Source organism: Triticum dicoccoides, chromosome 3B, assembly GCF_002162155.2.
Source record: "Triticum dicoccoides isolate Atlit2015 ecotype Zavitan chromosome 3B, WEW_v2.0, whole genome shotgun sequence".
Lineage (NCBI taxonomy): Eukaryota > Viridiplantae > Streptophyta > Magnoliopsida > Poales > Poaceae > Triticum > Triticum dicoccoides.
The window spans coordinates 627,636,368-627,708,456 of record NC_041385.1 but is presented as its reverse complement, the minus strand read 5'-3'; the positions used below and the strand labels follow the sequence as shown (position 1 = coordinate 627,708,456).

Here is a 72,089-nt window from a genome sequence, read left to right as displayed (position 1 = left end):
ATTATGATGAAAGCGTGCCTCCTATTTATGATGATTATATTGATGAAAGTGAGTTTGGAAGAGTGTCAACTTTAGGAAGTAGTGATCCCACTATTTTTGAGGATGTTGAATCTTATTGTGATGAACATGAAAGTGGATTTGGAAGAGTGTCAACTTTATTTAGTGATGATTCCACTATTTCGGAAGAGGTTCCAATTGATTATGAGAACAAAGTTGCTATCTATGATGATTATTGTGATGACTTGTATGCTATTAGGAATAATTATAACCATGAAACTTGTCATCATGATTTTAGTTTTCAATTGGATTATGCCTCACATGATAATTATTTTGTTGAGTTTGCTCCCACTACTATTCATGAGAAGAAATTTGCTTATGTGGAGAGTAGAAAATTTTCTATGCTTGTAGATCATGAAAAGAATGCTTTAGTTGCTGGTTATATTGTTGAATTCATTCATGATGCTACTGAAAATTATTATGAGGGAGGAACATATGCTTGTAGGAATTGCAATAATATTAAGTTTCCTCTCTATGTGTTGAAAATCTTGAAGCTATGCTTGTTTTGCCTTCCTATGCTAGTTGATTATTGTTCCCATAAGTTGTTTGCTCACAAAATCTCTATGCATAGGAAGTGGGTTAGACTTAAATGTGCTAGTCATATTCTTCATGATGCTCTCTTTATGTTTCAATTCTTATCTTTTATGTGAGCACCATTTCATCATGCCTAGCTAGGGGCTTTAAACGATAGCGCTTGTTGGGAGGCAACCCAAATTTATTTTTGTTCCTTACTTTTTGTTCCTGTTTAGTATTAAATAATTCATATAGCCTCTGGTTATATGTGGTTTCATGTTTTAATTAGTGTTAGTGCCAAGTAGAGCCTTTGGGAAGACTTGGGTGAAGTCTTTATGATCATGCTGTAAAAACAGAAACTTTAGTGCTCACGAGATTAGCTGCCATTTTTACTGGAGAGTGATTTTAGGTTGATTCTTTTTGCAGATGATTAATAGACAAATTCCTCAGGTACATCAATTTATTTCACAATTTTTGGGGTCCTAGAAGTATACATTTGATACAGATTACTACAGACTGTTCTGCTTTTGACAGATTCTGTTTTCATTGTGTTGTTTGCTTATTTTGACGAATCTATGGCTAGTATGTAAGGGTATGAACCATAGAGAACTAGTAATACAGTAGATATTACACCAATATGAATTTAGAATGAGTTCATTACAGTACCTTAAAGTGGCGGTTTGTTTTCTTTTTGCTAACGGAGCTTACGAGTTTTGTTTTGAGTTTTGTGTGGTTGAAGTTTTCAAGTTTTGGGTAAAGATTCGATGGACTATGGAATAAGGAGTGGAAAGAGCCTAAGCTTGGGGATTCCCAAGGCACCCCAAGGTAATATTCAAGGACAACCAAGAGCCTAAGCTTGGGGATGTCCCGGATGGCATCCCCTCTTTCATCTTCGTTCATCGGTAACTTTACTTGGAGCTATATTTTTATTCGCCACATGATATGTGTTTTGCTTGGAGTGTCATTTTCTTTTGTTAGTATTTGCTTGCTGTTATTTAGAATAATGTTTTGCATCTCTAGTTTCAATAAAAATGTCAAGGATAGCCTTTACCATGCTTATTTTGCAAGTATACAGGTTGCTGTTTGAAAACAGAAAGTTTACCGCTGTTGCAAAAATTCCCTAGAAAAGTCAGAAAGTGATATAATGTTGAATCTTTTTGCACGATGAGATATGATAAATCTTTTACAGTTTAGTATTTTTCTAATAATTTTTCGAGTTACGGAAGTATGATGAATCTTGCATTCTTTACAGACTATACTGTTTTGGCAGATTGCTGTTATGTGTGCATTGTTTGCATATGTTTGCTTGTTTAATGATTCTATTTGATGATAGGAGTATTAAATATGCAGAGACATTTAATATTCAATGTTGAATAATAATTTTAGTGATTTGTTACAGTAGAAAATTATAAGGTTTTGCATTGGTTTATACTAACCTATCTCACGAGTTCTTTTTGAGTTTGTTGTGGATGAAGCTTTTGATAAAAAGAAGAGAAACCATGATATGAGAGGAATTAAGGAGACACAAAAGCTCAATCTTGGGGATTACCAAGGCACCCCAATATAATATTTCAAGAAGTCTCAAGCATCTAAGCTTGGGGATGCCCAGGTAGGCATCCCACCTTTCTTCTTCAACAACTATCGGTTAGTATCGGTTGAGCCTACTTTTTGCTTCTTCACATGAGTTGTGATATCCTTGCAATGTCATTTTATTTTGCTTTGCTTGCTGTTTGAATAAAATACCAAGATCTGAAATTCTTAAATGTTAGAGAGTCTTCGCATAGTTGCATAATTATTTAGCTACACATTGATCTTCACTTATATCTTTCGGAGTAGTTTGTCGTTTGCTCTAGTGCTTCACTTATATCTTCTAGAGCACGGTGGTGGATTAATTTTGAAGAAATTGTTAGTATCTCATTCTTCACTTATATTATTTTGAGAGTCTCTTAAAACATCATGGTATTTGCTATGGTTATGAATTTGGTCCTAGAATGATGACCATCCAAGTTGGGTATAATAAAAACTATCATAGAAAGTGCATTAAACACTAGGATCAATTTGATGCTTGACAATTGTTTTGAAATATAAAGATAGTAATGTTAGAGTCATGCTAGTGGGTAATTATGAAATTGAGAAATACTTGTGTTGAAGATGGCAAGTCCCGTAGCATGCACGTATGGTAAAAGTTGTGTGACAAATTTGTTGCATGAGGTGCTCTTTTGATTGTCTTCCTTATGAGTGGCAGTTGGGGATGAGCGATGGTATTTTCCTACCAATCTATCCCTCTAGGGCCATGTGTAGTAGTACTTTGCTTCGAGAGCTAAGTAGACTTTTTCAATAAATATATGAGTTCTTTATGACTAATGTGAGTCCATGGATATACGCACACTCATCCTTCCACTTTGCTAGCCTCTATTATTACTGCGCAATTTTCGCCGGTAGCATGCACCCATTATTTACCTTCCTCAAAACAGCCACCATACCTGCCTATTATGGCATTTCCATAGCCATTCCAAGATATATTGCCATGCAACTTTCCACCGTTCCGCTTATTATGACACGCTCCATCATTGTCATATTGCTCTTTGCATGATCATGTAGTTGACATTGTATTTATGGAAAAGCCACATTCATAATTTTCATACATGTCGCTCTTGATTCATTGCATATCCCGGTACACCGCCGGAGGCATTCATATAGAGTCATATATTGTTCTAGCTTTGAGTTGTAATTCCTAAGTTGTAAATCAATAAAAGTGTGATGATCTTCATAATTAGAGCATTGTCCCAGTGAGGAAAGGATGATGAAGACTATGATTCCCCCACAAGTCGGGATGAGACTTCGGACTTTATAAAAATAAAAGAGGCCAAAGAAGCCCACCAAAAAGAAAAGAAAAAAGAAGAAAAATAAAAAATTAAATGAGAGAAAAAGAGAGAAGGGACAATTGCTACTATCTCTTTTCCACACTTGTGCTTCAAAATAGCACCATGATCTTCACGATAGAGAGTCTCCTATGTTGTCACTTTCATATACTAGTGGGAATTTTTCATTATAGAACTTGTCTTGTAGATTCCAATGATGGGCTTCCTAAAAATGCCCTAGGTCTTCGTGAGCAAGCAAGTTGGATGCACACCCAATTAGTTTCCTTTGTTGAGCTTTCACACATTTATAGCTCTAGTGCATCCGTTGCATGGCAATCCCTACTCACTCACATTGATATCTATTAATGGGCATCTCCATAGCCCGTTGATACGCCTAGTTGATGTGAGACTATCTTCTCCCTTTCTGTCCTCACAACCACCACCATATACCACCATAGTGCTATGTCCATGGCTTGCGCACATGTATTGCGTAAGAGTTGAAAAAGCTGAAGCGCGTTAAAAAATATGAACCAATTGCTCGGCTCGTCATCGGGGTTGTACATGATGGGAGTATTTTGTGTAATGAAAATGAAGCATGGCCTAACTATATGATTTTGTAGGGATAAGTTTTCTTTGGCTATGCTATTTTGATAGGACATGATTATTTGTTAGTATGCTTCAAAGTATTATTATTTTTATGTTTTATAAGCTTTTATCTTGAATCATTTGGATCTGAACTTTCATGCCACAATAAAGAAAATTACATTAAGAATTATACTAGGTAGCATTCCACATCAAAAAATTTGTTTTTATCATTTACCTACTCGAGGACGAACAGGAATTAAGCTTGGGGATGCTTGATACGTCTCCAATGTATCTATAATTTTTGATTGTTCCATGCTATTATATTACCTATTTTGGATGTTTATGGGCTTTACTTTACACTTTTATATCATTTTTGGGACTAACCTACTAACCGGAGGCCCAGCCCATATTGCTGTTTTATTGCCTGTTTCAGTATTTCGAAGAAAAGGAATATCAAAGGGAGTCCAAACGGAATGAAACCTTTGGCAGCGTGATTTTTTGGAAGAATATGATCCGGGAGACTTCGAGTTCACGTCAGAAGATCCTCGAGGAGGCCACGAGGGTGAGGGGGTGCCCCCCCCCACTTGGCGCGCCCCCTGTCTCATGGGCCCCTCGAGCACCTCTCGACTAACTTCTTTCGCCTATATAGTCCCATGTAACCTAAAAACATCCACGAAGAAGATAGATCGGGAGTTCCACCGCTGCAAGCCTCTGTAGCCACCAAAAACCTCTCGGGAGCCCATTCCGGCACCCTGCCGGAGGGGAACCCATCACCGGTGGCCATCTTCATCATCCCGGCGCTCTCCATGACGAGGAGGGAGTAGTTCACCCTTGGGGCTGAGGGTATGTACCAGTAGCTATGTGTTTGATCTCTCTCTCTCATGTTCTCTCTCGTGTTCCCTCTATGGCACGATCTTGATTTATCGCGAGCTTTGCTATTATAGCTGGATCTTATGATGTTTCTCCCCCTCTACTCTCTTGTAATGGATTGAGTTTTCCCTTTAAAGTTATCTTATCGGATTGAGTCTTTAATGATTTGAGAACACTTGATGTATGTCTTGCCGTGCTTATGTGTGGTGACAATGGGATATCATGTGCCACTTGATGTATGTTTTGGTGACAAACTTGCGCGTTCCGCCCATGAACCTATGCATAGGGGTTGGCACACGTTTTTGTCTTGACTCTCCGGTAGAAACTTTGGGGCACTCTTTGAAGTACTTTGTGTTGGTTGAATAGATGAATCTGAGATTGTGTGATGCTTATCGTATAATCATGCCCACGGATACTTGAGGTGACAATGGAGTATCTAGGTGACGTTAGGGTTTTGGTTGATTTGTGTCTTAATGTGTTATTCTAGTATGAACTCTATGATAGATTGAGCGGAAAGAATAGCTTCATGTTATTTTATTACAAACTCTTGAATAGATAGAACAGAAAGGATAACTTTGAGGTGGTTTCGTACCCTACCATAATCTCTTCATTTGTTCTCTGCTATTAGTGTCTTTGGAGTGACTCTTTGTTGCATGTTGAGGGATTGTTATATGATCTATCTATGTTATTATTGTTGAGAGAACTTGCACTAGTGAAAGTATGAACCTTAGGCCTTGTTTCCTATCATTGCAATACCGTTTGTGTGCACTTTTATCATTAGTTACCTTTCTGTTTTTATAATTTCAGATTACAAAAACCTTTATCTACTATCCATATTGCACTTGTATCACCATCTCTTCGCCGAACTAGTGCACCTATACAATTTACCATTGTATTGGGTGTGTTGGGGACACAAGAGACTCTTTGTTATTTGGTTGCAGGGTTGTTTGAGAGAGACCATCTCATCCTATGACTCCCATGGATTGATAAACCATAGGTCAATCACTTGAGGGAAATTTGCTACTGTCCTACAAACCTGTGCACTTGCAGGCCCAACAACGTCTACAAGAAGAAGGTTGTGTAGTAGACATCAATGTAGCATGAATAGAGTTTGAGACGAGAAAAGCATAGATAGCTAGAGAAGGTTCTTAGGCATTCTTGTCCATCCACTTGTCAAAAGAAAAAGAAACCAAACAAACAAAACAACAAGTGAATGTCCTCGAATGAGTAAAATATGCAAACGACATGCTCACACAATAAAATGCCAAATGAAACATGTGACAAAGCATGCACAACCAATTCTAGCATCTATCGAACAATTGGTGATGACTAGGTCATCTATATATGAGTATATTGACTTAGGAGTCAAATGAGAACATTTGATCATAGGTCATACTCATCGTTTAAGCACAAGTGGGGTTACCACTTTTACATAAAGCATTGTTGTGTTCACACCATTAGAGTTGCTTTAGCTCAATTCTTTACAGTAAAGCTCCCCCTAGATGTGAGATCCCCCCTAAGAGGGATGAACTAACCTTGGGTTTTGTCGATGATGACTTCATGTAGGTGTTGAAGATGTGGATGCTCAATGTTGTTGTAGATCATTTGGAGCAATCCATTGGAGTGATTTGCACTTTCAATACCTACACGGGTTAGTCCCACAAGGAACAAACAAGGATATCCATAGACATAGAGTGATGCATACACAAGATGATGTCCAAGAAAGTATTAGTTTACCTTGTCCCTTGTCTTACCAACAAGAGGGTTTGTGACTCCTTGAACTAGTGCAAGATGTGGAAGTAGATTACACTTGTCCTTGCCAAAATTATATGAGTGAAGAATATTGGCGGAATCACCCTCAAGAACTCTCTAGTCCTTCTACTTTGGGATCCACAACATTTTTATGGGAATCCTTGGGGTTGTAGTGGAACTTGATGAAGTAGAACTTGATGTAGTCTTGGGAACCCACTTGACCAAGGCCTCGGGAGCTTCTTAAAATGCATAAATCTCCTCTTGTAGCTTGTCCTTGCCTTCTTGCTTGTGGTCTTGTGGTGGAAGATCATCTTGAACTTGTGTCCCTTGGAAAGAAGTAGGATCATACTTCTCTTGTTGGGGAACAAACTTTGTCTTGGGGTATTGATCTTCTTCCCACTCAACTCCATTGCCATTGAACTTCCGTTCAAAACCAACACCTTGATTCTTCCGGTGCCTTCCTTGCTTGCATACAATTTCCTCAAATTGCTTACTTCCGGCAAGGCTCTTGTAGACACATTTCTCTATAATTCCATTCAACAAGCTATTCTCTTGCTCAAGTGTAACTTGGCTAAGAAATCATTAGTGGAATGAAGAGAACTACTAGAAGCAACAACATTGGATTTAGCACGATTATTGTTACTACTAGAAGAAGAATCTTTCTTATTCTTATTGCTAGATTTTACTTGTGGCATGTAAGTAGATAAGAGTAAACGCTTGGCAATGTAAGAAGAACTTTTCTTGCAAAGATCATCATTGATTGCCTTTAAAAACTCATGTTCTTTCTCAAGGTTGAGCTTTTCAAAGCGTAACTTCTCATGAGTCTTTAAAAGTTCTAGATGATCTTCCAAGGTAGTTTCATGAGCTAACTTAAGAGTGTTTAGTTCTTTAGTTAGACGCTCAATCTTCTCCTTATCATCATCATTCGTTTTATCTTGATTAGCATGATTAATTGACGTTTCATCATAGTATTCATCACTAGATTTGTCAACAAGTAAATCATCATCACCTAACAAGTCATATTCATCACTATTGAAATAAACATACTCGAGATGTGATACCTTTGGGCCTTTAGCCATGAAGCATCTTCCAATTCCTTCATTTGGTGAGTCAAATAAGTCATAGGAGTTGGTTGACACAATTGCTAGAACGGCAACACCTTCATCTTGAGTATATTCCGAGTCAGAGTGATAGCTTCTCTTGGAGTGATGGTCGGAGTCGGAGCCGGATACCCATTCACCAACATGAGCTTGATGTCTTTGCTTTGTGTAGCTCTTTGATGATTTGTCCTTCCTTCCCGAATCCTTGCTTCTCCGGGAGGTTCTTCGTTCATAACGATCATCTCTACTCCTTCCCTCTCTTGGTGGTGATTCTTCTCTTCTACTTCTTCTTTTAGGTAACTCTTCTCTCCTTTTGTAAGGAGCCGTACACTCATTGGAGTAGTGTACGGGTATTCCACAATTCTAGCAATTACGTTCACGACTCGAAGATCTTTTGTCATTGTAGGACCTTGACTTGGAGCTTCTTTCCTTGCTTCTACTCTTGTAGAACTTGATGAAGTTTTTCACCATTTAGCTCAATTCCTCATTGAAGGGTTGTTTCTCACACTATGATGTAGGAGCATCACATCAGGCTTTGTAAGCTCCACTTGACTTGTTGTGAAGCTCTTCCTTATCCTTGAGTGACATCCCATGAGCAACAATTATTCCAATGACTTCCGTTGGCTTGAGAACTTTGTAATTTGGAATCATTTGGATCAATGTGCACAAGGTATCATATTTTCCATCCAATGCTCTTAGGATCTTCTTGATGATAAATTTATTGGTCATCTCTTCACTTCCTAAGCCGGCAATCTCATTTGTGATGAGAGCAAGCCTAGAGTACATTTCAGCGACACCTTCACCATCCTTCATTTTGAACTTGTCAAGTTGACTTTGAAGCACATCCAATTTGGATTCCTTGACGGAGTCGGTACACTCTGATACGTCTCCAACGTATCTATAATTTTTTATTGTTCCATGCTATTATATTACCCCTTTTGGATGTTTATGGGCTTTATTTTACACATTTATATCATTTCTGGGACTAACCTACTAACCGGAGGCCCAGCTCATATTGCTATTTTTTTTGCCTATTTCAGTATTTCGAAGAAAAGGAATAACAAACGGAGTCCAAACGGAATGAAACCTTCGGGAGCGTGATTTTTGGAACGAACATGATCCAGAGGACTTGCAATGCAAGTTAAGAAGCAGTCGAGGCTTCCACAAGATAGGAGGGCGCCCACCCCCCCCCCCTATAGGGCACGCCCCCTTGTCTTGTGGGCCCCTCGGGCATCCACCGACGTACTTCTTCCTCCTAAATAAGCCTACATACCCCGAAAACATCCGGGGAGCCAACGAAACACAATTTCCACCGCCGTAACCTTCTGTATCCGCAAGATCTCATCTTGGAGCCTTCGTCGGCACTCTGCCGGAGGGGGAATCGATCATGGAGGGCTTCTACATCAACACCATAGCCCCTCCAATGAGTTGTGAGTAGTTTACCACAGACCTGCGGGTCCATAGTTATTAGCTAGATGGCTTCTTCTCTCTTTTTGGATCTCAATACAATGTTCTCCCCCTATCTTGTGGAGATCTATTCAATGTAAACTCTTTTTGCGGTGTGTTTGTCGAGATCCGATGAATTGTGGGTTTATGATCAAGTTTATCTATGAATAATATTTGAATCTTCTCTGAATTCTTTTATGTATGATTGAGTTATCTTTGCAAGTCTCTTCGAATTATCAGTTTGGTTTGGCCTACTAGATTGATCTTTCTTGCCATGGGAGAAGTGCTTAGCTTTGGGTTCAATCTGGCGGTGTCCTTACCCAGTGACAGAAAGGGTTGCAAGGCACGTATTGTATTGTTGCCATCGAGGATAACAAGATGGGGTTTATATCATATTGCTTGAGTTTATCCCTCTACATCATTCATCTTGCTTAATGCGTTACTCTGTTCTTATGAACTTAATACTCTAGATGCAGGAAGGAGTCGGTCGATGTGTGGAGTAATAGTAGTAGATGCAGGCAGGAGTCGGTCTACTTGTTGCGGACGTGATGCCTATATACATGATCATGCCTAGATAATCTCATAATTATTCGCTTTTCTATCAATTGCTCGACAGTAATTTGTTCACCCACCGTAATACTTATGATATCTTGTGAAAAGCCACTAGTGAAACCTATGGCCCCCGGGTCTATCTCGTATCATATTTGCTTCCAATCTACTTTTATTTGCATCTTTACTTTTTTGCATCTATATTATAAAATACCAAAAATATATTTATCTTATCATACTATCTCTCTTAGATCTCACTTTCGCAAGTGGCCGTCAAGGGATTGGCAACCCCTTTATTGCGTTGGTTGTTTGTTTGTGTAGGTGTGTGGGACTTTTGAGGAGCCTCCTACTGGATTGATACCTTGGTTCTCAAAAACTGAGGGAAATACTTACGCTACTATTGCTGCATCACCCTTTCCTCTTCAAGGAAAACCAACGCAAGCTCAAGACGTAGCAAGAAGGATTTCTGGCACCGTTGCCGGGGAGGTCTTCGCACAAGTCAAGACATACCAAGTACCCATCACAAACCCATCTCCCACGCATTTACATTATTTGCCATTTGCCTCTCATTTTCCTCTCCCCCACTTCACCCTTGCTGTTTTATTCACCCTCTCTTTCCCAATCTCCTCCTCTCTTTTCGCTTGCCTTTTTCTGTTTGCTTGTGTGTTTGATTACTTGTGGCCATGGCCCAAGATAATACTAAATTGTGTGATTTCTAGAATACCAATAATAATGATTTCCTTAGTACTCCAATTGCTCCTCTTAATGATGTTGAGTCTTGTGAAATCAATACTGCTTTGCTGAATCTTGTTATGAAAGATCAATTCGCCGGCCTTCCTAGTGAAGATGCCGCTACTCATCTAAACAAGTTTGTTGATTTGTGTGATATGCAAAAGAATAAAGATACGGATAATGATATTGTTAAATTGAAGTTATTTCCGTTTTCACTTAGAGATCGTGCTAAAGTTTGGTTTTCGTCTTTGCCTAAAAATAGTATTGATTCTTGGAACAAGTGCGAAGATGCTTTTATCTCTAAGTATTTTCCTCCCGCTAAGATCATCACTCTTAGGAACGATATCATGAATTTTAAAAAACTTGATCATGAGCATGTTGCCCAATCTTGGGAAAGAATGAAATTGATGCTTCGCAATTGCCCTACTCATGGTTTGAATTTATGGATGATCATACAAAAAAATTATGCTGGTTTGAACTTTGCTTCTAGAAATCTCTTAGATTCAGCCACGGGCGGCACGTTTATGGAAATCACGTTAGGAGATGCTACAAAAGTTCTTGATAATATTATTGCTAATTATTCTCAATGGCACACCGAAAGATCTTCTGGTAAAAAAGTGCATGATATAGAAGAAATCAATGTTTTAAGTGGAAAGATGGATGAACTTATGAAGTTGTTTGCTACTAAAAATACTCCTCTTGATCCCAATGATATGCCTTTGTCTTCTTTGATTGAGAATAATAATGAATCTATGGATGTGAATTTTGTTGGAAGGAGTAGTTTTGGAAACAATGCTTATAGAAGAAACTTTAATTCTAGACCGTTCCCTAGTAATTCCTCTAATAATTATGGAAACTCCTACAATAATGCTTATGGTAATTTTAATAAAATTCCCTCTGATTTTGAGAATAGTGTGAAAGAATTTATGATTCCTCAAAAGAATTTTAATGCTTTGCTTGAAGAAAAATTGCTCAAAGTTGATGATTTGGCTAGGAACGTTGATAGACTTTCGCTTGATGTTGATTCTCTTAAACTTAAATCTTCTTCTCCTAAGCATGATATCAATGAGTCTCTCAAAGCCATGAGAATTTCCATTGATGAGTGCAAGGAAAGAACCGCTAGATTGCGTGCTAAGAAAGATTGCTTTGTAAAGGCGTGTTCTTCTAGTTTCCATGAAAATAATGATGAGGATCTTAAAGTTATTGATGCGTCTCCTATTAGATCTATGTTTTGCAATATGAATCTTGATAATTATGCGACTGATGATGAGTCAACTTTACCTAGAAGGCGTCCCAAGAATTCAGAGTTTTTAGATCTTGATGCTAAATTTGGTAAAAGTGGGATTGGAGAGGTCACAACTTTAAATAGCATTGAACCCACTATCTCGGATTTCAAGGAATTTGATTATGATAATTGTTCTTTAGAAGGTTGTATTCCCTTGTTGCAATCCATTGTTAATTCTCCTCATGCTCATAGTCAAAATAAAGCTTTTACCAAACATATTGTTGATGCCTTGATGCAATCTTATGATGAAAAACTTAATTTGGAAGTTTCTATACCTAGAAAACTTAATGATGAGTGTGAACCTACTATAAAGATTAGAATTAAAGATCATGAGTGTTTTGCTTTGTGTGATTTGGGTGCTAGTGTTTCCACGATTCCGAAAACTTTATGTGATATTCTAGGTTTCCATGATCTTGATGATTGCTCTTTAAATTTGCACCTTGCCGATTCCACCATTAAAAAGCCAATGGGAAGGATAAATGATGTTCTCATTGTTGCAAATAGAAATTTGGTGCCCGGAGATTTTATCGTTCTTGATATAGATTGCAATCTTTCTTGCCCTATTATTCTTGGTAGACCTTTCCTTAGAACGATTGATGCGATTTCTGATATGAAGGAAGGGAATATTAGAATCCAATTTCCATTGAAGAAAGGCATGGAGCACTTTCCAAGAAATAAAGTCAAATTACCTTATGAATCTATCATGTGGGCTACTTATGAATTTAGTGCCAAATATGGCACTCATTAGATCTATCTTCGCTTTTATGCCTAGCTAGGGGCGTTAAACGATAGCGCTAGTTGGGAGGCAACCCAATTTTCTTTGTGTTTTTTGTTTTTGCTCCTGTTTAGTAATAAATCTTGATTCTAACTCCTGTTTAGATGTGTTTTTATCTTTTAATTAGTGTTTGTGTCAAGTAGAACCTATAGGATAACCTATGATGGTAGTTGATTTGATTCTCCTGAAAAATAGAAACTTTGCGCGCATGAATTTAGTTTTGTTAAATCACAGGAACGTGCTTTTGTGTTGATTCTTTTTTCTTATGATCAACAAACAAATTGTCCAGGACTTCCTATTTTGGTAGGATGTTTAGAGTTCCAGAAGTTTGCGTTAGTTACAGATTGCTACAGACTGTTCTGTTTTTGACAGATTCTGTTTTTCATGTATTGTTTGCTTATTTCGATGCATCTATGGCTAGTAAATTAGTTTATAAACCGTAGAGAAGTTGGAATACAGTAGGTTTAACACCAAAATAAATAAAGAATGAGTTCATTACAGTACCTTATGTGGTGGTTTTGTTTTCTTTCACTAACGGAGCTTATAAGATTTCCTGTTGAGTTTTGTGTTGTGAAGTTTTCAAGTTTTGGGTAAAGCTTTTATGGACTATGGAATAAGGAGTGGCAAGCGCCTAAGCTTGGGGATGCCCAAGGCACCCCAATATATTCAAGAATATCCAAAAGCCTAAGCTTTGGGATGCCCCGGGAAGGCATCCCCTCTTTCGTCTTTGTTCATTGGTAACTTTACTTGGAGCTATATTTTTATTCGCCACATGATATGTGTTTTGCTTGGTGCGTCGTGTATTATATTAGTCTTTGCTTTTTAGTTTACCACAATCATACTTTCTGTACACACCTTTTGGGAGAAGCCTACTTGATTAGAATTTGCTAGAATACTCTATGTGCTTCACTTATATCTTTTGAGCTTGATAGTTTTTTCTCTAGTGCTTCACTTATATATTTTAGAGCACGGTGGTGACTTATTTTTGTAGAAATTGCTAGTCTCTCATGCTTCACTTATATCTTTTTGAGAGTCTTTTAGAACAGCATGGTATTTGCTATGGTTATAAAATTGGTCCTAGAATGGTAGGCATCCAAGTTGGGTATAATAAAAACTATCATAGGAAGTGAATTGGATGCTATGATCAATTTGATACATGATAATTGTTTTGAGATATGGAGGTAGTGATATTAAAGTCATGTTAGTTGGGTGATTATGAATTTAAAGAATTATTGTGTTGAAGTTAGCAAGTTCCGTAGCATGCATGTATGGTTAAAGTTGTGTAACAAATTTGAAACATGAAGTGTACCTGGCTTGTGCATCCTTATGAGTGGCGGTCGGGAACGAGCGATGGTCTTTTCCTACCAATCTATCCCCCTAGGAGCATGCGTGCAGTACTTGATTTTTGATGACTTCTAAATTTTTGCAATAAGTATATGAGTTCTTTTGACTAATGTTGAGTCCATGCATTATATGCACTTTTACCTTTCCACCATTGCTAGCCTCTTCGGTACCGTGCATTGCCCTTTCTCACCTTGAGAGTTGGTGCAAACTTCGACGGTGCATCCAAACCCCGTGATATGATACGCTCTATCACAAATAAACCTCCTTATATCTTCCTCAAAACAGCCACCATACCTACCTATTATGGCATTTGCATAGCCATTCTGAGATATATTGCCATGCAACTTTCCACCGTTCCATTTATCATCATCATGACATACTTTACTTTTGTCATATTGCCATTGCATGATCATGTAGTTGACATCGTATTTGTGGCAAAGCCACCATGCATTATGTTTCATACATGTCACTCCTGATTCATTGCACCATCCCGGTACACCATCGGAGGCATTCATATAGAGTCATATCTTGTTCTAGTTTCCAGTTGTAATTCATATGTTGTAATCAATAGAAGTGTGATGATCATCATTATTGGAGCATTGCCCAAAGAAAAAAAGAAAAAAAGAAGAAGAAGTGCCAAAATAAAAAAGAAGAAAGGCCCAAAAGAAAACAAGAAAAAAAGAAGAAAAAAGGAAAAAAGAAATAAAGAAATAAATAAAAAGGGCAATGTTACTATCTCTTTTTCCACACTTGTGCTTCAAAGTAGCACCTTGTTCTTCATGTAGTGAGTCTCATATATTGTGCTTCAAAGTAGCACCATGTTTTTCATATAGTGAGTCTCATAAGTTTTCTTTTTCATACTAGTGGGAATTTTTCATTATAGAACTTGGCTTGTATATTCCTACGATGGGCTTCCTCAAATGCCATAGGTCTTCGTGAGCAAGCAAGTTGGATGCACACCCACTAGTTTTCTTTTGTTGAGCATTCATTTATAGCTCTAGTGCATCCGTTGCATGGCAATCCCTACTCCTCATGTTGACATCAATTGATGGGCATCTCCATAGCCCGTTGATTATCCTCGTCAATGTGAGACTTTCTCCTTTTTGTCTACTCCACACAATCCCCATCATCATATTCTATTCCACTCATAGTGCTATATCCATGGCTCACGCTCATCTATTGCGTGAAGGTTGAAAAAGTTTGAGATTATTTAAGTAAGAAACAATTGCTTGGCTTGTCATCGGGGGTATAGAAGTTGGGAACATCTTTGTGTGACGAAAATGAAGCATAGCCTAACTATATGATTTTGTTGGGATGAACTTTCTTTTGCCATGTTATTTTGAGAAGACATGATTACTTTGATTAGTATGCTTGAAGTGTTACTATTTCTTTTATCAATATGAACTTTTATTTTGAATCATTTGGATCTGAATATTCATGCCACAATAAAGAAAATTACATTGAGAATTATGCTAGGTAGCATTCCACATCAAAAATTTCTTTTTTATCATTTACCTACACGAGGACGAGCAGGAATTCAGCTTGGGGATGCTTGATACGTCTCCAACGTATCTATAATTTTTGATTGTTCCATGCTATTATATTACCCCTTTTGGATGTTTATGGGCTTTATTTTACACATTTATATCATTTTTGGGACTAACCTACTAACCGGAGGCCCAGCCCGTATTGCTGTTTTTTGACTATTTCAGTATTTCGAAGAAAAGGAATATCAAATGGAGTCCAAACGGAATGAAACCTTCGGGAGTGTGATTTTTGGAATGAACGTGATCCAGAGGACTTGGAGTGCAAGTCAAGAAGCAGCCGAGGCTTCCACGAGATAGGAGGGCGCCCACCCCCCCCCCACCCCCCTATAGGGCACGTCCCCTTGTCTCGTGGGCCCCTCGGGCGTCCACCGACGTACTTCTTCCTCCTAAATAAGCCTACGTACCCCGAAAACATCCAGGGAGCCAACGAAACACAATTTCCACTGCCGTAACCTTCTGTATCCACGAGATCTCATCTTGGAGCCTTCGGTGGCACTCTGCCGGAGGGGGAATCGATCATGGAGGGCTTCTACATCAACACCATAGCCCCTCCAATGAGTTGTGAGTAGTTTACCACAGACCTACGGGACCATAGTTATTAGCTAGATGGCTTTTTCTCTCTTTTTAGATCTCAATACAAATGTTCTCCCCCTCTCTTGTGGAGATCTATTTGATGTAAACTCTTTTTGCGGTGTGTTTGTCGAGATCCGATGAATTGTGGGTTTATGATCAAGTTTATCTATGAATAATATTTGAATCTTCTTTGAATTCTTTTACGTATAATTGAGTTATCTTTGCAAGTCTCTTCGAATTATCAGTTTGGTTTGGCCTACTAGATTGATCTTTCTTGCCATGGGAGAAGTGCTTAGCTTTGGGCTCAATCTTGTGGTGTACTTACCCAGTGACAGAAAGGGTTGCAAGGCATGTATTGTATTGTTGCCATCGAGGATAACAAGATGGGGTTTATATCATATTGCTTGAGTTTATCCCTCTACATCATGTCATCTTTCATAATGTGTTACTCTGTTCTTATGAACTTAATACTCTAGATGCAGGCAGGAGTCGGTCGATGTGTGGAGTAATAGTAGTAGATGCAGGCAGGAGTCGGTCTACTTGTTGCGGGCGTGATGCCTATATACATGATCATGCCTAGATAATCTCATAATTATTCGCTTTTCTATCAATTGCTCGACAGTAATTTGTTCACCCACCGTAATACTTATGCTATCTTGAGAAAAGCCACTAGTGAAACCTATGGCCCCGGGTCTATCTCTTATCATATTTGCTTCCAATCTACTTTTATTTGCATCTTTACTTTTTTGCATCTATATTATAAAATACCAAAAAAATATTTATCTTATCATACTATCTCTATCAGATCTCACTTTCGCAAGTGGCCGTGAAGGGATTGACAACCCCTTTATTGCGTTGGTTGCGAGTTCTTTGTTTGTTTGTGTAGGTGCGTGGGACTTTTGAGGAGCCTCCTACTGGATTGATACCTTGGTTCTCAAAAACTGAGGGAAATACTTACGCTACTATTGTTGCATCACCCTTTCCTCTTCAAGGAAAACCAACGCAAGCTCAAGACATAGCACCCTCGTGCATATCAATCAAAGTATCCCAAATTTCCTTTGCATTCTCAAGGCGTCTGATTTTGTTGAATTCTTTGGGGCACAATCAGTTGAAGAGGATATCACAAGCTTGAGCGTTGTATTGCAGCATATTCAACTCTTCCGTGGTAGCCTCAAGTTCGGTTCTCTCCCATCGAAGAATTCACCTTGCAAGCCAATACACACAATAGCCCAAACGGCGGGGTTATGTCCAAGATTATGCATTTTCATCTTATGCTTCCAACTAGCAAAATTAGTATCATCAAAGTAAGGACCTCTATGGTGGTAATTTCCCTCGCTAGACGCCATACTCTCCTAGGTTGTGAAATCAAGGCTATGATCACCAAAAGCTATGGAAATCAAGGCAGATGGAGACCAAAGCTCTGATGCCAATTGTGGGATCGAAAGTATGTCTAGAGGGGGTGATTAGACTACTTGACCAAATAAAACTTAACCTTTTCCCAATTTTAGTTCTTGGCGGATTTTAACAACTTAGCACAAGTCAAGCAATCTTAACACAATTCAAGAAAGAATGCAAAGAGTATATGAGCAGCGAAAAGTAAAGCATGCAACTTGCAAGAATGTTAAGGGATGGGTTTGGAGAGTGCAAACGCAATAGGAGACACAGATGTTTTTGGCGTGGTTCCGATAGGTGGTGCTATCGTACATCCACATTGATGGAGACTTCAACCCACGAAGGGTAATGGCTACGTGAGTCCACGGAGGGCTCCACCCACGAAGGGTCCACGAAGAAGCAACCTTGTCTATCCCACGATGGCCATCGCCCATGAAGGACTTGCCTCACTAGGGTAGATCTTCATGAAGTAGGCGATCTCCTTGCCCTTACAAACTCCTTGGTTCAACTCCACAATCTTGTCGAAGGCTCCCAAGTGACACCAAACCAATCTAGGAGACACCACTCTCCAAAAGGTAATAGATGGTGTGTTGATGATGAACTCCTTGCTCTTGTGCTTGAAATGATAGTCTCCCCAACACTCAACTCACTCTGATAGGATTGGATTTGGTGGAAAGCTGATTTGAGTGGAAAGCAACTTGGGGAAGGCTAGAGATCAAGATTCATATGGTTGGATTGGAATATCTTGGTCTCAACACATGAGTAGGTGGCTCTCTCTCAGAAAATGAGTAGTGGAAGTGTAGGCATGTTCTGATGGTTTCCCCTTCGAATGAGGAGAGGGTGGAGGGGTATATATAGCCTCCACACAAAATCTAACCGTTACACACAATATAGCAAAATCGGTGGGACCGAATCAGAAAACTCGGTCAGACCTATTCAGTGCATATTGTGACCGTTAGGAAATTTCGGTGGGACTGACATGTCAACTCGGTGGAACCGATATCATTAGGGTTAGGGGATAATGTAACTTGGTTGGACCGATTACACAAACTCGGTTGGACCAATTTTGGTAATGAACTAACCAGAGAGTTGGTCAGGCAAACTCAGTGGGACCGATTCGCTCGTCTCGATGGGACCGAAGAATTACGAAAAGGAAATGGAGAGTTTGCATTGCAGACTCGATGGGACCAATCGCTCATCTCGGTTAGACCGAAACTTTACGAAGGGAAACAGGGAGTTTGCAATCCCATCTCGGTGAGACCAAGATCCCTATCGGTGAGACCGAAGTGACTAGGGTTTCTGGCAGTGGCTATGTCAACTGAACTCGGTGGCACTGGATGGATCAAATCGGTGGGGCCGAGTTTGACTTTTGATTTTGGACATATGTGGATATGAGAAAGTGGTTGAGGGATTTGGATTATATCACTAAGCATTTCAAGCAAGCAAGCCATTAAGCAACACCTCATCCCCTTTTAATAGTATTGGCTTTCCTATAGACTCAATGTGATCTTGGATCACTGAAAATGGAAAATGTAGAGTCTTGGACTTTAGAGCTTGAGCCAATCTTTTCTCCTTAGCATTTTGAGGGGTCCACAATCAAAATCCATGCCATGCCAATCATTGAACTTTCCTGAAATATTTATCTTGAAATGGCATTAGTTCAATGAGCTATATGTTGTTAATCATTACCAAAACCACCCAGGGATAGGTGCACTTTCAGCCGAGGACAAGGACGAGGACGAGGACGAGGACGCGGTCGACTTCAGCAGGGGGACGCGGAGTCCACCAACGGCGGCATGTCTCCAGGACAAGTCATCGACATCTCATCTCACACCGGCGATGCATAGGCCAGCACGGCGGTGGATTTTTAATTATGCATACTTAGGCTTTGTATTTAATGCTGGTCTTTTGTTAGAGAAATGTTTAGGTCAACTTGCTCTGTGTAATTACTAAAATTGCTCGGTTCAGTAAGTGTGGTCTGTCTGCTGTATGCTCTTTTGTGTGCCCAAATTAGCAAGCGATGTTAAATTATGCAATGATGTACCCGGGAAATTTCCACCAAAATTTGAATTATCAAACTCATCTCATGCGCATAAAGCAGAAGAAACATTTGCGATGCAGACAATCGTTCAAAGTGAATGGTCCGACGGCACCGCATGTGTTCAAAGTGAATGTGCCCATGCCTTGAGACCAAAATTTGAATTATAGAACTCATCCCATGCGCATAAAGCAGAAGAATCGTTTGCGATGCACACAATCGTTCAAAGTGAATGGTCCGGCGGCACCGCACGCATTCCCTCCACATTTCCAAAATTTTGGCCTACCACCAAAATATCTACCCCCGCCCCCCTTCCCCCCTCCCCATCCCCTTTTATCCCCGATCACAAGTCACATTTCCCATCTTTCCTCCTTCCTTCCTTCCTTGCTAAGATATAGCCGCTTCCTCGCTCTCGCCGTCTCGCATCCTACCGCTGGGGTCGCCATGGTCTTCTTCAAAGACATCTCCAGCGGTTCCTCCTCCGGCGACTACTCCTTCACCACCCGGGTATGCCTCTCTTCTCTCTCGGGCTATGACTTGGAATGAAGAATTTTTACCCGGAGGTCAATTTGAGTCGTTTCTTCCTCTTCTAGATCCCTAAGACCATCAGCGGCAACGAATGGAGCGGGGTGGCTGAAGATCTATCTGCTCGTTGTCACCATCAATCTCCATGCGTGAAGCTACTTGCGTTTGATTCTGTGGACACTAGGAGGAAGTTTCTGGCATGTGCACTGAAGGTTAAACCCTCTTCCGTTGTTACAAATCATTTGTTAGATGTGATTCAGACACTGTCATGGTCCCAACCCATTCATATCGCACCTTCAACCAAACGCATCCTAAGACAGTGTCAGAGTTTGTGCCTACTATCTTAAATTGTTGCCATCTCATCAACGGTGCCATTAGAAAAATATTTGGCACCACTTCAGCAGTTTGTGCAGCCAACTTTGGTCCACACATCCGAGCAGCCAAGAAGTAAAATACTAATTCTTTATGGAACGAAGGAACTGGGCATCGGAGCAACTACGTGGTCCGGAGTCCGGGTCCCTGATTTTTTTCCCGCCGCATCGGCTCGCCAGTTCAGGGCACCGGTGCGAGATGTAGCAACAGTTGTCTTTACACCAGTTTTGGCATACATAATGGACGGCCTTAGTGATATTAGTTCTATGTTACTAAATTTGTGCATGTACACACCTGTTAGTATCAATTTGCTGTCATCAAAACATTGTCGCTATGCTGTTGCAGTTATATTTACCTTCGTCATAAAATGTTTAATTTGTTATTTATTGTACATGAGTAAGAACTTGTAGCATCATTGTAGTTAATTATAGCTTCTGATGTTCCAAAATTTGGTTGTTGTCTCAGTACCAATTATTTCATTTGCACATTGATCTTTTTGAGAAGATATGTCATAATTAACATGTTTCTTCAGTTTTTCAAAATAAGCATTGGTGATTTTCTATGTTGCTATAAACCCATTTCCCCTACAATTGTTACTGATCTAGTTTTAAATATTATAGGATGAAAGGAAGTGTTCTTACTTGGAGTGGGTTGACCAAGGGTGGCCACAGTCTTTGAAGATGTGCCTAACGAAGCTCTGGAGCATGTATGAGGAAGTGAACACACGTAGGCCTAGAGAAAGTCTTGTCAACGCTGAAGCATATTTCAAGATGCGGGATAAAAAGTTGAAGGTGGAGAATGAGCTCAAATTTTTTAAATCAGACTTTGTTAAGATGGTGTTGGCGAAGGAGGAGGCACTTTCCCAGTTGGCCCTTGCAAAACGGGTTCTTACTGAACTGAAAGCAGAGGTGGATAAGACGAGCCTAGATGATCTCGATTAGGGAAATGAATATATTGTTCTTATGAAGTTGAACTAGCTATATGTTGTACTGTGTTGTTTTCATGTAGCTACCGTACTATGATGTTATAATATATTTGTGTGACTGGTATGAAATTGGCAAACAACTGTTCGATATGAAATGTGAATTTGTGTAATACTGGAATTATTAATTGTAAACTAATAAACCTGCTAAATGTGTCATGGACCTTTGCAAACGGTTCTAGCAGTAAAAGCGCTTGCGATGGATAGCCTAATGCCACACAGTTTTCTTCATCAAATCGTGTGTGATATAGTTGATAAAAGCAAACAGTTAACCAAGGAAGACCATGTGTGATAGTTACACCTTTCACACACGAGCCTACACATAAAACTGTGTGGGATTTACGTCCGAACGGAAACGTTTTCCCTGGATTGACTGTGTCAGATGTACATAAGAATGGAAACGTATTCCTTGGATTGACTGTGTGTGATATACATACGAACGGAAATGTTTTTCTGGGATTCACCGTGTGGGATGTACATACCTATGGAATTGATTTCCTCAGATTACCGTGTGGGATGTACATACCTACGGAAATGATTTTCTCGGATTACCGTGTGGGATGTACATACCTACGGAAATGATTGGGTTTCGATGCCTCGCCCGATCGCACACGGCCCCAGCATGGGTCCCAGGAGGGCCTATCCCTGACGATTTTCGGGTCGTGTGGGAAGGACACCCTATCGCACACACTCACTTGGCGACGGTTCCAAATGCCATCGCGGAAAGGGGTAAAAAACCGTTTGTTTAGGGCCGACGCGCACCAGTGATGGCCCAAAGAATGTCATGCAGGTGCGTCTCCGGCCCGCCCAGGATGAAAAGCCCATTTTCTGTCATGATTTTTTGTCATAGAAGTAGGAGCCCACCACATCTATGATGATACCAGGTTTTGTCACAATTATCATCATAGCAGTGTCATAATCATGACAGAAAAAATTCGTTTGGCCCAAAATGTCATGGATGTGTCTTTTTTTGTAGTGACATGACATTCCTCGGTATCTTATCATACGCCTTCTCCAAGTCAATGAACACCATATGCAAGTCCTTCTTTTGCTCCATGTATCTCTACAAAAGTTGTCGTACCAAGAAAATGGCTTCCATGGTCGACCTCCCAGGCATGAAACCAAACTGATTTTTGGTCATGCTTGTCATTCTTCTTAAGCGATGATCAATCAATCTCTCCCATAGCTTCATTATATGGCTCATCAGCTTAATTATACGGTAATTAGTACAACTCTGGACATCCCCTTGTTCTCGAAGATTGGTACTAATATACTCCATCTCCATTCTTCTGGCATCTTGTTTCCCCGAAAAATGAGGTTGAAAAGCTTGGTTAGCCATACTATCAATGTGTCCCCAAGGCCTTTCCATACCTCAACGGGGATACAATCAGGGCCCGTCGCTTGCCTCCTTTCATCCTTTTTAAAGACTCCTTGACCTCAGACTCCTGGATTCTCTGCACAAAACGCATGTTGGTCTCATCAAAGGAGTCGTCCAGTTCAATGGTAGAACTCTCATTCTCCCCATTGAACAGCTTGTCAAAGTACTCCCGCCATCTATGCTTAATCTCATCATCCTTCACCAAGAGTTGGTCTGCTCTGTCCTTGATGCATTTGACTTGACCAATATCCCTCGTCTTCCTCTCTCGGATCTTGGCCATCTTATAGATGTCCCTTTCGCCTTCCTTCGTGCCTAACCGTTGGTATAGGTCCTCATATGCCCGACCCCTGGCTTCATTGACACCTCGCTTTGTGGCCTTCTTCACCATCTTGTACTTCTCTATGTTGTCTGCACTCCTAACCAGGTATAGGCATCTGAAGCAATATTTCTTCTCTTTAATCGCCTTCTGGGCATCATCATTCCACCATCAGGTATCCTTATCTTCGCTTCTCCTTCCCTTGGACACTCCAAACTCCTCCGAGGCCACCTTACGAATGCAAGTCGCCATCTTCATCCACACATTGTATGCATCCCCTCCTTCCTACCAAGGGCCCTCCTTAATGACCCTCTCCTTGAACGCTTGAGCTACCTCCTCCTTGAGCTTCCACCACTTCGTTCTAGCAACTTTGGCACGCTTATCCTGCTGGACACGAATACGAAAGCGGAAGTCAGCAACCACCAGCTTATGCTGACGTACAACACTCTCTCCAGGTATCACCTTACAGTCTAGGCACGTGCGCCTATTTTCTCTTCTCGAGAGGATGAAATCAATCTAGCTAGAGTGTTTGCCACTACTAAAAGTCACCAGATGTGATTCTCTCTTTCTAAAGAGGGTGTTAGCTACAATCATGTTGTAGGATAGAGCAAAGCTTAAGACATCTTCTCCTTCTTGATTCCTGATGCCATAGCCAAAGCCCCCGTGCGCCCCTTCAAAACCTGTGTTAGATGTACCTACGTGGCCATTGAGGTCTCCTCCTATGAAGAGCTTCTTGCCAATCGGTACACTCCTAACCATGTCTTACATGCCTTCCCAGAACTCCCCCTTGGTGTTCTCATTGTGGCCTACTTGCGGGGCATACGCGCTGATAACATTGAGAACTAAGTCCCCAACTACCAGCTTGACCAGGATAATCCGGTCTCCATGTATCTTGACGTCTACCACTCCATACTTGAGGCTCTTATTGATCAATATTCCTACGCCATTTTTGTTTGCATTCGTCCCCATGTACCATAGTTTGAAGCTCGTATCCCCCACCTCCTTCGCCTTTTGTCCCCTCCATTTGGTTTCTTGGACGTAGAGGATATCAACACATCTCCTCTCCACTGCATTAACTAGCTCCTGAAGCTTCCCTGTCAGACACCCTACGTTCCAGCTACCTAAGCGAATCCTCCAAGGCTCGGCTAGCTTCCTTACCTTCACACTCATTGAGTCAAATGCAAAGTCCCTTGCTCATTTTCCACTACATCCGGGCACCGATGTAGCGCGCCACTAAGATGCGATGACCCGATCCTCGCTCACTTTCCATCGTATCCGGATCAAGATACGACGCGCCACCGGGGGGTGACGGCCTGACCCTTGACAATTTTTCACCACACCTGGGTTCCGATGTGGTGCGTCGCTGAGAGGGTTACGCCCCAAAGAAAAAAAATTGGGTTTCATCTCCATAAGAATGGCTGAGTTTTTACGTTGGCTCGCCAAGCCTAACATAACCCTCCTCCTTTACCCGGGCTTGGGACCGGCTATGTTGAGACAACATAAGCGGAGTTCAAGTAGCTATTGTATTGTGATGTTAAAATATATTTATGTGCCTGATATGAAATTGGCAAACAGTTGTTCGATATGAAATGTGAATTTGCGTAATACTAGAATTATTAATTGTAAACTAATGAACCTGTTAAATGGGTCATGGAACTTTGCAAACGGTTCTAGCAGTAAAAGCGCTTGTGATGGATAGCCCAATGCCATACAGTTTTCTTCATCAAATTGTGTGTGATGTAGTTGAAAGAAAACAAACGGTTAACCGAGGCAGATCATGTGTGATAGTTACACCTATCACACACGGGGCTATACATAAAACAGTGTGGGATGTATATACGAACAGAAATGTTTTCCCTGAATTGACTGTGTGGGATGTACATATGAACGGAAACATTTTCCCTAGATTGACTGTATGGGATGTACATAAGAACGGAAACATATTCCTTGGATTGACTGTGTGGAATGTACATAACAAACGGAAACGTTTCTTTGGATATGACTTTGTGGGGTGTACTTACGACCGGAACCGATTGGGTGTGTATAACCGTATTTGATCGCTCGCTCGTCGCACACGACCTCATTTTGCCGAGCGTGTGTGATCGGAGGGCCTATCCCTGACGGTTTCTAGGTCGTGTGGGAAGGACCCCCCCCCTATCGCACACACTAACATGGTGGCGGTTCAAAACATCGTCGCGGAAAGGGGTTAAAACTTGTTTGTATAGCACCTCGTTGTACCAGTAGCTCTTCCAAATATTCCCCCGGGATGGATATAGTAGTGGCGGGCATAAGGTGAAGCCTGCCACTGCTTATTAGGTAAACAGTGGCGGGCCAGTCCCGTCGCTCGCCACAAGTACATTTAGGCAATCCATGCCAAAAAATTAAAATTTTGAATAAGAGTTTGGTGGCGGGCGAAAGATAAAGCCCGCCACTGCTTATTAAGTATACAGTGGAGGCCTAGTACCGCCGCTCGCCACAACTAAATTTAGGCAAGCCGCGCCAAAAAATGAAATTTCAACAAGAATACGGTGACGGGCGCTTGTCCTCCCCCGCCACTGTTGTACCTGGTGGGCGCTTGTCCCCGACTCGACCCAACCGTCGATGCACCCTTTTGTTTTCCACTGTCTCCTTTTCAGTCAATTCCGCGACTCCTCCCTCCCCGTCCTGCGCCTCGACAGCCGCCGCCATCCCTTCGATGAGCCACTGACTCGTTCTACGCGACCCCTGCCGGATCTGCTCGCCATCGTGTCATCTGCCTCCACCGCGTGCAGCCCCGTCTCCATCCTCCGCCTCGACCGTTGCCGACACATCCCACACCTCGACCGCTGCCGCCGTCCTCTACCTCGACTGCCGCCATCTTCCCACCGTACTTTCCTCCACCATCACGTCTGCGGCCGGAAATCCGCCAACAGTATACTCTCCGTGACTAAATTACACTCTAGGGTTTAGAATTTGTATCTTATTAATATGTAGGTTAAATTACATTTTAGGGTTTCAACTTCACCTATAGTAGTAGTTGTACATGATATTCACTAGGTTTAGCATGAACGTTGGAAATATGACAAGTGGCAATGATGTTTGAATTTTCGTACATATGACAAGTGCATGGGCTTTTCGTTATTCACAGGGATCTCAAAAAAAGTGACAAAAATTTTGCGAAACATTGTTTCATTTCCATTTTGCAAAATTTATGTCACTCCATATGACAACTTTTAAGAAAAAATCATGTCGAATTTCATCTCCTATAACAATATTGTTTAATTTGCTTACATATGACAAGAGCACGGGTTTAGCATGAACATTGCAAAATATGACAAGTGGCAATGGCGTTCGAATTTTCATACATATGACAAGTGCATAGGCTTCATGTTATTCATAGGGATTTGAAATAGAGTGACAAAGTTTTTGCGAAATGTTGATTCATTTTCGTTTTTCAAAATTTATGTCACTCCATATGTCAACTTTTTAAGCAAAGTTCATGCCCAAATTCATTTCCCACAACAATATTATTTAATTTCTCAACCAGCTCCTCTTCTCAAACTTACTTTCATAAGCTAGTACTCATGTTAACCATTTATATTTGATAAGTGCTTCACAATGATTATTAGGGATCATGAGTAGTAAGATCTGTCATATCTGCAAATGTCCATGTATGGACAGTGTGGATACTGCAGTAGATTTCAGGCTCTTCTTGAGAAAAGGATTTTAAAAATTAGTGGTAACAGTCTTATACTTCAATTAATATTCTTTTCTAACCATTCATACAATTATTGTACTGACTCTGTTGTTAATGATTAACTGCTACATATATAGTGTATCCCATGCAACATAAGGGTTGACTTCAACAAGTTATGCCCTAATGCTATGTACTTCGAGGATGATATGGGCTGCAAATTCTTAATGGATGTGCATAAACGAAAGGATATAACCATCATATATGGCAATGCATGGAAGCATTACATTTCATAGAATAAATTTCATTGGAGGAGAGTACATATACTTTTCCTTGAAAGGAGATGTCAGCAGGTTAAGGACAATGTATTTCTGCAGTGATCACGATGACGGTGACAACCAGGATCATGACGATAGCCGGGATGAGCAGGAGATGGAAACAACCAAGATGACGAGGATAGCGGTGAAGATGAGGACAACCAAGATCACGAGGATGAGGAAGATGAGGAAGATGATGACGATGGTCCATTAAGTTCCACAATTTTCTCTGAAAAAATAGGGAAGCTTACTCGAGATGAGAACATGAATATTACCGCGATGTTATCATCAAGTGTAGCCTTCATGGGGAAGCCATTTGTGCACCGCTTAACTAAAACCAACATCATGAAAAAAGTCATGGTGAGATTATTTGTATTTTTTTCATTTTTTTCTATAACCAAGTATGGTGAGATGTCTAACACTGTGTGCTCTCTGTTTTCTTTTAATGATGGGGAGTGGAGAAGTTACCTATCAATATGTTTTCCGGAGTGGACATTCCTACCGTCGGCACCGCTGAAGTACGCCATGGACCAACAGGGCGTGTCACCAGCATTTAGTACAAGACGAAAATAGACGAACGCATATCCTTTTGTAGGTCTGGCTGGCGGGATTTCGTGATAGGAAAGAGTGAACTACGGGTGGACACCCTTGTGATAATCAGCATAAGATAAAGGAACGGCAATGACTTAGATGATGATTGTCGTTGACCATGTTTAGAAATATGTTCTTAAGTCATGAATTTATCAATCAATGAACTATTAGTTGATTAGTATGTTATGATGGACGTGATCGATACATTGATGTTTGTTTCTTCACTCGAACAAATCTGAAGTGTTATTTAATTATTTCGTTGTTTGTTCCCAAACTGAATTAAATCTGCTTCAGTTATATTGAGAATTGTATGACTAGCCTTTTGTAGTATTGATTTTCAACTTGCAATGCTAACAATTGTGTAGTTTATCCTATCCCTCGAGTGGCGGCACTACGTGAGTACCGCCATTGCTACAATGATATCTGTGGCGGACAAAAACAGCGAGTTGTGGTGGGTAGGAACAAACGCTGCCACTGCAAGCACTATACCAATGGCGGGCGGGCACCTGCCACTGATGAGGTTATAGCAGTTGCAGGTCATTTTGCGTCCGTCACTACTAGGCATTCCTGCAATAATATTAGTGATAATACCAAAATCACATGCACGACCAATAAGATGCTACTCCCTACGTCTTAATATAAGTTTTTTAAGTTGTACTAAAGTTGAGACACTTATTTTGAGACGAAGAGAGTACAAAATAACCAATCATTTTTCAAATTTCTTCAAACAAATTTTGGACGCATGCCTCAACGTCCTCTGGGGTATGCTTGATGAACAGATCCTGCGGAGCATCTGGAGACGATCTCGGCTTCGCAATCAAGCCCTTATATGCCGGCAGCACCGAATCTGCTATTCCTGCCTTAACACTGCGCGCAGCGGAAAAAAAATCTATGAAACCAGGTCTCACGGATTAGCAGGTGAGACCAATCCTGATGAATGACACGTGGCATTGACAAATCACAAAGCATTTACCCCACCCCCACCTAAAATCAGGCCTCGTTTGGTTTCAGGTTTTCCCCCCGGGATCCATGCCTATTCCCCGGGCTGGGAACCCACAAGCCAACTTAGCCCTGGGTAATCCACTCGGTCATTTGGCGGCCCACGGGATATTGGTAGCCCGTCCCTTTCCACGCCTTTTCCCTGGGAGAGCCTTCCACGCCTCCAGTGGTCGGGGACGAAACCCTCGCTCTCTCGGTCTCACGAACGAGCGGCGGCGGCAAGATCCGAGAGCGACGCACCACCAAGCTCCGCCCTCCTCCGCCCAAGGCTTCGCCCTCCTCCGTCCAAGGCTCCGCCCGGCAACCAGAGGCGACGCACCACCACCTACACCTTCACGACCTTCTCCTCCGACGGGGGCAACGGCGACCGGGGTCATCATCCTCCCTCTTATCTGATCTCTCTGCCTTGAAGCTTCACTCACCTCCGGCGAAGACGACAGCCATAGATCATTCTCCTCTTTCTCATCAAGGTTATCCCCTCCTCCTCCTCTTCCACTCACTATTTTTCTTTGCCATGGTGATTTCTTTCCTGCTACACGCACTGACGAGCGCCTATACAGATCTCTCCTGTTTGAGGTTTGTACCCCAAGTGAGCAGCTGTACTGAAGAACATCGAATGCTTTGAAGTGCTATATCTATCCTGACCTCACAAGTGAGCACAGCCACCTTTACCTCCCTGTGATGCTAATCTATATGCACAATGTTCTAGTATATTGTGAAGAGGGCAAATTTGTTTGTAGGTGGGTTCGTTCAAGGAGGTAGGATTGATGCAAAATGGTAGTTGAATGACACATGAGATGAACTATAGCATAGAAAGCTCGGTGGTCACTATGGTTGTAGGTGGGATGGGTCTGCTGCTGTTTTGGTTTGGCGTGGGTAGCTGAACATGTTCGGGTGGAAGAAGATGTTGCTTGCTAGGTTAAGATTGTTGATGGCAATAAGAAACTAGTTCAGTATTTTTTTTGGTGATGAAAAACTAGTTGAGTTGAGCGTGTTTGTTTTTTTGGTACCCACTGTGTACTAGTTGAGTGAAGGTTGCTTGTGTAGACTATATATGCAAGTCCGATGGATACTGCTTTTGTTGCTCCTGTTGGTCCCTAGTCTGTAGTTGCTGCTGTTGCGGGCAAAAATGTTTGTCTGCTCCTTGATGGATATGATGTGATGCCATTCTTTGGTTGATGAATACTACACTTGTTTTATCGATTTGTCATTATGGCTAGCTGGCCGGAGTTCACATCTCTTTGACTGACTGACTACAGTCGATTTGTCGCTCTATCGATTTGAGGTGTTACTACCTTGTATTGTTTGAGGTGTTACTACTGAGTCCAGTCACATACTTGTTGTAGTTTTGTTTGTTCGTTCTTTTCAACCTGTGCTACCTACTGCCAAAATTTGATTGATTCCTCCTCACTGATCATTGTTTTCTAGTAGGTATTGATTTGTGGGTCTACTCTATTTACTTATCTATATGTATCTATTCATTATTTTATCGTGTTTCAAATGCAGGTGCTCTGACATTAGAAGTTGGCTTTATCCGAAGACTTTGTGTTCAACTGCTTGGTGCCTTTTGATTTGTTGATCATTGAGAAGTTTTCACTCGGAGCAAGAAAGGTATGTGACGCAGTCATCCCTTTGACATGGCCACTAAGGAAGCTTAAATTATGCAAAACTACTACTCTTGTGATGTTGTTTTTCTCTGCCTAGTATTGAAAGTGGTCTTATTTTAGTATATGAGAAAACTGATGCTCTTAATTATGTACGTAGATGTTACAATAGAAATGGTATTATCTTTGTATTCACTCCTGAGCTTCCTAGGCTCCTAGCTATTGGTTCTTTGCAGCCATAATAGAGATGGTATTATTATTGCTTTATTTATAATTATTATCATTGTATTAATTTTGTTTTCATTGGGTATAATAGTGATGGATTCTAGGAGAAATAAAATTATTAAGATTATCTCGCAAGAACAAGAAGAAGATGAACCATTTTTCCTTTTGGTTCCCGCTTTATATGCTTCCCTTTATGAGGAAAAGCATCCAGTTCACGCATCATCTTTATCCGGGGCTACAAAGGTTAAGGAAATATTAGAAGGAAACGAGAGTTGGTCTAGGGTTGAGTTTCGGATGGAACCTGAGATTTTCAATTCTATCGTGGATTACCTTAGAAGAGAGAATCTATTGAAGGGCACGTCGCGTGTTGCTATCGAGGAGCAGTTGGCAATGTTCATGTACATGATTTCGCACAATGCTAGTAATCAAGATCTACAAAAATACTTCCAACACAGCGCAGAAACAATTCATAGGAAGATAAACAGGATTTTTGACTTAATTCCAACTCTAGCCCAAAGATTTATAAAGATTCCAAGTTCACTCCAGCCCCACCCGAAGATTGTTTCAAACAACCGTTATTGGCCTTATTTCCAGGTGAACCACTACAGACACATCTCCATATCAATGGAATTTTTTGAACTTCTCCACATAGATTTCTAAACCTACCAACTTTGTTATTTCTTTTTCAATGTGCAGAACTGCATTGGTGTTATAGATGGAACACATATCCCCATCACTATTGCTGAAGATAAGCCCCCCCCCCATTTAGGAATAGGAAAGGAACCCTCTCACAGAATGTGATGGTTGCATGTGATTTTGATCTGAATTTCACATTTATTTCATGTGGGTGGGAAGGGTCCGCATCAGATGCATGAGTTCTTCGTTCTGCTATTAGCAAGGGGTTTCCTGTGCTAGATGGAAAATTTTATCTCGTAGATGGTGGATATGCAAACATGCCTTCTTTTCTTGCACCATATCGAGGAGTTCGGTATCACCTGAATGAATTTAGGAGGCGGCGCTCATCTAATACGGGCTATGCCAACCATAGGGAGCCGTTCAACCATACCCATGCAATCCTCCGGAACCACATCGAAAGGATCATTGGTGTTCTGAAAAAACGTTTCCCTATCTTGAAAGTGGGCAATCACTACCCAATAGAGTCACAAATCAAGATTCTGGCGGCATGTGCTGTATTCCATAACATCATTAGAGCTCAAAGTGGTGATGAGGCATGGTTGGATCACCAACCACCGTTAATTCCACCAGAAAAATATGTTGATGTTCCATAGGGAGATGATGTCAACCAACATCATCACAATGAGGCAAACGATGGAAACACTCTTAGAGATCAGATCACGATGCAAATGTGGGCTGATTATAACAACTAGTCGGACATGAGTTTATTTTGTAAAAAAATTCTCACCTTTTCTTAGGTAAAGTAGTGGTAGAGTGAAATTTAACTAGTACCCCATTGTTGGTTCAATAATGTAGCTATGGCAGCGCCTAGGGCATCTTGGGACCATGCATATGAGAAAGGTCTTGTTGATATAATGCTTGACCACAACAATCCCATTTATCGAGGTCAAAATGGGTGGACTGCTGAAGGGTGGACTAGAATTACAAATACACTCAATCAGAAATTTCCACTAGCTCATTTCACCAAGCAACAAATCCAAGAGAAGGATAAGGATTTAAAAGGAAATTATAAGGTAGTGAGAGACTCTCGGAAACAAAGTGGCACGGGATGGGATGATACACTTTGCATTATCATCGCTGAACCTATAATATGGGATAAACTTATCAAGGTTAGCTATTTTCTTGATATATTGTTTGTTCACTGACATTCATGCTCTTCAAGGCATTGTTTTATTGATCCTAACCATACAATGTTGTTGCATTCAATAGGATAATCTAAGGGTAAAGAAGTTCCGTTCAAAACCATTCATGCTCTTCAAGTCATTGGCTACACTACATGAAGGTGTGTTTCCTGTATCATGTATTTCCGTCGACCCTACATATTAAATCCTTTTCATTCTTGCTTTAATTATATAGTATTTGTGAGGTTGTTGAGATACTTGTATTTTTCATGTTTCTAAGAGAACATTGTCGATGTCAAACCCGGCGGATCTCGCGTAGGGGATCCCGAACTGTGCGTCTAGGCGGATGGTAACAGGAGACAAGGGACACGATGTTTTCACCCAGGTACGGGCCCTCTCGATGGAGGTAAAACCCTACTCCTGCTTGATTAATATTGATGATATGGGTAGTACAAGAGTAGATCTACCATGAGATCAGAGAGGCTAAACCCTAGAAGCTAGCCTATGGTATGATTGTTGTCCGTCCTACGGACTAAAACCCTCCGGTTTATATAGACACCGGAGAGGGCTAGGGTTACATAGAGTCGGTTACAATGGGAGGAGATCTACATATCTGTATCGCCAAGCTTGCCTTCCACGCCAAGGAAAGTCCCATCCGGATACGGGACGAAGTCTTCAATCTTGTATCCTCATAGTCCAGGAGTCCGGCCAAAGGTTATAGTCGGGCTATCCGGACACCCCCTAATCCGGGACTCCCTCAGTAGCCCCCGAACCAGGCTTCAATGACGATGAGTATGTCGTGCAGATTTGTCTTCAGCATTGCAAGGCGGGTTCTTCTCCAAATTCCATATACCTGTTGGATAGTGTCCGACTTCTGGTGAATGTTGCGCTCCTCGGCTTCTACGCCCAATAATGGCCATCTTCCATGTGTCAAATGAATGCGAAAAGCCAGGGTGTTTTTCCATTTACCCCCATAGATGCGCAAATGAGCCACCTATAAAAGAGACGGGGATTTAGATCCGAATCACACCATCTTCCCTCTGCGAGCATTCATCGGAGCGCATTCGACAGAGATCCATTCCATCATCGCCAGTCGACGCAGCTCCTACTCTTGCCTCCCCCCCCCCACCCCCAGCCCTCAGCCTGGAGATTGGGAGAGATGCTCCGTCCCTCACAGCGAGCTAGTGGCGCTCCAAACCAAGGGGTTTCTCCCCCAGCCTACATGGTCCCGGTTCGAGCCGGGCTTGCCACCTATAATGGTGGAGAGCAAGCGGAGAGCGTCCCTAATCCCTCCAAAGGAGAGCGGGTATGCCTTGTCCCTTATTTGATAAGAGGGCTCGAATTTCCAATTCATCCATTTCTCCGGGGGCTCCTAGAGTTCTACGGCCTCCAGTTGCACAACCTTACGTCTGCCTCCATATTGCATATTGCGGGCTTCGTAGCCCTTTGCGAACTGTTTTTGGGCATCGAGGCTCATTTCGCACTGTGGAAGAAGTTGTTCTGCCTTGTGCCCCGTTCTCAGGAGGGGTCGATATATCAAGTGGGCGGAGCCGAACTATGGCGCATCGCCGGGATGGGATATCTATTCGAAACCCCAAAGAAGGCGTCCGAAGACTGGCCTTCAGAATGGTTTTATATAGAAGATGTCCCCCTACCGGACCCTGTTCGGATCGTCCTCCCTGAGTTTGATAATGCTCCTTTGAAGAAGCGCCTAAGCTGGCGTCCATGGAGCCCTCAGAAGGAAAATGACAAGGACGTCCTTTACCTGATGAGCCGGATAAGGTTGTTAGCTCATTCCGGATTGACCGTGATCGAGGTCATGGCCACATGCATTATGTGGGGGGTGTAGCCGCTTCAGTATAGAGGCCACCCCATATGGGACTTCAACGGGGAGGACGACGCCACCCAGTGCGGCCGTAAGGGGCCGGAATCGGCTGCCGCTCTAATAAAGATCTTGTCCACTTTGTACAATGGAGAAGAGGAGGAATTCTTCCGCATCAACCCACGGGGCGGATTTTCTATGTACAATCCTCCAAGCTGGGTAAGCGGACACTTTCACTCGCCCATCCGTTTCATATTCCCATAGTTAAGTTTTCAGCCTAGCAATTCCAACGCAGGAGCTACGCCAGGCTGTAAAAGAGATAAACAACCCTCCTCCACAACCCGAGGACCCGGAACGGTCCTTCAACCCGGACTCCCAAGAGGACCCGGACTTATCTGTGGAGCTGATCGATGGGGTGTTTCATCAATTGAGCAAGGACAACGCCTTAGCAGCCATTACGCCCGATTATCCCGGACTACTTCCAGCCTCACGAGTAACCGAGACCGAAATCCCAGTACTTTTGAGATGATCCACCCGTGCTTATTTTTTATCACCGTATACCAATGGCGTTTTTGCAGGGGAAGTCCTTGAGGCGGAGGGCCGAGCCTGCGGTGGCCAACCAACAAGGGGCATCAAGGCCCAGCAGGCTGAAGAAGAGCGGTCCGGACTGAGACGCCGACACAACGGTATGGCGTGCCAATTTATTCCCAAGTTTTATTCCCTCAAGGTATACTAACGCCCGTGCTCTCTTCAGGAAAAAGAGCGCTCGTCGGACTATATCCGGAGAGGTTGTAGAACGCGCCTCCACTTGCCAGGCTCCAAGGCCGGGTCCGGAAGCGGAGGCGAACACAAGGTGCGCACCGGGCGCTCCTCCGACAGAGGATGCGGACGGGCTGTCTGCCACCAATTCCGAGGTGGAGAGTGCCATGAACCACAGGCATCGCCGGACAGTTCTCTGTGACGCTTGTTTCTCCCAAGAGGCATTGGATGCCTTCAATACGGGAGATGCGTACCTCCGTGCTGCTCAAAATGGTCTAGCCAGAGCCATAGAGCAATATGTAAAAGACATACGAGTGAGAAAATTTGATGGTTATATATGTCAGTAGCCCCCGAGACTTGAAACAGTTAGAATAACTGATTTAAGGATCATTTGTTATGCAGGATCTTACAGAAAAGAACACCCAACTGTCCCAGGAGCTGGAAGAGTGCAAAGCCCAACTAGAGGCCGCACTAGCCGCGGCGGGGGACACCAAGGAGACACCCGCTGGTAATATATGCTTCGAAAGATAAGTATGTTGTGAAGTGCGGCATGCGTGGAAATCTGACAATAACATTGCAGATGGCGCCGGAGTGGATCCGGACAAGAAACAACTCTTGCATCGGTTAAAGGTTGGTGAGAGTGTGCTTACGAGGGTGAGGCAAGAGAAGAATAATCTCCAAGATGCCAACACCCAGCTGGGCGAGGAACTAAAGGATGTTCGTGCTCAGCTGTCGGACTCCGTGAAGGAGAATCGGCGGCTTCGACGCGGCATTTTCAGTAAGTGCTTGAACGAACTTCAAAAAAGAGTTCGCCGAGGAAGTCGATTGACAAAGTTATGTTTGTAGGTATGCTGACAGGTCAGCCTGCAGAGGAAATGTCTGGTTCCACGGGTGACCTTCTTCTCGAGCTCTCACAACTGCACGAACGAGTTCGGCAGGTAATGCAAGGCGTCGCCCAGGCGTTGTGGCCATCCATCTCCGTGCCTGAAGGCCTTGGAGAGCTTGCAGAAAAGCTGGAGGGAGCGAGGCGGCGCTTCCGATTATGGAAGATATCGGCCTGCCATCAAGGCACCAGGGAGGCCTGGGCCATGGTGAAGACGCGGTACATGAAGGCTGACCCAAACCACATGGCCGAGGTCGGACCTGTGGAGCCCGATGGGAAGGAGATCCCTGTGAGTTTAGTATACGGCCAGGTAGAGTTGGCTGCCAAATATTCCCAACAAGACTGTAAACTAGACAGCCTGTTGGATGGTATTGAAGAGGAATATACCCAGTCAAATTGACTATGTAATTTAAGATGACATGTAAAATGCCTTCTAGCCGGATTGTAGATCGTTTGTCATGGCGGACCTTTTCGCTTCAACCTCGGGACCCGATAGTCCGGAGTGTGTCCGAATACCCTCTCGGTTATGTAAGAACCGGGGCATGCGTGGAGACCAGGCGTAGGGGTCATTAGTGCTTTATTAGACAAGTGCCCAACTAGTTATGTTATATTACATGGTTAGTAAGAAACATCTTCCAGGGAGAATAGTTCCGTTAGGGGTTCCTTTCCCTGGGAGGCATGCCCTAAAGTGCATGTCCGGACTGCGAAAAAAGCAGAAAAGCATCTGGGGGCGGATGAATAAACGAGTGAGAAATCATCTTTTAGTTCACCAACTGAATATCTCTTAAGAATGCTAGCTTTCGGCTTCACCCAGTCTAAGGTACACATCTGGCTAACCCAGCAGTAACAATCACAGAGGTGCTCCCTTTACCACCTAGCCGAACAATCGGGGACGTAGGGGTAAGCACAGGAGCCAGGCAACCCAGCTTGGCCAAAACTTAAGTCATGTCGGTGCATATAATGGTGAATAAAAGGTACATGCGGAAGTGTGACACATGTGTTGGGCATGAGGCCCGTATAAACAAGCTTATGTTAAAGAAGCCCCCGGGTATAATGAGTGCGGATAGCGCATCAATTGTGTGCGAGCAAGGCGCGAACGAGCCCTTAAAGGCTGTCAGAGAAAGGGAGGGAGAAGGAGAGGAATATATGACAGCTAATGTGTAAAAAATAGACAGAGGAAGGAGACAAACATAGAGTCCGGCGCTAGGTGTAGTATCTTCGGAGACGGGCTGCGTTCCATGGGTTCGGCTTGAGTCGGTTATCTGATGCATCTCGCAGACGGTACGCTCCACCAGCCAGGACTTGGTCAATGATGAAGGGACCTTCCCATTTGGGCTTGAGTTTGTCCTTTTTCTTGTCCGGCAGCCGTAGAACTAACTCGCCAACATTATAAGTTTTGGCCCGTACTTCTCTTCTTTGATATCTTCGAGCCTGTTGTTGATAGAATGCGGAACGGGCTTTTTCCACATCACGCTCCTCCTCTAAAGCGTCCAAACTATCCTGCTGATCGAGTTCGTCTTCTCTTTCTTCGTACATGCACACGCGAGGTGAGTCATGAATTATGTCGCAGGGCAGAACTGCCTCTACGCCATATACCATAAAGAATGGTGTGAATCCGGTTGTGCGATTCTGCGTGGTCCGCAGCCCCCAGAGTATGGAGTCGAGCTCCTCTACCCAGTGCGTGTTAGATTCCTTGAGGGACCGCACTAATCTGGGTTTGATGTCGCTCATGATTAGACCATTTGCTTGCTCGACTTGACCGTTAGTTTGTCGGTGATAGACTGAAGCGTAGTCGAGCTTGATGCCCATGTTTTTGCACCAGAGTTTGACCTCGTCGGCCGTAAAGTTCGTGCCATTATCGGTGATGATGCTGTGGGGGGACGCCATAACAGTGTACGACCCCTGATATGAAGTCTATCACTGGTCCGGATTCGGCCGTCTTAACAGGCTTGGCCTCTATCCATTTTGTGAATTTATCCACCATGACCAATAGGTATTTTTGCTTGTGGGTTCCTCCTTTAAGGGATCCAACCATGTCAAGCCCCCAGACCGCGAAGGGCCAGGTGATGGGTATAGTTTGGAGGGCGGTGGGTGGCATATGGCTTTGGTTAGCAAAGAGCTGGCAACTGACGCATTGTTGGACTAAGTCCTGAGCATCTGCCCGGGCTGTCGGCCAATAAAATCCTGTAAGGAAGGCCTTGCTTACAAGGGCCCAGGCTGCGGCGTGGTGCCCACCTAGTCCGGCATGAATTTCAGCCAGAAGATTCTGCCCTTCCTCTTCGGAGATACACCTTTGAAGGACTCCGGTGGTGCTTTTCTTATAAAGCTCTACTTCGTGGACTTTATAGGCTTTAGATCGCCGCACTATGCAGCGTGCCTCGTGTTGGTCCTCGGGAAGTTCCTGCCTGGTTAGGTAGGCTAGGAATGGTTTTGTCCACGGGGCAATGACTGCCATCATTACGTGGGCTGAGGATGTTACTTCATTGGCAAAGCCTCCCGTTGTGTCAGAATGTTCGGTGTCGGGCGGTGCGGTTGGGTCCGGGCTGTTATTTCCGGATTCCCCTTCCCATAATACGGATGGCTTGAATAGCCTCTCCAAGAAAATGTTGGGGGGACTGCATCGCGCTTTGCGCTGATGCGTGCCAAGACATCTGCCGCCTGATTGTTTTCCCGGGCTATATGGTGAAATTCAAGCCCCTCAAACCGAGCTGACATTTTTAGGACGCCGTTGCGATAAGCTGCCATTTTCGGATCCTTGGCATCAAAGTCTCCATTTATTTGGGATATCGCGAGGTTCGAATCCCCACGCACCTCTAGGCGTTGGATGCCCATGGAGACTGCCATCCGGAGACCATGTAGAAGGGCCTCGTATTCGTCTGCGTTGTTGGAGTCCGTATACATTATCTGGAGTACGTACTGGATTGTATCTCCTGTTGGGGACGTCAGAACGATGCCAGCCCCCAGACCAGCTAACATTTTGGAGCCATCGAAGTGCATAATCCAGTTGGAATACGTGCCGTACTCTTTAGGGAGTTCGGCTTCAGTCCATTCGGCGACGAAGTCGGCCAAAACTTGCGACTTAATAGCTCACCGTGGCTTATAGGTTATGTCGAACGGGAGGAGCTCAATGGCCCATTTGGCAATCCGGCCCGTCGCGTCGCGGTTGTTGATAATATCGTTAAGAGGTACTTCGGAGGCTACTGTTATTGAACACTCTTGAAAGTAGTGTCGCAGCTTCCGGGATGCCATAAACACCGCGTATCTTTTGATAATGCGGGTACCGTGACTTGCATGGAGTGAGGACAGTGGACATGTAGTAAACTGGTTTTTGAAGGGGGAATTTGTGTCCGTCCATTTCTCGTTCGACGACGAGCACTGCGCTTACAACTTGATAAGTTGCCACAATGTATAATAGCATTGGTTCGCCGATGTTAGGCGTGGCTAGGACCGGGTTTGTTGCCAATATGGCTTTTATTTCTTCGAGTCCGGCCGTGGCGACATCCGTCCACTCGAAGTGTTCGGTGCGCCGGAGGAGGCGATAAAGGGGTAATGCCTTTTCTCCCAAGCGGGAGATAAAGCGGCTTAGAGCCGCCACGCATCCAGTCAATTTTTGTATTTGTTTGAGGTCCTTTGGAATATCCAATTGTGACAGAGCTCGGATCTTGGCTGGGTTTGCTTCATTTCCTCTACCGGATACAATGAAGCCCAAGAGCTTTCCGGCTGGTACGCCGAAAATGCATTTTTCCGGATTAAGCTTGATGTCATATGCTCGGAGGTTATCGAATGTGAGCCTCAAGTCGTCTACTAGAGTTTCAACATGCTTTGTTTTGACGACCACGTCATCTATGTATGCTTCCACTGTTTTGCCGATCTGGTTTGCCAGACATGTCTGAATCATGCGCTGATATGTTGTGTCGGCGTTTTTGAGCCCGAAGGGCATTGTGTTGAAGCAGAATGGGCCGTATGGGGTGATGAATGCTGTTGCGGCTTGGTCTGTCTCTGCCATCTTAATTTGATGGTAGCCGGAGTATGCGTCGAGGAAACACAATGTATCGTGTCCTGCGGTAGCATCGACAATTTGATCGATGCGGGGGAGGGGGAAGGGATCCTTTGGGCAAGCCTTGTTGAGGTCCTTGAAATCGACGCATAGGCGCCAGGATTTGTCCTTCTTTGGTACCATCACCAGGTTTGCTAGCCAGTCCGGATGTTTTATATCTCTAATGAATCCGGCTTCCAGTAGTTTGGCTAGCTCCTCTCCCATGGCTTGTCTCTTAGGTTCGGAGAAACACCGAAGAGCCTGCTTGACAGGCTTGAATCCTTTTAGGATATTTAGGCTGTGCTCGGCCAGCCTGCGTGGGATTCCTGGCATGTCTGAAGGGTGCTAGGCAAAAATGTCCCAATTTTCGCGTAGGAATTCTTGCAGTGCGGCGTCTACATCAGGGTTTAATTGCACCCCGATGGAGGCCGTTTTTGTAGGGTCCGTTGGATGGACTTGGAATTTGACTATTTCGTCCGCCGGTTTAAAGGAGGTGGACTTGGATCTTTTATCGAGTATCACGTTGTCCCTGTTCACCGTAGAGCACAGCGCAGTCAGTTCCTCGGCCGCTAGGGCTTCGGATAGTTCCTCAAGAGCCAGTGTGGCTGTCTTATTTTCGGCGCGGAGTGCTATGTCCGCGTCACTAGCAAGAGTGATGATTATGTTGGGTCCGGGCATTTTGAGCTTCATGTACCCGTAATGGGGTATGGCTTGAAAAATTGTGAATGCCTCTCGCCCTAATAGAGCGTGGTATCCGCTGCTGAACGGGGCCACTTGAAACGTGACCTCCTCGGACCTGTAATTATCAGGCATGCCGAACACCACATCTAGTGTGATTTTTCCTGTACAGTACGCTTCCCGACTGGGGATTATTCCTCTAAAGGTTGTGTTGCTTCGCTCAATGCGGCTCCAGTCTATTTCCATTTTTTGAAGGGTTTCCTCATAAATGAGGTTCAATTCGCTGCCACCATCCATGAGTACCTTGGTAAGGCGAAAGCCATCCACTATTGGACTAAGGACCAATGTGGCTGGTGCTCGGGCTGTTCGGAATTTAGGTTCATCACTGGCATTAAAGGTAATAGCCGTGTCACTCCATGGGTTTATTATTGCTACTTGGTAGACTTCGGTAAGGCTGCGGAGTGTTCGTTTCCGCATATTATTTGATGCGAAAGTCTCGAAGACTGTTAATACCGTACTGGTATCCCTGGGCTGGTGCTCTATGAATTCTGGAGTTAAAAGCTCCTCGCCACTTCTGGCCACCTGCCGGAGTATCCAACATGCTCTAAGGCTATGAGTTGGTGTGGCGCCCTCTGTACTATGAATTTTACAGGGCCCTCCGTACTGGTATCCCTCCAGTACGGTTCCATGCCCTATAGAGGGTTTTTGCTTTTTGGTGTTTAACCCTGGTGCTTGGCGATAATGCACCCTTTTATTTCGGATTGGGGTTGTATTCAGGGCCGGATTGTCCCAAAATTTTATTTCAGTTTTCCAGGCGCTTTCCATTGCACAGTACTTTCGTACTATGGATGCCAAGTCGGCGAAGCATGTAATTTCACGGCGACTTATGGCGTTGAGGATTCCGTTGTCCGTGTAATTATTGCAGAAGAATGAGATTGCATCCTCCTCGCGGCAGTCCTCTATCCTGTTCATAACCAGGAGGAATCTGGCCCAGTAATGGTGTACTGTTTCTGCGGGCTCTTGCCGAATTTGGGATAGATCCCTTATATTTGGGTGGGCGGGTGGAATTAAATCCGGAACCTCGCCCAATCTGAGACTCAGGGGCCAAGGAGTTTTCAAACTCGGAAGCTTGGGCTCTTGGATGTTGTCCAAAGAATCTAGCCTACTGCCTGACTTTAGGTTCAGGGATTGAGTGACGTCCTCCCCTCCGCGGGTATCCGTCTTGGAGGGATCGGGAATCCGGACATAACTAGTCCTTAAGATAGATGAAGGCTTGCCGCATTGTTCCTCCACCGCTGCGACGTGGTGGATGACCTGGGGAGAGTTAATCTCTCTCGGATCGGGATTAAGCCCAATCTGATCGTAGTCTGTAGCGACTCCCAGGGTGGCGATGCGATCCAAGAGCTCGTTGAAAGAAGAGAGCTCCATCGGATCTAACTGCTCGGCGAGTTCCGAGTTGACGTGGAGATTGCTTTCGATGACCCAAGAAGTCATCATCGGTGCGGCAGCCGAACAGGCGGTCATAAGAAAACCGCCTAGCCGGAGAGTTTGGCCGACAGACAAAGCTCCTTTAGCAACAGTGTCATCTATAAAGACGGAATGAGGCATCCTTCCTGATGGTGACGGCACATCGGAACTCTCAATGAAAGCACCAATGTCGGTGTCAAAACCGGCGGATCTTGGGTAGGGGGTCCCGAACTGTGCGTCTAGGCGGATGGTAACAGGAGACAAGGGACACGATGTTTTTACCCAGGTTCAGGCCCTCTTGATGGAGGTAAAACCCTACTCCTGCTTGATTAATATTGATGATATGGGTAGTACAAGAGTAGATCTACCACGAGATCAGAGAGGCTAAACCCTAGAAGCTAGCCTATTGTCACGACCGGTTTTCCGGGTATTAATTTCCCAGAAAATGGCCTTTGTGCTCACTAGCCGCAGGATTACTGTTAACTGATGAGGCACCAACTTGATACAAAAACTCCAAGTAAAAATACATAATATGTAGTACAAGACCATTCTGTCCTATGAGTACAACATAAGGTTGCTAGTGGTTGGTGGTGGAAGCGGTTTGTGGATCATCGGCATTATGGGACTCCATTTCCCACAGGAACAGCTGACCAGGTTAACTCCTATCTTCGCGAGGCTGCTATCACCGCTGCTTAGGTTCCGGGGCTGTCATCGCAACGCTCCTCTCCATGCAAGAAATCTGGCCAAGACGATAGTCAGGGACAAGCCAGTGAGTACTTTGAATGTACTTGCAAACATTATGAACACGGGTATAATATAACAAACGATAATCATGCTCTGAAATATTCTATGATCACAACGTCAGTCATAAAATAGAATCCCTGATGCATGCAAGCAGGTTATTTATATATAACATGGATATGCAATAACAGAGTAGTAATAAAATGCACCGATCGGGTGTCTGAAGCGACGCCTCGAAAGGATAGTAAATAACGACCATGCCTCAGTCGGGCGTCTGAGCGACGCCACATAAAGGGCTTATAAAGTAAATGATTAACACGCATGCCACAGTCGGGCGTCTCAGCGACACCACATAAAGGGCTTATAAGAAAAACAATTACAGTAAATGTCCAGGAGGTAGAACCGTCCCAGGGATACTCAATACTTCAAATAATATAAAGAGGTTAGTCCATAATAATAATAATCATAATCATCATAAGTCACACGTCATGATCCATGTTCTGGTTTAGTAGTTTCTCCTCCGAAGACCGTCACTTGACCCAACCCAGACTGTAGTCCTTAACCTTGGACACAGTTATTCGAATAGATTTAATCTCTGAAGAGGGTGTACTCTTTACCCACGAGTAACGGATTCCTTTAGTCCATCGGGACTAATTCCGTCTACGGTCTTTTAATTGAAAACACACCTGACTGCACACACACCAGCCTGACTTACACGTGTCTGGAATCACCCACGACACTAGTTAAGCAAAACTCTAAGTGGGGAGGCTACAACCTCGATTAGCATGGGATCACAAAATTTATACCGCGTGCAAACTGGGGGAGCTACCGCCTCGGCTACAACCGAAACACCCATGCCCCCTGACCGGATGACTGGCTTTAATCTAGGGCCATGGAACCCTCATTCCGGCCCCTCTGTTTGGTGTGTGCTAGAAAGGGGTTGACAACCTACTGAACCATACCCTTCTTATAGCAGGGACAAGTGGTAGTACGAAACAAGTATGGGGGTTACCGGAACAAGACTCGATCTACGGTCGACTCAGGAGGTTTAAGTATTTCCTGCATGATTAGCATGACAAATTCTACTTCAACCAACGGACAGAGCCACTACTCAATGTACCCCATCATGCCGTACCGGACACAACAGTCTCGACGGAGGATTAGGGACAAGCCCGTGTCTACCCAAGACAGAGGCTTTCCCGGATTCCTACCGGCATGCATGAAAGGCATATGATGGTGACTACTATCACAAACATATCAAGCTCCAATAGCATGAAATCATCAATATGCACTCATGAGTAGGGACATATCATCACATAAAATAACGGATACTCCGTGTCGAGGTGGTGTTGTAAACGTGTCAAATAACACACACAATATTATGCCGGGGATCAGAATGCTTGCCTTCAAGTAGTGGAGAGGCAGGGTGTAATCCAAAACTTTTGAAAGTTTTTCTCTTCTCCAAAAACACTATTTTTAAAAATATTGAATTAAAACATAGTTTCCAAAACAGTACAAAAAGGTTGTCTGAAAATTTTTCAAATAAATCTGAAAATAAACTAGACAATATTTGAGAGAGGTAGGAAAAAGAATCAACTCATTTGGAGTTGTATTTTAAAAGATATGGTCAGTCAAAGTTTTGGTCAAATCCTGTTTTTAAAAATAAGATAGAAAAAAAGAAAAACGTTTCGAATACGTACACGTCGAAGGCGTACTCTGGGTTTACGTCTTCACTTATCCAGCGTGGACCGGCCCGTGGTCACTGACAGTGGGTCTAGGGGGGCCACTGGTCAGGTTTGACCGGTCTCCCCCGCCTTCCCTCTCCCTTGGCCGAACGGAGGCGGAGCTCCGGCGATCTTCGCCGGTGAACGACGGCACCTCGAGGGCATCCGAGGGCAGGGATGGATCCACCAGCCTGGGGCGGTCCTCCCGGTGGTTGCTAGGGTGGTGGGGGTGAAGGGAGTTGCCGGCGGTGAGCTTTGCGGTGGGCGGCAGCTTCGGGTGAGTGTGGGGGGTACATGCTACAATGGTTCCTGAGCGACTTTGAGGGATTGGATGGCTCCGCGAGATCGAGGGGAAGGGGATGGTGGTGCTAGATGGACGGGAGGGGCTCGGGTTGCGAATGAATGGATCGGAGAGTGGCGGCGGCTGCACTGGCCGGAGATGGGGAAGAAGACCTTCCCTGGTCGATTGCGGGCTAGGGGACCTCCAGAGGGTTTGCTTGAGGTTCCTAAGGGTTCGGAGAGGCTCGGGGCTCCTTTTATAGCTTGGTTAGGTTGGTCCGGCGGCGGCCGTGGATAGGATCGTCGGCGTCTTCCGTTCTGTAGCTTGCAGGGCATCGTGGCGGCGACAGGCGCTTGCGGACAAGCTTGTGGATGAGCTCGGGCTGTTCCATGAGCGAGCTGGTGCGCTGGTGTGGCTTGGGTGGCGCCGTCCGGGGCACGAGCTCACTGTGGCCTGCCGCTAGCCGCCGTGGCCGACCTGACGGCGGCGTTGTGCGGCCCCAGGGGCGGCTCTGCGGCGAGGGAGGGGGCAGGTGCGTCGGCTGGAAGCGGGAGGGGCCAAAACAGGCGCGGGTAGGCGGCAGCGGGACGCGGCGGCTCGGGTGCACGCACGTGCAAAACGCGCGCCCTGGCCGCGACCAGAGCACGCCCACCAGGTGCTCGGCGAAATTCCAGTGCGTGCCAGGAGGCTTGGGTGGGGCTGGGGCTTGACAGGATTAGGTTAGGGTAGTCTAGAGTCTTAGTGGACAAGTTAGTTAGGTTAGAGGATCAAGTGTACAATGCTAACTAAAAACCATGCCAAAACTGGCCATGCACACAAGGTGTTTGACAAAATGCTAGAGGCATCTAGGCAGTTCTTGGAGTGTCCAAAATATCCAGATCAGTGTCTCATTAGGTGTAGGTGAGGGTGGCAAGGTCATGTGGGCAAAACCAGAAACTTGCTAGTGCAAGTTTTGCAAATCTTCAATTTGGACAGAAAGAAAAAGGCATGATTGCATGCACTTAAAATCCTCCCATGGGTCCACTCTCTTGGACTTAAGGGTTTTGCAGGGTGGCTGATAAGCAGGAGAAAGGTCATGGGCATTAGAGCAATAAAAATATGAGTTGTTGTAGAAAAAGCCAGACTGGACCAGAGAGCAAAAGAGGATGTTTTGCTCAAATTTTTCAAAGAACATCTGTGGATTTTTGCATAAAGTTGAGTAATATACTCCTATTAACATCCCATAATTTTGGTGGAAGTTTTAAAGAAATATTTAAATAAGTTGTAGTGCAATCCACAATCTGGACCAGATTTAAAAACTTGTGGTAGAACTCAAAATCTCCAAATCACTAAGGAATATTTTTGCACATAAATGATTTAGCGACATCACATGTCGTCCCCAAAATTTGGTGGAATTTTTAAATAAATTTATCAAAGGGTTGCAGTGCAAAAGAGGCTCTAAAGCTTATAAAAACCATTTTAGAGAAACAAAGCTCTGGGAAAAATAATCATATAAATAATCCCACTAATAAAAGAATTGTTTTATTTGAGAGGGCAAATAAGTCCAATAATGATTGAAAAGTTTTCACTTGGGGTAAAAACTCCATAATGATCAAGAAAAGAATGGTTCTGAAATCAAAAGGGAATCCAGAAAATAAAAGTTTAAGTTTCCTGGCAAAATTTTAATTAATAAACAATGTTAAAATTTTGGGGGTGTCACAACACTACCCCCCTTAAGAAAAAATCTCGTCCTCGAGATTTGTTAAGTGTTGTTTTCAAAAATATCATTCATGTTAGTTGAAACTAAAAAGTTTACTCATAGCACAAATTTTGTGTCGTCGGGAGTTGGCAGCTATGCCCGGGATAAAACAAATTGCAATCGCACATCAACATACTCATGCATGGCCACTATTTAAAATAGGGCATACAAGCAAACCTCATTTAATTACGGCGACACAGGATCGCAGGGTTACAGGGCGTGGACATACTAAGACTCGGTACTACTCGATTGACTTAGTCTACCTCGTTAATATCTAAGCGGGCGTGCCTTGCGGGCGTCGAGGCTTCTCCACGGTTTTCACTGTCGGGATTAGCTGGAGGGGGTTGACGAGCTGCTGGGTCGGGGTAGCGATGATGACCATCCCGGGGATTGTTGGCCACAATCCCGTTGGAGCGTGTTCCCAAAAGGCGACGAAGCACTTCTGGGGTCATCAAGGTGTTTTGGTCAATGACTGGAGCAGACCTTAGGGACTCGATTGGTTGTCCGAACAGCACGACTGGGTTGTCGACGTTGGGCTCATGTTCTCCTCTTGCCAAGGCTCGGCGTATCAGTTCTCCACGAGCTGCGATCAGATCAAGAGTGATTTGATCGAATAGATCCTCTAGTGTACTTACATAGCGCACCAGATGCAACAATGCAGGATTCGTCTCGTGATCTCCGTTGGCAACCTGGGGTGGCCTACCATACCCGTCACGGCTGGGGTAGTAGTAGAACGAGCGACAGTTAACTCTGGGCGACAAGTGCCGGAGTTGAACTATAGCCTCTCGAGCCGCTAGTTGGATGGCTTGTGGCTCAAAGGAAGGTGTCCTTCCGGTGAACCTGTAGGGGCGTTCGGGCGATAGACCCCTACCATAAATGTGCACAGTGGCCCAGAATTGACGGCTTTCGCCGCCCATGGGTCCTTGGTACACTACATATTCTGGGGGCTCTTCTAATGCAAAGGCACGGCAGGTGAGGTTTGCGAGCACGGTCACAAAACTTCCAAGGTTGGTTGCTATGGTCTCATTGTGCACGACGGGGCCAGGCATTTTAGCTCGATTTGGGGGAAAAGGCTGGGCTGTGTTGGGTTGAGGCTAGCGTGCCCTTTTTACAGAAAAAGGGGACGGAGTCTTCCTTCGCACGCTTGTGAATGAGACAATTTAGGTGTCGGTCACTGGCGCATGATCGACAGGCTAGGCTGATAGGTTGGGCACCGACTGCCAGAAAGTGTCGGGTCACTGTGTGGCTATCTTACATGAGAAGCTTGGCCGGGGCTAGGTTAAGGTCTGGTGGGTTGGTTAATCTAGGTTTTTCGACCTGGCTAAGATAGGATTAGCCAATGGTCAGCCTGGCTCTGATACCAAGTTTCTCACGACCGGTTTTCCGGGTATTAATTTCCCAAAAAATGGCCTTTGTGCTCACCAGCCCCAGGATTATTGTTAGCTGATGAGGCACCAACTTGATACAGAAACTCCAAGCAAAAATACATAATATGTAGTACAAGACCATTCTGGCCTATGAGTACAACATAAGGTTGCTAGTGGTTGGTGGCGGAAGCGGTTTGTGGATCATCGGTGTTATGGGACTCCATTTCCCACAGGAACAGCTGACCAGGTTAACTCCTATCTTTGCGAGGCTGCTATCACCGTTGCTTAGGTTCCGGGGCTGTCATCGCAACGCTCCTCTCCATGCAAGAAATCTGGCCAAGACAATAGCCAGGGACACGCCAGTGAGTACTTTGAATGTACTCGCAAACATTATGAACACGGGTATAATATAACAAACGATAATCATGCTCTGAAATATTCTATGATCACAACGTCAGTCATAAAATAAAATCCCTGATGCATGCAAGCAGGTTATTTATATATAACATGGATATGCAATAACAGAGTAGTAATAAAATGCACCGATCGGGTGTCTGAAGCGACGCCTTGAAAGGATAGTAAATAACGAGCATGCCTCAGTCGGGCGTCTGAGCGACACCACATAAAGGGCTTATAAAGTAAATGATTAACAAGAAGGCCACGGTCTGGCGTCTCAGCGACACCACATAAAGGGCTTATAAGAAAAATAATTACAGTAAATGTCCAGGAGGTAGAACCATCCCAGGGATACTCAATACTTCAAATAATATAAAGAGGTTAGTCCATAATAATAATAATCATAATCATCGTAAGTCACACGTCATGATCCATGTTCTGGTTTAGTAGTTTCTCCTCCGAAGACCGACACTTGACCCAACCCAGACTGTAGTCCTAAACCATGGACACGGCTATTCGAATAGATTTAATCTCTGTAGAGGGTGTACTCTTTACCCACGAGTAACGGATTTCTTTAGTCCATCGGGACTAATTCCGTCTACGGTCTTTTAATTGAAAACACACCTGACTGCACACACCAGCCTGACTTACCGGTGTCTGGAATCACCCACGACACTAGTTAAGCAAAACTCTAAGTGGGGAGGCTACAACCTCGATTAGCATGGGATCACAAAATTTATACCGCGCGCAAACTGGGGGAGCTACCCCCTCGGCTACAACCAAAACACCCATGCCCCCTGACCGGATGACTGGCTTTAATCCAGGGCCATGCAACCCTCATTTCGGCCCCTCTGTTTGGTGCGTGCTAGAAAGGCGTTGACAACCTACTGAACCGTACCCTACTTATAGCAGGGACAAGTGGTAGTACGAAACAAGTATGGGGGTTACCGGAACAAGACTCGATCTACGATCGACTCAGGAGGTTTAAGTATTTCCTGCATGATTAGCATGACAAATTATACTTCAACCAACAGACAGAGCCACTACTCAACATACCCCATCATGCCGTACCGGACACAACCGTCTCTACGGAGGATTAGGGACAAGCCCGTGTCTACCCAAGACAGAGGCTTTCCCGGATTCCTTCCGGCATGCATGAAAGGCATATGATAGTGACTACTATCACAAACATATCAAGCTCCAATAGCATGAAATCATCAATATGCACCCATGAGTAGGGACATATCATCACATAAAATAACGGATACTCTGTGTCGAGGTGGTGTTGTAAACGTGTCAAATAACACACACAATATTATGCCAGGGTTCAGAATGCTTGCCTTCAAGTTGTGGAGAGGCAGGGTGTAATCCAAAACTTTTGAAATTTTTCTCTTCTCCAAAAACCCTATTTTTAAAAATACTGAATTAAAACATAGTTTCCAAAACAGTACAAAAAAGTTGTCTGAAAATTTTTCAAATAAATCTGAAAATAAACTAGACAATATTTGAGAGAGGTAGGAAAAAGAATCAACTCATTTGGAGTTGTATTTTAAAAGATATGGTCAGTCAAAGTTTTGGTCAAATCCTGTTTTTAAAAATAATACAGAAAAAAAGAAAAACGTTTCGAATACGTACACGTCGAAGGCGTTCTCTGGGTTTACGTCTTCACTTATCCAGCGTGGACCGGCCCGTGGTCACTGACAGTGGGTCCAGGGGGGCCATTGGTCAGGTTTGACCGGTCTCCCCCGCCTTCCCTCTCCCTTGGCCGAACGGAGGCGGAGCTCCGGCGATCTTAGCCGGTGAACGACGGCTCCTCGTGGGCATCTGAGGGCAGGGCTGGATCCGCCAGCCTGGGGCGGTCCTCCCGGTGGTTGCTAGGGTGGCGGGGTGAAGGGAGTCGCCGACGGTGAGCTTTGCGGCGGGCGGCAGCTTCGGGTGAGTTTGGGGGGTTCGTGCTACGACGATTCCCGGGCGACTTTAAGGGATTGGATGGCTCCATGAGATCGAGGGGAAGGGGATGGTGGTGCCAGATGGACGGGAGGGGCTCGGGTTGCGACTGAATGGACCGGAGAGCGGAGGCGGCTGCACTGGTCGGAGATGGGGAAGAAGACCTTCCTTGGTCGATTGCGGGCTAGGGGAGCTCCAGAGGGTTTGCTTGAGGTTGCCTGAGGGTTCGGAGAGGCTCGGGGCTCCTTTTATAGCGCGGTTAGGTCGGTCCGGTGGCGGCCGTGGATAGGATCATCGGCGACTTCCATTCTGTAGCTTGCAGGGCATCGTGGCGGCGACAGGCGCTTGCGGACAAGCTTGTGGATGAGCTCGGGCTGTTCCATGAGTGAGCTGGCGCGCTGGTGTGGCTCGGGTGGCGCCGTCCGGGGCAGGAGCTCACTATGGCCTGCCGCTAGCCGCCGTGGCCGACCTGACGGCGGCGCTGTGCGGCCCCAGGGCGGCTCTACGGCGAGGGAGGGGGAAGGTGCGTCGGCTGGAAGCGGGAGGGGCCAAAACGGGCGCTGGTAGGCGGCAGCGGGACGCATCGGCTCGGGTGCACGCACGTGCAAAACACGCACTCTGGCCGCACCCAGAGCACGCCCACTAGGTTCTCGGCAAAATGCCAGTGCGTGCCAGGAGGCTTGGGTGGGGCTGGGGCTTAACAGGATTAGGTTAGGGTAGTCTAGAGGCTTAGTGGACAAGTTAGTTAGGTTAGAGGATCAAGTGTACAATGCTAACTAAAAACCATGCCAAAACTGGCCATGCACACAAGGTGTTTGACAAAATGCTAGAGGCATCTAGGCAGTTCTTGGAGTGGCCAAAATATCCAGATCAATGTCTCATTAGGTGTAGGTGAGGGTGGCAAGATCATGTGGGCAAAACCAGAAACTTGCTAGTGCAAGTTTTGCAAATCTTCAATTTGGACAGAAAGAAAAAGGCATGATTGCATGCACTTAAAATCCTCCCATGGGTCCACTCTCTTGGACTTAAGGGTTTTGCAGGGTGGTTGATAAGCAGGAGAAAGGTCATGGGCATTAGAGCAACAAAAATATGAGTTGCTGTTGAAAAAGCCAGACTGGACCAGAGAGCAAAAGAGGATGTTTTGCTCAAATTTTTCAAAGAACATCAATGGATTTTTGCATAAAGTTGAGTAATATACTCCTATTAACATCCCATAATTTTGGTGGAAGTTTTAAAGAAATATTTAAATAAGTTGTAGTGCAATCCACAATCTGGACCAGATTTAAAAACTTGTGGTAGAACTCAAAATCTCCAAATGACTAAGGAATATTTTTGCACAAAAATGATTTAGGGACATGACATGTCATCCCCAAAATTTGGTGGAATTTTTAAATAAATTTATCAAAGGGTTGCAGTGCAAAAGAGGCTCCAAAGCTTATAAAACCCATTTTAGAGAAACAAAGCTCAGGGGAAAATAATCATATAAATAATCCCACTGGTAAAAGAATTTTTTTATTTGAGAGGGCAAATAAGTCCAATAATGATTGAAAAGTTTTCACTTGGGGTAAAAACTCCATAATAATCAAGAAAAGAATGGTTCTGAAATCAAAAGGGAATCCAGAAAATAAAAGTTTAAGTTCCTGGCAAAATTTTAATTAATAAACAAGGTTAAAATTTTTGGGGTGTCACACCTATGGTATGATTGTTGTTCGTCCTACGGACTAAAACCCTCCGGTTTATATAGACACCGGAGAGGGCTAGGGTTACACAGAGTCAGTTACAATGGGAGGAGATCTACATATCAGTATCGCCAAGCTTGCCTTCCACGCCAAGGAAAGTCCCATCCGGACACGGGTTGAAGTCTTCAATCTTGTATCTTCATAGTCCAGGAGTCCGGCCAAAGGTTATAGTCCGGCTATCCGGAGACCCCTAATCCGGGAGTCCCTCAAACATGCTGATATGTTTCTTTTTCTTTGGAGCGGGAAGTATTGCTTCAGGAGACTTGAACTTTGTATCAATTCCGCAAGTGGATCTCACAAGCGATGCCATTTCTCCTATGGATTCCTCTACCAATGGTTTGAACCATATCTCCTCTACCAATGGTTTGAACCATATCTCCTCTACCAATGTTGATGATGGTATGTCCTCATCTGATCTACAAAGGCAAGGGGCATCAAGAACAGATGAACCTGAAGCTACAACATCTACCAACTCTGAACAAAAGGGAGCACTGCCTGTGAAAAAGAGGAAGCAAAGTCAGATCGCTGTTGTACTTGAGGATTACATGGATTTTCGGAAGAAACAATATGCAAAACTGGTTGACGAGTTGAAGGAATCAAAGCAAGATGACATTTTCTCGATTGGAAACTGTGTGGCTGCGCTAGAACCAATGGAAGATTTATCAGTTGCAGAAAAAGCAAAGGCACTGCGGCTTTTCAAATGCCCAATGAATCGAGAAATATTCATCAATCCCAAGGACTCAAATCTTCGGCTTTATTGGTTGAAGGAGGAGATTTCTGAGATGTAGATAGCATAAGGTGTGTATGTAGTTCACCTTCTTGTTTTGCACTACATCCATTTTATATTTATTTACTTTGTGGCATTATTGACTTGAGCTTTTTATAAGCTTGTTTCCCTCTGTTCTGTAGTATATCAATCTTTGTCATATAGTTTCTTATCTTCTGTTCTGGATTATATACCAGATCTTATGAACTTTCCCCTTGTGTTGAGCTAGGCAAGGCATCAGCGTGTAATTTTCATGTGTCAAGCTAGGCCTCTTCATTATGTTCTCTAAAATCTTCATCTTCAGAGAAGAAATTCTTGAAATGGGAAGTTTTTTTTGTAAAATGGTGTGCCTGAGTGCAGCGACTATCACTGCATGATTACATTGGAATGGTTAGTTGTCAGAAACATGACTAGAGGTGCCATCTTCTATACAATTTTTTTCTTGTTCTTTTTTTGGTCATACAAGCTACAGTCCTAGTATTGGTTTTCACCTAGACATCTAAACAAAGTGCCATAATGTATTGGTTTGTGAACTGGTTCTTAGGCTTCCTTGCCTCTTTTTTAGATAAGAAGACTTCACTTTCATAAATCCATGTTTGTTTTGTCCTTAGTTTTAAAATTATGCAATTTTCTTCCAAATAATTATTACTAAAATTTATGCCACAGTAATCGTAAGTAGTAGTTTGTTTTGTGTTTTTATCCTTTTTATCAACAATTCGTGTTGTTCATTACTAGAAATCAAAGCTCTAGTCATACACTTGTCAATTGGATACATGATGCTAACTTCCTTTCTTTTTTCACAGTTCAGCCAACATGAAGCTGTGTTACCTGATGTCGAAGCCGAGTGGGAAGAAGACCTGATAAGAACTAGTGATTGTCGCCTTGCTTTATCGCCTTGCAGCTCATGTTATTCAAAAGTGTCTTTGCTTCGTACACCACAACTTGATAATTTAGAATAGTTTGTAGCGACCAAACTTGAGCAATGATGCATCAGTGCTGGCTGTAATAATTGCTTTTGTGTCGGCACCCGAAATGATTTTGGTCAATACGTGGTCACCGTGAAATGCGAACCGATCAATATTTAAACCTTTTTGAAGTGATGAATTTCAGTTGTAATATTTTTCAAACTTCTAGTTTAGATGTGTTTCATAGAATTTTTTTGGAATTTTCTGTGGAATTACCTATGATCTGTGTCTATTTCATGTAAATTCTTTGTTATATTTGCATTAGCATGTGTGGGGGTTTTCCTTCCCTGCCATTATGATTTGGGCGACAGGGATAGTGGGGACATCTTTCCCATGCTGAGAGGGATCGGGGATGCACGGGGAAAATCCATGCCGGGGGATTGGTGCCCAGGGTTGTATTCACCTGGCATCCAAACAAGGCCTTAGGGAGGGGGGAGATTAGATGCTTTGTGATTTGTGAATGCCACGTGTCATCAATTAGGACGGGTCTCACCTGCTTTATATGAGACCTGGTCTCATATAATTTTTTTCCACGCACAGCTGACCATCTGTGATCACCCACTCGGACGGTGCCACCCGAATCTCCTCCAAGTAGCCATTGAACATCTGCAATTTCTGAAGCGTGGCCTTGGCTGGGAGACCAGAAAACCCAAAGCAAAATTCATAAAAACCACAAAAATGAAACAGGTCTAGTATGCAAGCACGTATTCACTGACATGTACGACTTGTTGCTGAGCTCCGCACTGGCGACTTCGTCCCCACCTCAGCTAACCAGTGACTCAAGCTCGGAGGGAGCATGGACGGCTTGGGGTACATGGTAGGATGTGCTGCATCCCCTCGAGGGAGGGTTGTGCACGGGTGCGAGGAAGCGAGCATGAGGAGTGCGAGGCGGAGGGCACTGGCGAGGCGGGGTGACCAGTGGCAAGCTGCCGGAGACGAGCCACACCGACATGTGTGTGCTGGAGAAGCTACACATAAGGTGTTCGACATAATGTGCATGAGAGAGTGTGCTGGTGGGTCATGTGGCAACATTATTGGAACTAACTTACCAAAAATTGGTAATCTTTTGCAGATTGTTAGTCAAACAGTGGTTTTTTGAGAAATTGATCGCAATTTGTAAGGTAAAAATTTATGTCCAGTGCGCCGGCGGAACGTTGCATCGGACGCCACCTGCGCACATGCTCGCGTCCTACAGACAGAAGCCAAAAAACACACACGCACGATGTGGCCCCCACACGGGTTCTCTCCCCACCTTATCTCTTCGTCTCGTCTAGAATCACCTCTCTCTCTCTCTCTCTCTCTCTCTCTCTCTCTCTCTCTCTCTCTCTCTCTCTCTCTCTCTCTCGTCAATTCCCCACGAGCTAGGCCATTGATTCTCCATGGCCGCCATCGATTTTTTTGCTGCACTAGGCCAACCTCCTCCCCCGTTGTTGTTAGGGAGACGCCTCCTATTCCAACTCCGGCCATCCCCGCGACGCCTAGCGAGCGCGATGCACCGTTGCGGACCTCTCCCATTGTGTCGCGGACCCCTCAAGGCGGCTGGAGGTGTTGGGAGCGCTGGGGCGCCCGTGCTGTGACGTGCATCAGGAGTTGCTGGACCTTCAACGGTCGTGTTGCGACGAGCCGCTGATAACCCACAAGTATAGGGGATCGCAACAGCTTTCGAGGGTAGAGTATTCAACCCAAATTTATTGATTCGACACAAGGGGAGCCAAAGAATATTCTTGAGTATTAGTAGTTGAGTTGTCCATTCAACCACACCTGGATAACTTAGTATCTGCAGCAAAGTATTTAGTAGCAAAAGTGGTATGATAATAATGGTAACAGTAGCAACAGTAAAGATAAATGTTTTGGGTTTTTGTAATAGTTGTAACAGTAGCAACGGAAAAGTAAATAAGCGAAGAACAATATATGAAAAGCTCGTAGGCAATGGATCAGTGATGGATAATTATGCTGGATGCGATTCCTCATGCAATAGTTATAACATAGGGTGATATAGAACTAGCTCCAGTTCATCAATGTAATATAGGCATGTATTTCGTAAATAGTCATACGTGCTTATGGAAAACAACTTGCATGACATCTTTTGTCCTACCCTCCCGTGGCAGCGGGGTCCTAGCGGAAACTAAGGGATATTAAGGCCTCCTTTTGATAGAGAACCGGACCAAAGCATTAACACATGGTGAATACATGAACTCCTCAAACTACGGTCATCATCGAGAAGTATCCCGATTATTGTCACTTCGGGGTTGTCGGATCATAACACATAATAGGTGACTATAGACTTGCAAGATAGGATCAAGAACACACATATATTCATGAAAACATAATAGGTTCAGATCTGAAATCATGGCACTCGGGCCCTAGTGACAAGCATTAAGCATAGCAAAGTCATAGCAACATCAATCTCAGAACATAGTGGATACTATGGATCAAACCCTAACAAAATTAACTTGATACATGGTAAATCTCATCCAACCCATCACCGTCCAGCAAGCCTACGATGGAATTACTCACGCACGGCGGTGAGAATCATGGAATTGGTGATGGAGGATGGTTGATAATGACGATGGCGATGAATCCCCCTCTCCGGAGCCCCGAACGGACTCCAGATCAGCCCTCCCGAGAGAGATTAGGGCTTGGCGGCGGCTCCATGTCGTAAAACGCGATGAAACTTTCTCTCTGATTTTTTTCTCTGCGAGACGGTATATATGAAGTTGGAGTTGAGGTCGGAGGAGGTCCGGGGGGGCCACAAGATAGGGGGCGCGCCCCCCTGTCTCGTGGACAGGCCCTGGGCCCCCTGGCCCTGATTCTTTTGCCAAAAATTCTTATTAATTCTGAAAAGTCCCTCCGTGGATTTGCAGGTCATTCCGAGAACTTTTCTTTTCTACACATAAAACAACATCATGGTAGTTTTGCTGAAAACAGCATCAGTCCGGGTTAGTTTCATTCAAATCATGCAAGTTAGAGTCCAAAACAAGGGCAAAAGTGTTTGGAAAAGTAGATACGTTGGAGACGTATCAACTCCCCCAAGATTAAACCTTTGCTTGTCCTCAAGCAATTTAGTTGATAAACTGAAAGTGATAAAGAAAAACTTTTACAAACTCGGTTTGCTCTTGTTGTTGTAAACATGAAAAGCCAGCATTCAAGTTTCAGCAAATATTACGAACTAACCATACTCACAATAACACATAGGTCTCACAGCTACTCACATCAATAGCATAATCAGCTAGTGAGCCATAATAATAAAACTCGGATGAAAACACTTTCTCAAAATAATTATAACATGATATAACAAAATGGTATCCCGCTAGCCCTTTCTAAGACCGCAAAACATAAATGCAGAGCACCTTTAAAGATCAAGGACTGACTAAACATTGTAATTCATGATAAAAGACATCCAGTCAAGTCATACACAATATAAATCAATAATAATGAATGAAAATGACAGTGTGCTCTCCAGCGGGTACTTTTAATAAGAAGGGTGATGACTCAACATAAAAGTAAATAGATATGCCCTTCGCAGAGGGAAGCAGGGATTTGTAGAGGTGCCAGAGCTCGATTTTAAAATATAGATTGAATAACATTTTGAGCGGCATACTTTTTCTGTCAATGCAACACTTATGAGATGGTTGTATCTTCCACACTAAATGCATTATAGGCAGTTCCCAAACAGAATGGTAAAGGTTTATACTCCCCCAACCACCAACAAGCATCAATCCATGGCTTGCTCGAAACAACGAGTGCCTCCAACATACAACAGCCCTGGGGGAGTTTTGTTTAATTATTTTGATTTTCTTTGATCTTTTTGGATCATGGGACTGGGCATCCCGGTTACCGGCCCTTTCTCGTGAATGAGGAGCGGAGTCCACTCCTCTAACAATAACCCACCTAGCATGGAAGATATAGGAATCCCTAGTTGTTACATGAGCTGCTCGAGCATACAAAATAGAATTTTATTTGAAGGTTTGGAGTTTGGCACATACAAATTTACTTGGAACGGCAGGTAAATACCGCATATAGGTAGGTGTAGTGGACTCATATGGAATCACTTTGGGGTTTAAGGAGTTTGGATGCACAAGCAGTATTCCCTTAGTACAGGTGAAGGCTAGCAAAAGACTGGTAAGCGACCAACTAAGAGAGCGACAACAGTCGTAAGCATGCATTAAAATTAATTCACACCGAGTACAAGCATGAGTAGGATATAATCCACCATGAACATAAATATCGTGAAGGCTATGTTGATTTGATTCAACTACATGCGTGAACATGTGCCAACTCGAGTCACTCAATTCATTCAAAGGAGGATACCATCCCATCATATCACATCATAATCATTCTAATAGCATGTTGGCACTCAAGGTAAACCATTATAACTCATAGCTAATCAAGCATGGCACAAGTAACTATAATCTCTAAATGTCATTGCAAATATGTTTACTTCATAACAGCTGACTCGGGAACGATGAACTCATCATATTTACAAAAACAAGAGAGGTCGACTTCATACCAGCTTTTCTCATCCCAATAAGTCAATCATATATCGTCAGTATTGCATTTCACTCGCACGACCGAATGATGTGTATAATAATAAGAGTGTACGTGCATTGGACTAAGCTGGAATATGCAAGCATTCAACTCAAGAGAGAAAACAAGTAATATTGGCTCTAAATTTAATAAACAATCATGCATATGAGAGCCACTAAGCATTTTCAGTATAGTCTTCTCGACCCCCAAAGGAAGGAAAGAAAAATAAAACTATTTACACGGGAAAGCTCCCAACAAGTAAAAGAAGAACGAGAAATCTTTTTGGGTTTTCATTTTAATTCCTACTACAGGCAAGGAAATTAAACTAACTATTTTTTTTTGGTTTTTCTCAAGGTTTATCAATCACACAAGAAGAAAACTAGAAAAAGGAATTTAAACTAGCATGCATAATACAATGAAAGAGTATAAGCACCAATGACTAGTGTGTGAATATGAATGTAAAGTCGGTGAGAAATACGTACTCCCCCAAGCTTAGGCTTTTGGCCTAAGTTAGCTTATTACCAAGGACCGCCGCTACTCTCCCCGGTGTACTGGGAGGTGTAATCAGGATACCACTGGTTGGTCATCTCCGGATCCCACTGGACAGATGATGCACAATAATGGTCCATCTCAGGTTCTGGTTTAGGTTCAGGTTCAGGAGTAAAAGCTTGAGCTCGATGATTGTTCACAGCCTCCGGTGTGACAAGAAATTTTTCTGCAAGCAAATCAAACAACAGAGGCGCAGGCAAGATACTAATCTCAAAGTGTTTCTTATTGAATCTAAGTTTATACAAGAGCATCCTATCTTCGTTATCAACAATAAACTTATGTGCTACCATGCTCTTGTAATCTAAAATGTGAGGAGGCAATATTGACTCCTTTTCCTCATGGTGCCTAATGGGTATCTGAAAATGTCTAGCAAGACGTGCAGCATAGATACCTCCAAATATGGGGCCTTTTGTACGATTAAGGGCTAGCCGTTTAGCAACGATGTCACCCATATTAAAACTATTGTCTCCAAGCAAAGCATGTTGAAGAATGATAATATCAGGAACACTCAAGTTTCCACTATTCCCACGACCAATTAAGCATCTACTAGCAAATATGGCAAAGTAGCGTAAAACGGGAAAGTGTATGCTAGAGACTTTTGCCTCGAAACCCTTCTTTGGCTCTTCTACAGCAATAATATTAACAAAGCCAGCCACGTCTTCATGATGGGGTTCCTCTAGTTCTCCCTCATAAGGTATCCTACATACCGCGCAAAAATGACGTAAAGACATTTCCTTGAACTCGTCATATAAATAAAATGATACTTCAGGCGGTGACTTCTTAGGATAAAAATAAAAGTTTTGCACGAAAGCATTGGTGAGTAAGAGATACTGACCGATTTGGTCGCTGATGAAACTGGTGAGACCTGCAGTCTCGATTAAAGCATAAAAGTCTTCATGAATTCCAGCCTCTCTCAAGAAATCATCACATGGCCATTCACAAGGTCGTACTTTTGCTAAGCGAGGAAGATTATACTTGGCCTTTTCCTTCTCTTTAGCTTGGTTTCTTGGGAGCTTTGGCTTGAAGAGCCTCTCAAAAGTTTCCTCAACATTTTCTGAAATTTTCTGAAATTTTAGTAACTTCAAGATAAAAGTGCATAAAACTAAACAAGATTAATAGCAACTACTCCTACAAGTGCCTAGAGCCCATATCATGCATTGGAAATGCTTGGGACCTCAAAAATTTAACATGCAAGCTCAAGAACAGGGTCACCAAGACAGCAAGGATTTGCAAAGAATAAAGCACTAGCACAAAAACTAATTGGGCCAATGTAGGAGTCACATACCAAGCAACAATCTCCCAAAGCAGTTTTGTGAATGGAGCTTTGAGCTAAGAGATCAAAAATCGCAGCAAAACGAGCTAGAACTCGTGCTTCAGCTGGATGGGGATTTTTTGGGTAGAAGATGAAGTGTGTGGATGCTGGCATAAGTGGAGGGGAGCTACCAGGGGCCCACGAGACAGGGGGGCGCCCTACAGGGGGGCGCGCCCTCCTCTCTCGTGGCCTGGTGCTTGGTCCTCCTGGAGTGTTTTCAGTGCCTAAAATCCTCTAATATTCCAGAAAAAATCATACTAAATTTGCATGGCATTTGGAGCACTTTTATTTTCGGACTATTTTTTAATGCATAGATAATTCAGAAAACGGACGGATAATACTATTTTTTTCTTTATTTATTCTAAAAACATAAAGTAAAAAGAGGGTACAGAAGGTTGTGCCTTCTAGTTTCATCCATCTCATGATCATCAAAATGAACCCACTAACAAGGTTGATCAAGTCTTGTTAACAAACTCATTCCGAATAATACGGAACCGGAGAAATTTCGAATAACACTAAGTTACCTCAACGGGGATATGAAAATCCCCAACAATAAGAATATCATACTTTTTCTTGACAGTAGGTAGGGGAAATTCAAAACCTCCAAAAATAATAGTTGGAACTTTTTCAATAGAATTGATGTTATGAACTTGAGATTGTTTCCTCGGAAAGTGTACCGTATGCTCATTGCCATTAACATGAAAAGTGACATTGCCTTTGTTGCAATCAATAACAGCCCCTGTAGTATTAAGAAAAGGTCTACCAAGGATAATAGACATACTATCATCCTCAGGAATATCAAGAATAACAAAGTCCGTTAAGATAGTGACATTTGCAACCACAACAGGCACATCCTCACAAATACCGACAGGTATAGCAATTGATTTATCAGCCATTTGCAAAGATATTTCAGTAGGTGTCAACTTATTCAATTCAAGTCTACGATATAAAGAGAGAGGCATAACACTAACACCGGCTCCAAGATCACATAAAGCAGTTCTAACATAATTTCTTTTAATGGAGCATGATATAGTTGGTACACCCGGATCTCCAAGTTTCTTTGGTATTCCACCCTTAAAAGTGTAATTAGAAAGCATCGTGGAAATTTCAGCTTCCGGTATCTTTCTTTTATTTGTAATGATATCCTTCATATACTTAGCATAAGGATTTACTTTAAGCATATCAGTTAAGCGCATACGTAAGAAAATGGGTCTAATCATTTCAGCAAAGCGCTCAAAATCCTCATCATCCTTTGACTTGGATGGTTTAGGAGGAAAGGGCATGGGTTTCTGAACCCATGGTTCTCTTTCTTTACCGTGCTTCCTAGCAACAAAATCTCTCTTATCATAACGTTGATTCTTTGATTGTGGGTTATCAAGATCAACAGCAGGTTCAATCTCTACATCATTGTTATTACTAGGTTGAGCATCTACATGAACATCATTATTAGCATTATCATCAGGTTCATGTTCATCTCTGGATTGTGTTTCAGCATCAGAGATAGAAGTATCATTGGGATTCTCAATTGTTTCAACATTAGGTTCACTAGAAGTTTGCAGAGTCCTATCATTCTTCTTTTTCTTCTTCTTAGAAGAACTTGGAACATCTAGATTATTATTCTGAGAATCTTGTTCAATTCTTTTAGGGTGGCCTTCAGGATACAAAGGTTCTTGAGTCATTCTACCAGTTCTAGTAGCCACTCTAACGGCAAAGTCATTTTTATTATTCAATTCATCAAGCAAATCATTTTGAGCTTTGAGTACTTGCTCAGCTTGAGTAGCAACCATAGAAGCATATTTGCTAATGCGGTGAAGTTCATCTTTAACTCTAGACAGATTATCACCTACGCGTCCTATCTCGAAAGCATTATTCTTTAACTCTCTACCAACATAAGCATTAAAACTTTCTTATCTAGCTATAAAGTCATCAAATTCATCCAAGCATGGGCTATGAAATTTAGTAGAGGGTATTTCAACTTTATCATATCTATAGAGAGAATTTAACTTTACTACCTGTGTTGGGTTATCAAGACAATGTGGTTCTTCAGGCGGTATATTCAGACCATGTATTTCTTCAATAGGTGGTAAATTCTTAACATCTTTAGCTTTAATACCTTTTTCTTTCATTGATTTCTTTGCCTCTTGCATATCTTCAGGACTGAGAAATAAAACACCTCTCTTCTTCGGAGTGGGTTTAGGAATAGGTTCAGGAGTTGGCTCAATTGGTTCAGGAATTACTTCGGGAACTAGCTCGGGAAGAGTCCAATTATTTTCATTAGTCAACATATTATTCAATAGTATTTCAGCTTCATCGACTATTCTTTCCCTGAAAACACAACCAGCACAACTATCCAAGTGGTCCTTGGAAGCATCGGTTAGTCCATTATAAAAGATATCAAGTATTTCATTTTTCTTAAGATGATGATCAGGCAAAGCATAAAGCAACCGGAGAAGCCTCCCCCAAGCTTGTGGGAGACTCTCTTCTTTGATTTGCACAAAATTATATATTTCCCGCAAGGCAACTTGTTTCTTATGGGCAGGGAAATATTTAGCAGAGAAGTAATAAATCATATCCTGGGGACTACGCACACAACCAGGAGCAAGAGAATTATACCAAGTATTAGCATCACCCTTTAATGAGAACGGAAATATCTTAAGGATGTATAAATAGCGAGACTTCTCATCATGAGTAAACAGGGTGGCTATATCATTCAACTTGGTAAGATGTGCCACAACAGTTTCAGATTCAAGGCCATAAAAAAGATCAGATTCAACTAAAGTAATAATATCAGGATCAACAGAGAATTCATAATCCTTATCAGTAACATAGATAGGTGAAGTAGCAAAAGTAGGATCGGGTTTCATTCTAGTATTAAGAGACTGCTGCTTCCATTTAGCTAATAATTTCTTAAGATCATTTCTATCATTGCAAGAAAGAATAGCTTCAGCAGCTTCTTTGTTCATAACATAACCCTTAGGAACAACAGGTAATACATAATCATTGGGAGAACGTTCATTCCCCCTAACTCTAGCAAGTTGTTCATCAAGAAAATCACCTAATGGCAAAGTAGTATCATGCACAGAAGTAGTTTCATCATGCATAGCAGAAGTGGCATCATCAATAACATGCGACATATCAGAATTCATAGCAGTAGCAGGTTTAGGTGTCGCAAGCCTACTAATAACGGAAGGAGAATCTAGTGCAGAGCTAGATGGCAGTTCCTTACCTCCCCTCATAGTTGAGGGCAAAATCTTGGTCTTAGCGTCTTTCAAGTTCTTCATAGTGATCAACAGATATAAATCCCAAGTGACTCAGAGAATACAGCTATGCTCCCCGGCAACGGCGCAAGAAATTAGTCTTGATAACCCACAAGTATAGGGGATCGCAACAGCTTTCGAGGGTAGAGTATTCAACCCAAATTTATTGATTCGACAGAAGGGGAGCCAAAGAATATTCTTGAGTATTAGCAGTTGAGTTGTCAATTCAACCACACCTGGATAACTTAGTATCTGTAGCAAAGTATTTAGTAGCAAAAGTGGTATGATAATAATGGTAACAGTAGCAACAGTAAAGATAAATGTTTTTGGGTTTTTGTAATAGTTGTAACAGTAGCAAAGGAAAAGTAAATAAGCGAAGAACAATATATGAAAAGCTCATAGGCAATGGATTAGTGATGGATAATTATGCTGGATGCGATTCCTCATGCAATAGTTATAACATAGGGTGATATAGAACTAGCTCCAGTTCATCAATGTAATATAGGCATGTATTCCGTAAATAGTCATACGTGCTTATGGAAAACAACTTGCATGACATCTTTTGTCCTACCCTCCCGTGGCAGCGGGGTCCTAGCGGAAACTAAGGGATATTAAGGCCTCCTTTTAATAGAGAACCGGACCAAAGCATTAACACATGGTGAATACATGAACTCCTCAAACTACGGTCATCACCGAGAAGTATCCCGATTATTGTCACTTCGGGGTTGTCGGATCATAACACATAATAGGTGACTATAGACTTGCAAGATAGGATCAAGAACACACATATATTCATGAAAACATAATAGGTTCAGATCTGAAAATCATGGCATTCGGGCCCTAGTGACAAGCATTAAGCATAGCAAAGTCATAGCAACATCAATCTCAGAACATAGTGGATACTAGGGATCAAACCCTAACAAAACTAACTTGATTACATGGTAAATCTCATCCAACCCATCACCGTCCAGCAAGCCTACGATGGAATTACTCACGCACGGCGGTGAGCATCATGGAATTGGTGATGGAGGATGGTTGATAATGACGACGGCGACGAATCCCCCTCTCCGGAGCCCCGAATGGACTCCATATCAGCCCTCCTGAGAGAGATTACGGCTTGGCGGCGGCTCCGTATCATAAAACACGATGAAACTTTCTCTCTGATTTTTTTTCTCCGCGAGACGGTATATATGAAGTTGGAGTTGAGGTCGGAGGAGGTCCGGGGGGCCCACGAGATAGGGGGCGCACCCTAGGGGGGAGGGGCGCGCCCCCTGTCTCGTGGAGAGGCCCTGGGCCCCCTGGCCCTGATTCTTTCGCCAAAAATTCTTATTAATTCTGAAAAGTCCCTCCATGGATTTGCAGGTCATTCTGAGAACTTTTCTTTTCTACACATAAAACAACATCATGGTAGTTCTGCTAAAAACAGCGTCAGTCCAGGTTAGTTTCATTCAAATCATGCAAGTTAGAGTCCAAAACAAGGGCAAAAGTGTTTGGAAAAGTAGATATGTTGGAGTCGTATCAGCCGCAAGGTCGACCAAAGCTGCGGCGAGGCTGCGTCAGCATGCTGGAACCACCAAGATCCGATGCTGGTACCGGCTGCGTCGCGTGCTAGAACCGAAGACCCCCGTGGTACTATCGGTTGCGTCTTGGGGAATACAAGATGTAGTGTGTTGTTGCTGCTACTAAGATTTTTGCTGCTTTTACTGAGATTTTTGCTAGAACCATTATTAAGTTTTGCTGGAACCAGCAATCCTTTTGCTTCAACCGATTACCGAAAGTTTTTGTTCCTTTAGATTTTTTTGCTGGAACCGACAATCTTTTTGCTTCAACCTATTACCAAAAGTTTTGTTGCTTTAGATTTTATGCCGAAACCATCGTTCATTTTTGCTAGAACCGGTAAATGTTTTTTCTTCAACCTTTTTACCAAAGGTTTTTGTTGCTTTTAGATTTTTGCTGGAACCACCACTAAGATTTGCTGGAACTGCCATTTTGCTTCAACCAAGTACTCAAGTTCTTGTTGCTTTAGATTTTTGCTAGAACCACCATTAAGTTTTGCTGGAACCATCAAATCTTTTTGCTTCAACCAAGTACCGGAGGTTTTTTCTGGCGAATAAGTACCGGAGGTTTTAGTTTCTTTATATTTTTTTGTTGGACATGGCGGTGCAAGTAGTTGGCGGCAAGCTGGAGACGGGGACGCCGGGGATGTTGCAAGTAGGGTGATCACACAAGCCTGGAACCTGCCTGTACTGGAGCTGAAGCCATGGCGAGCAGAGGCAGCCGAGACGAGCGCGGTGGCACGTGTCACCGTCGAGCGTAGGTGGCGGGCGCGGTGGCCCGTGTGGCCGGCGAGCATGGAAAGCCCAAGGCAAGTGCAGGCAATCGTCGAGCGCGTGTGCAGTCTGGCATGTGTGCATGTGTGCAGCTACCCTTTTCCCATGATTCTATCTGATGTTTGACTTTTCTGTACGAAGCCAATTCTTCTATCGTATCAAGATCTGAAGTTTGCCAACAATTACATATTGATACTGAGGCATTATCTGATAAGTACCTAGGTCTTCCGGCTATGGTAGGAGCTGATCGTAGTGACTGTTTCAAGCACTTCATTGAAAGGATTAAACAAAGAATCCAAGGATGGATGGAAAAACAATTATCAGTTGGAGGTAAAGAAATTCTTCTTAAAGCTGTGGCACAAGCTATTCCTGTTTTTGCTATGTCTGTCTTTTGTCTACCAAAAGGTATTTGCAAGGAAATCACAGATATTATTGCTAGTTTCTGGTGGGGAGATGATGAGGAAAATAAGAAAATGCATTGGTATTCTTGGTGGAAATTATGTTATCCAAAGAGTGAAGGTGGTATGGGCTTCAGAGATCTATACTCGTTTAATTTGAAATTGCTAGCTAAGCAATGTTGGAGACTTATTACTTCACCTGAGTCACTTTGTGCACGAGTTCTTAAGGCAAAATACTTTCCAAATGGAGGCCTCTTACAAGCATCTCTAAAAAATGGAGCTTCGTTCACTTGGCAAAGCATTATGAAAGGTCTTGAAGTGTTCAAAAAAGGCTATATTTGGAGAGTGGGCAATGGGAATGAAATCAACATATGGTCAGATCCATGGATTCCTTCTAGTCCCAACAGAATGATCATCACGCCCAGAGGTCAAACAGTCATATCGGTGGTGAGTGACTTGATTGATCCTCACACAGGAATTTGGGACGAGCAACTCATTAATATGATTTTTAATCCCGTCGATGCTCGAAGGATTCTACAAATCTCCTTAAGTCTTCATGCATTTGACGATTTCATCGCATGGCACCCCGATAAAAAAGGGATGTTCTCCGTTCGAACAGCTTATAGAATCTAATGGTTACATAAATTTGGGGCGCATACAAATGAAATCAGTCGACCGGGAGGTTCTGCTACTCCAGCGGTATGGAGTACATTATGGAAGCTACAAATTCCACGTAAAGTTTCAATATTTTGTTGGCGTCTACTACACGGAATTCTGCCCCTAAAAGGTATACTCGCTAATAGCCACGTTGGGGCAATTGGAGGGTGCCCAATTTGCCACAAGAGCTCTGAAGATATTCGTCATCTATTCTTCACGTGTATTCATTCAAGAGGTATGTGGAGCCGACTTGGATTGACAGATTTCATCAACACCGCAACACATGTTGATAGATCTGGGTCGGTTATTATGGAGTATATCTTGTCTATTGATCAAACGCCACTACCTCTAATGCCGACATTGGAGATTAAGCAGGTCGTAGTGGTGGGATGTTGGTACCTCTGGTGGACACGCCGCCTTATAACACATAATGAGAGTTGCCCGCCGATGGTAAGATGGCCTTTGTCGGTCTTGGCAATTACAAGCAACTACCAACGAGCCATGGCGAAGATAGTTGTGACAAAAGAGGAAAGATGGTTGAAGCCAGACCCAAAGTTCATCAAACTTAATGTGGACGCGGCCTTTTTTGCAGAGCAAGGAGTTGGAGCTACGGCAGCAATTATTAGAGATGAACGAGGTATTTTTCTTGCAGCTCAATGTAAGTTTATCCCATATGCAGCGGACGCAATGACATCAGAGGCAATGGCGATGAGAGACGGACTGAACTTGGCAAATAGCCTAGGGTTCCAGCGAGTTGGAGCGGAATCCGACTCTCTAACGGTGATCAACTGCTGCTCCGGTCAGAGTACTTGGTGGGACGCGGCGGCAGCGATATTCGCGGAATGTGTGGACATCTCTACCTTGATTGGGAAGGTCAACTTTAAGCATTGTTTTCGATCAGCAAATCAAGCGGCGCATGTGCTAGCTAATTTTAGTTATTGTAATAAACTTTCTTCTAGTTGGGCTGACGAGCCTCCAGATTGTCTGGTGAGCAAGCTCGTAGACGATGTATCTTTATGCATTAATCAATAAAGCTAGCCATGATGGCCTTCCCTCAAAAAAAAATTCTTCTATCGTACGGTTATAAAAAGTTGTATCAGACGTACCCACGGCGACAGGCCCAAATTTGGGCCGGCGCACGGGCACCTATTATTGCCCAATTTGTAATGGCTTTTGGCAATTTAATCCTTTTTTCTTACGAGGGGTAAGGGTTTTTATTTCAGTTCAATACAACAAGTGGTGCTTCGAGCAATGCGTGCGTAATTCACAAGACAATGAGCTACCCTATTTTGCGACCTAGCAATCTTACTTTGTTTGAACTCCCGTTCTTCCATAGAATGTTTAATTTCCTTGACTAAGTTACCAACAACAGATTTGGTGAGTGAAGCAACATCCGTCATCGATGAGAGGGCGCCCAAGGAGTCTGATTGGAATCCTGGACCCGCCCCGACCCGCTCCCGCGAGAGGGGGGACCCTACGCTGGCCGCCGCCAGCCCCACCCCTCCCCCCGCCACCGTTGGAGTGCGCCGCCCTTTTCATCCTTCGCGCGGGGTGGGCTGGTGCGGGACGGCCCCCCTCGGGTGTTTATGCAGCGCTGGGCAGGGCGCGACGACGGCGGTCCCCCCGGCGATGGCGGCGGCTGGTGGAGGCGTGTGGTGGGCTGCTGGGAGGTCGGCGAGGGGTGCTTGCAATGTGGGCTGCGTCGGGGCGGTGGCAGCCCGATCCAAATCTGGCGGGCCACTCCTCTAGCTCGTTGCACGCGGGCGGCGCGGGCCTAGATGGCGAGGTCCAGCTGTCGACGGCCCTTGGGTGTTAGTGGTGGTTGGAGCGCGGGGGCGCCACAGTGGGCTGGCCGGCGGCGTTGGCGGTTGGGTTGACCACGTCTAAGGTGCGGGTGGTGCGGGTCGGTGCGGGTGGCGACGCAAGCTGGGTGTCCTCCCTGTGCCAGTGGTGCTGGGTGGCGGAAGCACGCCTCCTTCCCCTAGCTCTAAGCCGGCGGCATGGCGGCGAGCCGGGGCTCGTGCTCGGGCAGATCTTGGCGGGGCCCGGGGCGAGTTGGAGTTCGTCCTCCGGGTTGGTGTGCTTGGGCTCGATCCGGGCGGTGCCCGTGGGCGTGGAGGTCCCTCTCCTTGCGGGTACACTGTGAGTTGGTGGTGGTCGGGGATTTGCTACACTGTCAAGTAGATCGGTGTTAAGTGCCATGGACATGGCGTCGTGCGAGCACGCTCGGCGACGGCCGTCGGGAATGACGGGGTAGTGTCTTCTCCGGTCCACCGAGACTGGCTGGAGACGCAGGCGTGGATGCCTCCTACTGTGGAGGCGTCGACCCATACTCCATGGCTGAAGCCGGGCTAGGAGTGAAAGGAGACCCCTTTTACTCTTCCTACCATGGTGGACGCATCATGACGTGGACGGTTAGTGGAGCCTTGGACATGTATGCCGGGGTGACGGCCCTGGATGGCGGTCCGCATGGTTGGCTCTCCGGAGGGCGCCATGGCGACGGTGATGGCATTCTCTCTTGATCGTGTGGGCGGCGAGAGGTGGTGCGGCGGGTGGCTCTAGCGCACTCTTGTCCACGATGATGTTGGTGCCCCGATCCGGATCTGGAGTTCTGGGCTCGCCACTCTTGCCCTGGAGACCTCGTTTTGGGGACACGGTGGAGTTGTCGAACGAAAGCTCTGTGCTTTGTCGCCGACGACGGTGACACTCGTGGACGCCGTTATCTTCCTGTAGACGTCGCCGTGGCGCTCATCTCTGTTACCGGGTTCGGGGTGAAAACCTATGTCTATCGGGACTCGACAACGGCAATGCCTTTTCCTCCTGGGGGCGTTGTCGTGGAACTTAGGTGCTATAGGGCTTAGGGTGGTGTTGTTCTCAGTTCTTGTTGTACTCTATTTCGGTTGCGTAGCCGCGTGCGTGTTGCGTGATCAGGTTTGCCTAGGATCGGCATTGTTTGAGGGTTACCCCATCCCCTTGTATCGTTCGTCCATGTACTCTATGTGATTGATGCTTTATATATAAAACGGGGCGAAAGCCTGTCTCGAGAGAAGGAGTCTGATTGTACTATGACAGGGGAACTAGACCATGAATGCTAGTGACATTCCTATCACTAATTGCTTGTATTTCAGCCTCCAATGCATTGTTGCAGTAAAATAGAACCTGGCAAGATGCAAAAATTACATCCTCCTTTCATCTCTTAAGATCATGCCTGCACCTGCTGATCCATCTGAAGAAAATGAACCATCTACCATCAGAGCATCTCCAGCCTCGCCCCCCCCCCAGGCCCCCCAGGCCATTTTTTGCCATCAACGCCCAAAAACGGCCCAGTCTCGCCCTCAGGAGCCCGTTTTTCGTCGGTTTTGGCTGAAACTGGTGCCGGCGGACCCAGGCCGAATCCGGCGCGCTAGGGGCACCAGGGAAAGCGATTTTGGCGCAAACGGGAATGAGCCCGCCGAGTCAGCAACACGCCGCTTCGTCGTCCTCATCGCATCGGTTCCCGCAAGAATCAATGCCAAGGCTGTCGCGCCGGTCAGCCTCCATTGATGCCTCACGGGGGGCACAGTGAAGGCGCCGCGACGCGCTTCCCGCCCACTCCAAGCCATGCGTCTCCCGGCATGCAGGTGCGTCATCAGCGTCGGGCGTACGCGGAGATCGTGGCCCGGCGCCGCGGACGCAAGGAGGGTGGTGTCGTCGTCCTCGACAGCAACAACGAGGACGAGCCCGGGCCTTCCAACCCCAGGCGCGTCGGCGACCCTGGTTAGGGGTGCAGTAGGGACGGCGGTGGCTTCGGCGGGGCGCAGGGCGGCGGCGACAACGGCGGCGACTACACCCGGTTCTACAGGCTCTTCGGCATGTAGAAGGCAGGCGGCAGCCGTGCCGTAGTAGGGCTAGGTGTAGTTCTAGGCGTAGTTTGTATGCTCCTCTGTTTTTGTACAAATTTCAGTGAAAAATCGCCAAGTTTGTGCCATATTCGTATCAGATCACCGAGTTTGCGCGATTTTGGGGCGATCTGGGGGTGACGACTGGTAACGCAATCGCCCCCACGCCGAAAGCAAACGCTGATTCGGCCCCAGACAACCCTTTTTCAGCATCCTGGGGGGGCGAACTGCTGGAGATGCTCTCAGGGCCAGCCAACCCGTCGGTGGCAAGGACCATGGAGGCGACGGCGCTGGACTCCTGACTGGTTGTCCCATACCAAGGTCGACGATCGGGGTTTTGTCTTTAATGATCTGTTCCTCAGAGAAGTGATGTACATCGTGTACTGAATTTAGATAGCTGCACAGAAACGTCTTTATAACTTCAGATGGGAATCGATCGATATGGAACTAATTATAATCAGAATACTAGGCCCGTGCGAACTAATCTGTGGTTGGATCGTTAGAGGGACGGTGGTATCCCTAGCCCATCAGGATTTAAATCCTGATGCTCACATTTATTTCTGGATTTATTTCAGGATTTCCGGCGATGCGCATTCAGTGGGAGGAGACGTTCCCGTCAATGACGAGGTGTCCACGATGACTTCGTAAATTTCAAGATGATATGTCGGCTCAGTCTTTCGGAGGTGCTCATAGGGGTAAGGTGTGTGTGTGTTCATATGCGTGAGTGTATGCATGTGTATATGAACGCTTGTGTCTGTACTGATGTTAAAAAAAGAAATACTAGGCCCGTAAGTTTTTTTTGTTTTTTTACCGCTGTTGTTGGAGCGGCGCGTGTATGGAAGAATTCTTGGGCGTTTTTCTTTTTTTACCTGGTCGTGCGTTTACTACGTTCGATTTTAAAAAAAATGGAACACTGTGGTTCCATTACTCAAACAGGCGCAGCACGGTCGCTGGCCAACAGCACACTTACATCATCCGGCACTGCCTCCAACCACAGCCGTTGGAGCTCTTGGCCATTGCTACCCAACGCAGCAAAGGCGTGGGCGACTTTATTACAGTCTCGAGGAACAAATGAGAAAGCAAATGTGTTGAAATTAAGACGGATAAACTGGCGGATATAATTGGCGGATATCTCTGAAGAGAACACCTTCCGGGGCCCGATCATACTCGAAGCTCTGTACCGCATGCAGGAGGGTTTGGCAATCCGATTCCAGCACTATGTTGGAGATCCCCCATACTGCAGCAGCCGACAGCGCCTGAAGGCAAGCCTCCGCTTCAGTCTGAATAGCACTGACTGCATGTTTAATCTTTCCTGCCCCCGCCCCGACTGCATCTCCAGTATTATCGCGGATTACAAATCCCCATCCTCCGGACCCTGCAGTACTATGGAACGCCCCATCAACATTGATTTTCAATTGATCCCCATCAGGCTTTGTCCATCTGCATGCCGGTCTGGCGCTCTGTTCCTTTACTGATTTCATTTTGAGCTGCAGGTGTTCCAAAGCCCAGGATCTCACTTGACCAGTCGTGCTCTCCACCTGGCACATCTTCTCCCCTTTGTTTAATTTATTCCTTTGGCTCCACCATTTCCATAGCATGCATGCCACTAGCACTTGGTCATGTTCACGTAATGTGATGATCTGCTGCACCACTTC

The 72,089-nt window shown here is 44.2% G+C and overlaps 2 protein-coding genes across 2 annotated transcripts; both read left to right on the top strand.

The window, feature by feature from the left end:
- Positions 1 to 30,494: 30,494 nt before the first annotated feature.
- LOC119279730 lies at positions 30,495 to 31,202 on the top strand. Its single transcript, XM_037560876.1, has 2 exons — positions 30,495 to 30,995; positions 31,098 to 31,202. Exons 1-2 carry the CDS (start codon positions 30,495 to 30,497, stop codon positions 31,200 to 31,202), a joined length of 606 nt encoding a protein of 201 aa, XP_037416773.1.
- Positions 31,203 to 31,894: 692 nt separating this feature from the next.
- On the top strand, positions 31,895 to 52,583 carry LOC119279729. The gene is made up of 3 exons (XM_037560875.1): positions 31,895 to 32,206; positions 32,307 to 32,379; positions 52,039 to 52,583. Exons 1-3 carry the CDS (start codon positions 31,895 to 31,897, stop codon positions 52,581 to 52,583), a joined length of 930 nt encoding a protein of 309 aa, XP_037416772.1.
- The last annotated feature ends 19,506 nt before the right edge of the window (positions 52,584 to 72,089 follow it).

Bases quoted from the DNA above. Each gene is read 5' to 3' on its own strand.
- LOC119279730 (XM_037560876.1), top strand. From the start codon at position 30,495: ATGGATTCTAGGAGAAATAAAATTATTAAGATTATCTCGCAAGAACAA. The intron at 30,996-31,097 runs GTGAACCACTAC...TTCAATGTGCAG, and splicing joins GTTATTGGCCTTATTTCCAG to AACTGCATTGGTGTTATAGA.
- LOC119279729 (XM_037560875.1), top strand. From the start codon at position 31,895: ATGGCAGCGCCTAGGGCATCTTGGGACCATGCATATGAGAAAGGTCTT. The intron at 32,207-32,306 runs GTTAGCTATTTT...TGCATTCAATAG, and splicing joins TATGGGATAAACTTATCAAG to GATAATCTAAGGGTAAAGAA. The intron at 32,380-52,038 runs GTGTGTTTCCTG...TCTTTGGAGCGG, and splicing joins ATTGGCTACACTACATGAAG to GAAGTATTGCTTCAGGAGAC.